Source organism: Lytechinus variegatus, chromosome 3, assembly GCF_018143015.1.
Source record: "Lytechinus variegatus isolate NC3 chromosome 3, Lvar_3.0, whole genome shotgun sequence".
Taxonomy (NCBI): Eukaryota; Metazoa; Echinodermata; class Echinoidea; order Temnopleuroida; family Toxopneustidae; genus Lytechinus; species Lytechinus variegatus.
The window spans coordinates 22,920,290-22,972,779 of NC_054742.1; the positions used below are offsets into that span (position 1 = coordinate 22,920,290).

General features: G+C 37.9%; 1 protein-coding gene and 1 long non-coding RNA gene across 4 annotated transcripts; one reads left to right on the forward strand and one right to left on the reverse strand.

Moving 5' to 3' along the window:
• The first annotated feature begins 3,784 nt into the window (after nucleotides 1-3,784).
• Nucleotides 3,785-12,877, forward strand: LOC121410533. The gene is made up of 2 exons (XR_005969354.1): nucleotides 3,785-5,030; nucleotides 11,750-12,877. It is a non-coding gene; the product is annotated as an uncharacterized LOC121410533 (long non-coding RNA).
• Nucleotides 12,878-13,424: 547 nt separating this feature from the next.
• On the reverse strand, nucleotides 13,425-20,001 carry LOC121410532. 3 transcript variants are annotated; one of them, XM_041602688.1, is made up of 3 exons: nucleotides 19,343-19,463; nucleotides 17,718-17,860; nucleotides 13,425-17,432 (listed from the first exon to the last, which is right to left on the reverse strand). In XM_041602688.1, exon 3 carries the CDS (start codon nucleotides 17,347-17,349, stop codon nucleotides 15,277-15,279), a length of 2,073 nt encoding a protein of 690 aa, XP_041458622.1. In that variant the 5' UTR covers nucleotides 17,350-17,432; nucleotides 17,718-17,860; nucleotides 19,343-19,463; the 3' UTR covers nucleotides 13,425-15,276. The 3 variants fall into 3 exon arrangements, with proteins under 3 accessions (XP_041458622.1, XP_041458623.1, XP_041458621.1); XM_041602689.1 differs by lacking the exons at nucleotides 17,718-17,860; nucleotides 19,343-19,463 and adding an exon at nucleotides 19,823-20,001; XM_041602687.1 differs by lacking the exon at nucleotides 17,718-17,860 and having other exon boundaries at nucleotides 19,343-19,461.
• Nucleotides 20,002-52,490: the final 32,489 nt, after the last annotated feature.

A 52,490-nucleotide genomic window follows, 5' to 3' on the forward strand; every position in this document is an offset into this window, starting at 1 on the left:
AAGATTAAATATCAAGAATTAAATTTTCATGTTTTGATATTTAAAACACTTGTTTAAAACTGTTATCAGTTTAATAAAGTAAACAGGACTGTATAAAACAATTTTAACACCCTTTTTTCACCATGTACGAAAGTGTGAGCACATCTCAGCAGCTGCATGCCGACATTTGGTTCAACCCTTACAAAACAAAATGGGACATTATTAAATAAAATTAAATTTGGTAAATATTGTAGTTAAATTATTAACCGCTTTTTATTGATAACGTTGGAGTAAATCCGGTCCGAACTGTGTGTGTGAGGGGGGGGGTCTACATATCGAGCTGAAAATACAAACTTTTTTAGGGGCACCCCTTATGTATACCAGGGTAAATAGTAATATCATTTACTACTGTATGTGATGACAGCTAAGATCTACCTTGCTTTTGTTCGATGGCTGTTTCAATAGTTTTTGTTGTACAACGCCTACTTAGCTAGTTGTATACGCGATCAAATGGGAGGCTGAACGTCACACATTCGTACCGTTGCACACAAGACGTACCATCCAAAATGTACCGTCCAAAATGTACCATTGCACGGCTTTAGGAGGTGACGTCACAATGCGATTTAATTGAATAAGGTGACAATGCGCGAACAGCTCGCTGGCTGGCTAAATGCGCAACGCTGTCCAAGGTCATGTGCGCTTGTGGGCCGGCTTGTGGGCTTTTGCTTTTCGCTTTCAATATTTTTGCTCCCTTTTCATAGATTACTGGAGGGAAAAACTCTTGTTTTTTCATATTTTCGCTAGATTCCGAGGCGTTGTACAACACAAATAGCGAATATTCTTATTCGTGCAATGGTGCGAGGTTTCGCATTCGGTGAAAGAAAGAAAGCTCTATTCAACTCGGCTAACGCCTCGTTGAATAGAGCATCTTTCTTTCACCTCATGCGAAATCTCGCACCATCGCACTCATGCCTATTCGCTATTTGTATATTGTGATACAAGCTACTGCATTGAAGTTGCCCAATCACATCAATATGAGTGGGAGCATTTTTTTTTAGAACTTGGACTGAATAACTTCCCCAAAACGTCTTTCAAGGGGGAACTGCCGTAGTAAGCAAATCTTAATGAGTGGCTTCAATCGTATGAAATAATGTGAATATTATCACAGATGAAAATAAGGTTAATACCATGGTCACATTTGTTCTACGGCGGCCGTACGGCGAGTCGAAAACAGCCGTTTTATTCATTTTTGATCAAACCACCTATATCTAGCTTGTACAAAAATGTTAAAACGGCTGTTTTCGACTCGCCGTACGGCCGCCGTAGAACAAATGTGACCATGGTATAACTTGTCGATTTGAGAAATCAGTGGCGTAATGAAGCTAGATATGGCAAATTGCGTAAAATAAAAAAGTTGCGAACGAACGAAGCGAGCAAGTAAAAGTTTTAAGATCTTATTCAAAAACGAAATCGAATTTTGTGACAGATTTTGACATAATCAGAGAATTATTTCACCGTTCTCTCTTCACTTTTTTTTCTATTTCCTGTATTTCATTGTGTTTATCTTTTAAGATTTATTTTTATTTATTTATATTTTTTTTTTGGGGGGGGGGGTGGGGGAGGGCGGCAAGATCCCTCCGAAGCATGACCTTGGGGGTGATGCGTGTATTATTCTTCAGAGGCAACAACCCTTGAATTCTGGTAGGTGTGACAAAGAAAAAAAGGAACCAAAGCGACCTTCTTTATCCTGTCAAATTTACATCAGCGGGGAAAAATCGTTCCCAGGGCCCTGTCCCCAAGCCATACCCTCTTTCCCATTTCTGTCCTAGTGAGAGAACTGATACTTAAGAAGAAAAATATTATAAATAAAGTAGTTATATCAAAACAAGGAAATGGGGTCAAACAGTCGAGAATTAACACTCACGGGTTAGAGGTGAGATGAGAATGGAAAAAGATGGTATCATGATTATTGGGAATAAGAATGTCTTTTGAAATTAATTATAATCCATCAAAAACCAAAATCATGAAAATATAAAGCTCCAAAAACAGAGGAGAAAGTACAATGATGGAAGTGAAAAGGAAAAGATGGCAGAAATGAAAGATTTTGATAAATCTTTGCAATCATATTCAGTGATGGTGCAACATTCAAAATTCTGAACAAAACTTTATTCACGTTTTAATTATTCATTACATAGTAAAAATAAAATATGTATTACACAATAGTGAATAATTCACAAAATTATTCACGTGGATCATATCGGTGTAAATTTAGAGGAAGCAAACACAATAAAAAGAAATTATCAAAACTTCTTGGCCTGCAGTACAGGCCACTTATTGATTAATTTCAAACAATTGAATGACGAGAATTGCAGACTAATATCTGATTGGAAAGTGTTTTACAGCTTCGACGATCTAGCTAATAACTTGCACCCTGGCGAAGAGTCGATTGTAAAAATATCATTAAAATAAAAAAGAAACCCGGTGAAGGTTTTAGAAAAATTCATAAAGAATGTAAAAATTCATTGGAAATCTAAGTTTGTGACGTAATATACGAGCAGCTGCCTCGTGTTATGCAATATAAAATGCATGAATTCCATTTTTCCCTTTCATGAGTGGGTATGAAATGAATTATCGGTTGATATACTAAGGTACAACAAGTGGAATGCCTCTGGCCGCCTCACCTGCATCACGCGATTCAACATAGCAGCAGTGCTGACTTTGAAAAGTACTATAACTCAAACAAGATGTTCAGTGATACTTGGTTTCTCTTATTTCCACGTTTTATGAATTAGACCAATACACTTACAGAGATAGGATGGTAATTCAACAAATACCCCCAATGCGACCAAAGTTCATTGATCTTACATGACCTTTGACCTTGATCATGTGACCTGAAACTTGCACAGGATATTCAGTGATACTTGATTACTCTTAGGTCCAAGTTTCAAAAGTCAGATCAATAAACTTGCAAAGTTATGATAGTAATTCAACAGATATTCCCATTATGGCCAAAGTTCATTGACCTTTGACCCTGGTCATGTGACCTAAAATGCAAACAGGATGTTCAGTGATACTTGATTACTCTTATGTCCAAGTTTTATGAACTAGACCAACACACTTTCAAAGTTATGATGGTAATTCAACAAATACCCCCAATTCGGCCAAAGTTCATTGACCCTAAATGACCTTTGACCTTGATCATGTGACCTGAAACTTGCACAGGATGTTCAGTGATACTTGATTACTATTATGTATAAGTTTCATGAATCAGATCTAAAAACTTTTAAAGTTTTGATTGTAATTCAACAGATACCCCCAAATCGGCCAAAGTTCATTGACCCTAAATGACCTTTGACCTTGGTCATGTGATGTGAAACTCAGGCAAAATGTTTGGTGATACTTGATTAACCATATGTCCAAGTTTAATGAACTAGGTCAATATATTTTCTAAGTTATGATGACATTTCAAAAACTTAACCTCAGGTTAAGATTTTGATGTTGATTCCCCCAACATGGTCTAAGTTCATTGACCGTAAATGACCTTTGACCTTGGTGATGTGACATGAAACTCTAATAGGATGTTCAGTAATACTTGATTAACCTTATGGCCAAGTTTCATGAACTAGGTTCATATAATACTTTCTAAGTTATGATGACATTTCAAAAACTTAACCTCAGGTTAAGATTTGATGCGCCTATAGTCTCACTCTGCTATGCAGGTGAGACAAAAACCGCAGACATAAGACATTCATAAAACAATGAAATACATAAGGAATTCATTTTCAAACCAGGATTTTTTTTTCATTTCTAAGTGTTAGCAATGGTATAAATAATATTTTCACCAAAATGAGATTTTTATAGTGAATTAGAGCAAAAAGTACGATTAATGCATATTAATAAGCATAATTAATTCATATAAAAAAAATCAGATGATTTTGGACAACTTAACTATGTAGCCTTGTAGACTACATCCCACACTATTATCATGCCAATTTCTATGGCGTTCGCGCCGCGTTCGACGGATGATATTACAATTCATGATAGCAAACGAGCATCGGTAAAGTCTCTGAAACGCTCTTCGTGATTTATGCTGGTGTTTTTTTTTTTTTTCACAAGAGGCTATCAGTGTCCTCTCGAAAGCGTCTCAAAGATTAATAAAGCTGATCATCAACAAGTTCTACACTTACTATATTCCAGGCTAGAGGAGACACCCCGGGAGACACTGACGTACAGAACGGGTGGGGGGGGGGGATTTCACGGTCGAGAAAAAAAAAGAGAAGGAAAAACAAGGAAAGAGAGAAAGGTGAAATATATCACTTTCTGAATATAAAGCCAAACTCTATAACAAAATCTGATTTTCAAAATAAAAATGTCGAAATATTTGCTCACTTGCAACTTTCTTATTAATTTTACACGATACGCCATATCTTACCCCCTCAATTTTTTGTGGCTCGATCATGATGCCACTAAGAGTGGGCATGGCCCTTTTCTTTATATAAAAGTTAAAAGGAGGACAAGAGCTGGATGGATCGCTTTTGGGAATTTCAATGACATTATGAAGAGCAATATGCCAATTTGCCTTAAAAGAAAAGTCTTTAATCAATGTGTTATACCGGCAATGACCTATGGTTCCGAAACCTGGTCTGTAACAAAGAAAATGGAACAGAAATTAAAAACCACTCAACACAGTATGGAACGTATAATGCTAGGGATATCAAAACGCGATAGGAAAACCATACAATGGATTAGGAGCCAGACTAAAGTAATAGACATAATCAAAGCAATTAAATCAATGAAATGGAGATGGGCTGGCCACCTTGCAAGATCACATGATAATAGGTGGACCAAACGCATCACAGAATGGAGACCATGGCTAGGATCACGAAATCGGGGTAGACAGAAATTGAGATGGAGTGACGAGCTCACAAAATTCATTGGTGTTGTAGCGCCTGAAGGTTCTAACGTAGAGGGCGCAGAAAAAAAAGAGAAGAACGAACGGAAAACAGATAGAAGATCGGGGGAGATACAAGAATTGTAATCCAGATTAATCGGTAAATTGACCTATATAATCCGTTATTATTGTTCATGATTGGATTATGGAATACTTACTGAATAAATTGTGTTAATGTGAATGAAAACTGATCACAGAAGGATTCTTGTTTTAGCGTGAATCAATGGTGTGTGATTGACGTATACGTGAGTTCAGTGAGAGCTACATTGGAGCACACGGAGAAGATTGATTTGGCGAGATTTGAGAGTGGGGAGCGTTACATTGGTGGCAGTCGCGGGATAATTCTAGACGAATTATGGAACCTACAGAACCCACATCAATCTCAGAATCAAGAATACACCCTATTCATGCTAATGAATCTGTCCGTTATGGTTTTGGAACAATTCAACCGGAGGAAGGAGCATCATTTGTAACGGTAGATGAATACCACATGTCAGACCACGTGCGAAGCTTTCCACAGCACGCAGCCTATGGGAACGCACGACGCGTCGGTAGCAGATTGTATGATGCGTTAATGGTGGAGGACGCTCGCCATGTGCGTTCGTTGGGCAATGAATATAACGCACGAGGTGATATAAGCGGACACAGGGAGGAGCAGATTTCAAATAACACGCACACACTGCGTTCGGCGTTTGGCAACAGGAGCTACGACGCACAGGGCGTTATGGACAGACCAAACGAAGAGATGTTTCCTGACACTACGCACGAAGCGTGCGTGTTAAGCAACGAAGGCCACGACGCAGGTTGCAGTGTGATTGGGCATGGTGAGGAGCTGATTCCTGACAGTACGCACGCCGTGCGTTCGGTCAGCGACGAAGGCGGCAACATACAATGCGTTTTGAGAGAACGCAATAGGGCGACGACCCCTGATGACGCACGCATGGTGCGTTCGTTGAGCGACGAAAGCCGCAACGCAGTAAGCGTTTTGAGAGGACGCAGTGAGGAGCTGATCCCGGACAAAACGCATGCGGTGCGTTCGTTGAGCGACGAAGGCCACAACGCACAACGCGTTTTAACAGAACGCAATAGGGCGACGACCTCTGATGACGCACACATGGTGCGTTCGTTGAGCGACGAAAGCCGCAACGCAGGAAGCGTTTTGAGAGGACGCAGTGAGGAGCTGATCCCAGACAAAACGCACGCGTTGCGTTCATTGAGCGACGAAAGCCACAACGCACAATGCGTTTCGAGAGAACGCAATAGGAAGACGACCCCTGATAACGCACACACTGTGCGTTCATTGAGCGACGAAGGCTGCAACGCAGAATGCGTACTGAGAGCACGCAGTAAGGCCATGACCCCTGATAACACACACACAGTGCGTTCGTTGGGCAACGAAGGCCGCAACGCGCGAAGCGTTTTGACAGGACGCAATGACGCGTCAACCCCAGGCCCCATGCACAGTGCACACACATTCAACAACGACTACCGCAACGCAAGAAGCGTTAGTAGTAGTCACAATGGTTTGATAGCAGACATTGCACACTCATTGAGATCTCAAGACAGCGAACGCCCAGGCGCACAAGGCGATTGGAACTATCGGGAAGGAGAGGCCCTAGATTCGCATCGCGCACGCATTCTGCGTTCATTTGATCACCTAAACTACGACGCACAGTGTCCAAGAAAAGAAAGGAGGCAACCTGAATACTCGGCCATGGATCATGAATACTTGCCTCAGAGGATAGGCAGGCCTATTGTATCTGTGCGCCCACCTGACAGGACAATTAGCAAGCCAGTGTATGAGCCAGGCACATTCACAGGAAAGGAGGTTTTTGAGAGCTATTTAAGTCATTTTGAAATTGCAGCAGATATTAACGCATGGAACAATCGAGAGAAGGCTGTATTTCTCGCAGCAAGTCTGCGTGGTGGTGCTCAGGAGATTCTAATGGAACTGTCACCATCGCAGAGAGTGAATTATGAGTTTCTAGTAGCCGCCTTGACTACCCGTTATGCATCAAGAGGTCAAGCAGAGTTAAACCGTTTGAAGCTCAAGAACAGGAGGCAGGGAGCGGAAGAAACCCTGACAGAATTGGCTCATAGTGTAAAGTGTCTGATCAGGAAGGTATATCCTGGTGCATCTGAGGATACAAGAAGGACACTAGCTAAGGACAGTTTCGTTGATGCTCTGAAGGATGCTGAAGTTCGCTTCGAGGTTATGAAAGCCCAGTGTGAAACGATCGACGATGCACTCGTTGTTGCAGCGAGGATCTCTGAGCTCAAGACTACAGAAGCAATGCGAGTAAACTACAGACAAGTTCGGACTCTGAATGCCGAGACCGAGGAAGGAAAAAAGCCAACTGAACATCAACTGGAGACATTGGTGAAAGAACTGCAGCTAACTGTCACCCAGTTGAGAAAAGACATGGCAGATATGTCCAAGGATAGGTCGAAAGGTTACAGATATCAATCAAGAACCAAATCCTTTGCAGAAAAAAACAAAGGAGCTACATGCTGGAATTGCGGGAGCGAAGGACACTTCAAGGCTGATTGTCCTGCAATGACAGAAGAAAACAGCAAGCAACAGGAAAACTAGAATCTACCGACTCTAAGGGTCGAGAGCCGGTAGAAGTTTCCAAAAGGCCCAATGGAACAAGAATCGAGGAAGCTCGATATATGCCTGTTAGATCAGCTAGGTCAGGAGATATTGGTCTTTTTGTTGATGTCATGATTGGTGACCACACAGTCCGGATGCTGGTAGATTGTGGTGCTTCAGTTTCTGTCATTAAGACAAGTGTTGCCTCACTCATCGGATGTGATGAGCTCCTTGAGAGAGACATAGGTGTTAAAATGACTACTGCGAGTGATGTGCACAGTATTCCCTTCAAGGGTAAAGGAGAACTAAACATGTGTCTAGGAGGGAAGTTACGCAGGAAACTAGTTTGGTTTGCAGACGTAAAAGAAGATGGAATCCTTGGTCTTGATTCCCTTGAGGACTGGAAATGCAAAGTTGATTTTGGTCGTCGAGAAATGTGGGTAGATGGTGTAAAGGTCCCTTGCCATAGCTTTGAAGGGTCGCCTGCTTGTTGCAGAGTCACCGTGAGTGATACCGTCACCCTACCACCCCTCACTGGACAAGTTATCAAGGGTCAAATGGAAGACAATTTGGTATTCACTGACGTAATCCTGGAACCTTCGTCTAAGTGGACTGGCTCAGGAAGTGTTCTAGTCGATGCGGCGGTGATGAGGCCGGGTGCCAAGACAATACCAGTGAGAGTCATCAATGTATCCAACCAACCTGTCAAGTTTTATAAAGGGACCACCGTTGGTCAATGTCAGAAAGCTGAGGTAGTTACACAGGAAACTGTCTCCGGAGACAACCCTTCTATAAGTGACAAAACTCCGTACATAACTGTTGATGGAGTGAAGATACCAGAACATTTGCAAGACACATGGAAACACAGCGCACAACTTATTAACAAGGACGAGAGGGTGAAGTTGAGTAAGCTCCTTTGCAAGCACTCGGAGGTTTTCTCCAGAGGTAAAGAGGACCTGGGGAGAACGGATGTAGTGAACCACAAGATTGAAACGGGGACATTTCCTCCTATTCGACAGAGAGCGAGGAGGTTACCTGTCCATCAAAGACATGAAGAATCGGCACAAATTGAGGATATGACAAGACGTGGTGTGATTGAACCGTCTGAAAGCCCGTGGGCTTCACCAATCGTGTTAGTCAAGAAGAAGGACGGTTCTACCCGGTTCTGCGTTGACTTCAGGAAGCTGAATGATGTGACCACCAAAGATGCGTTTCCACTCCCACGTATTGATGATTCATTGGACAGATTGTCTGGATCAAAATGGTTCTCAACTCTCGATCTGCAAAGTGGTTACTGGCAAGTAGAGATGTCAGAACAAGATCGGGAGAAGACTGCATTCATCACAGCGTATGGCCTTTATCAGTTTCGTGTGATGCCGTTTGGGCTCTGCAATGCCCCTGCAACATTCGAGCGGCTGATGACAAAAGTCCTGGATGAGTTGATTAACAACATCTGCCTGGTATATCTCGATGACGTCATTGTATACAGTTCGTCTGTACTGGAGCAGCTCGACCGACTGGACACCATATTTGACAGGCTGAAGAGCTTTGGATTAAAACTTAATCCAAATAAATGTGTCCTGTTACAGAAAGAAGTGGCATTCTTGGGTCACGTGGTATCAGCAGCAGGAGTTTCAGCTGATCCCAAAAAGATCAGTAGTGTCAAGGAATGGCCCACCCCGCAGACTGTACACCATGTCAGATGTTTCCTTGGACTATGCTCCTACTACAGGAAATTTGTGAAGGGTTTTGGAGACATTGCAAGACCGCTCCACCAGCTTACAGAGAAGGGACGAGTATTCCACTGGACAGACGAGTGTGAGGAAGCTTTCAGGAGACTAAAACACGAGCTGACTAATTCACCAGTCCTGGCATACCCTACTTCTGACGACCCATTTATCCTTGACACTGATGCAAGTGCAAACGGACTCGGAGCAGTCCTCACCCAGGTGCAACATGGTACAGAGAAGGTCATAGCATACTACAGCAAGTCTATGTCCAAGGCAGAGAGGCGTTATTGTGTCACAAGGAAGGAATTACTTGCTGTTGTGGAAGGAGTGAAACAATTTCATCACTACCTCTATGGAAGGAAATTCACAGTGCGGTCAGATCATGGAGCGTTGAAGTGGCTGTTAAACTTCCGCAATCCTGTTGGTCAGGTAGCTCGGTGGTTGGAGCTTCTTGGTACCTATGACATGGACATTCAACACAGGGCAGGTCGCATTCATGGAAATGCAGATGCGCTTTCGAGGAGACCCTGTCAGGACTGTTCACATTGTCAAAGACTGGAAGAAAACGACACCATAAAAACATCTATCTTGAAGGAAGTCTTATCTGTCGGCACTAATACCGAAGATGATTGTCCTGAAGCTGGAATGATCCACGTCGCTACCTTAGGAACCCAGGAGGCAGTACAGCTGACAAAAGGTAGCATTGACGCCCCATCAAATGAACAGGAAGATGCCTTGTGGACAAAGTCCTATTTGAGAGATGTACAGGGCCAGGATCCCGAGTTAGATCAAATCATCCAATGGAAGAAAAAGGGGACACGCCCCTCATGGCGAGAGGTAGCACCCCTTAGCCCCAAAGTAAAGTCTCTTTGGAGTCAGTGGGAAAGGCTACAGTTGGAAGAGGACGTCCTGTATCGTCGATGGGAATCCCTCAACGGAAAGGAAGTCTCTCTTCAATTGGTTCTACCTGTTGCATTGCGCAAGAAAGTCTTTGCAGAGTGCCATGAATCCAAGGTTGCAGGTCATATGGGTAGCAAACGGACAATTGAAAGAATTCGACGGCGTTGCTATTGGCCTCAACTTAGTGTGGATGTTGAACTTTGGTGCAAACTTTGCCGCACATGTGAGTCCAGGAAGAACCCATCTCGGCGCCCTCGAGCCCCACTCCAGGTATACAACGTCGGTGCTCCAATGGAACGTGTATCAATGGACATCATGGGACCCCTTCCACAGTCAGATCGAGGCAACAAATACGTGCTCGTAATCTGTGACTACTTTACCAAGTGGACTGAGTCTTTTGCAATGCCGAACCAAGAAGCAGCAACAGTTGCACGAATCTTTGTGGAAGAATTTGTCTGCAGATACGGTGTGCCATTGGAACTTCATACTGATCAAGGTCGGAATTTTGAGGCAGCTCTTTTCCAAAGTGTTTGTGAGATCTTGGGATGTTCAAAGACCAGAACTACAGCATTTCATCCTCAGAGTAACGGAATGGTTGAACGTTTCAACCGGACCTTGGAGGATTTATTGGCCAAGGCTGTTGCTGATCATCAGAAGGACTGGGACGAATGTTTACCTCTTGTCATGATGGCATACCGCTCGTCTCAACATGAAGCTACTGGTTACACTCCTAGTGAGCTGATGATGGGTAGGCAGATGATTCTTCCAGTGGATCTGCTTATTGGAAGCTCTGGGACTCCAGAATCTAGTTACCCTGAGTTCACAGAGCACCTGAAGGATTGCATGAATTACACCCACCAGTTGACAAGAGAGCGCTTGAGGGTTAACACAGACCGGAACAAGCGTACTTACGACACTCACAAGGCAGGGGAAGGTTATCAACAGGGAGATGCGGTATGGCTTCACACTAAAAGGCGAAAGAAAGGAATTTCTCCCAAGCTACAGAGGAGTTGGACCGGCCCATTCTTTGTTATTGATGCTCTCAGTGATGTGACCTATCGGATTCAGGAAACGTCTAAATCAAAGCCAAAAGTTGTTCATTTCAACCGCTTAAAGACGTATGTTGGAGCCCCCGTGCCAAACTGGGCTTTGAAGAAGATCGATGACAAGTCTTTATCTTCAGCCACAGTAGACGCATCCCCAGAGGAACACCCGCAGACACAACAAGATGCTCAATCACAGGAAGAAAGTTCTGTGGAAACCGGAGCTAGAGTAGACATTTCTAGCAAAGAGCATGACTGTCCAACAGACACAGATCGTACTGCACAGGCGGGAACTAGGAGGAAGAAGCGACTCTACTCAGAAGTGGCTGCTACATCCAATAGCAAAGCAACATCTACACTTGACCAGGAATCACCTCTTGCAAAGGAGCAGAGAACTGGCAACCAGATGCTACCCCGCCGTAGTAAACGCCTGCGAAAGACGCCATTGCGTTTTTATTGAAATCTTTTACCTGCCAGATCTGTATATATGCCACTTCAATATCTTGATTAAGTTTTTTTTAAATAAATTTTATCTCCATTCTCCCCTCTGCAGTTGACAGACCTCAATCATCATGCCTGGAACGAACAGGGAACTGTGGATGGGATGTACTCAGTGTCATCGTCAGTTCAAGACAGTTGAGGACTTGAAAGACCACGCAGAGCGTTCACACCCTCCAAGACAGCACAACTGCCAGAAATGCTCATATACCAGCAATCGCAGATATGATGTGGAAAGACACTTCCGCAATGTCCATGGAGAGAGTCGAAGGCCGGAACGTGATCGACACACATCCCCCGAAAGACCTACACCAGTTCGCGCTGTGAAAAGCATGATTGTGCCGGCACCAGAGGGAACCCAGCAAGGAAAACAGAAAGACAAAAAGAGAGCCCGCTCAGAGACCCCGCTCTCCTTGAATCCACAGTCCGACCAGGAGCTGTCAGCTGGAGAGTACACTGGTCCCTCCGCGCCCTTTGTGGTAGACGAGGCCAAGGGCGAGGTCGCGAGAAAGGCGTTGTCTGTACAACGAAGAGAGAAGAAGAGAGGACGTCATTATCGTCGAGTAACCGAGACCGTTGTTTTTCCCGATGGCCGGCTGTTCAGGGTGGAGACTGAAGAGTGCGAACTTTGTTCTTGTTGTTGTTGTTTTTTTTAATGTAAATATAACCTTGCTCTAGATGTGTTTGCAAATATTGAACCTTGGTTTTGTTTTAATTCGAAACGAGGACGTTTCATTCTAAGAAGAGGGTAGTGTAGCGCCTGAAGGTTCTAACGTAGAGGGCGCAGAAAAAAAAGAGAAGAACGAACGGAAAACAGATAGAAGATCGGGGGAGATACAAGAATTGTAATCCAGATTAATCGGTAAATTGACCTATATAATCCGTTATTATTGTTCATGATTGGATTATGGAATACTTACTGAATAAATTGTGTTAATGTGAATGAAAACTGATCACAGAAGGATTCTTGTTTTAGCGTGAATCAATGGTGTGTGATTGACGTATACGTGAGTTCAGTGAGAGCTACATTGGAGCACACGGAGAAGATTGATTTGGCGAGATTTGAGAGTGGGGAGCGTTACAGTATAAATTGGATTGCGTCAGCACAAGACAAGCACCTTTGGCACCAACTTGAGGAGGCCTTCGCCCTGCAGTGGGCTGAACATGGCTGATATGATGATGATGATGATTTTCTTATGGTTCCTTGTGAATTCAAGGGTGTTGATTCTAAATCTGAATGCACGTTTTAACAAGGCCTTTTATGGCTCTTTTGTGCATGCTCCATATCCATATATATTTTTGTTCATCTATATTTTTTTATCATGTGCCAACCATGATTTTATCATTGCCACTCTTTGTTCTGGTTATGTTCTGTTGACACTTTTGTTTTTGCTGTTATTTGATATTTTCTTTGTTTATATTAATTTTGTTATCACTGTGTTCTTACAGAGTAGTAGGTCCATGGTTTAACTAACTGGTGTTGCTTAAACCAAACAGGTGTTAGCCTAACGCGACTAAACCGGTGTTGTTTCAACCTCTCCCATCAGGTGTGCAGGTGCTACCGAGACAGATACCAGGCTGGATTTGGATTAACACAGTCTTTTGCAGTGTACAATTCAAATGTCAAATTTAAAATACATTAAATGTACTAGATAAAATGATTCCCAGCAAAGCAATAAAGTAATTGATCATGAATACACCCGGATGTGTATATATTTATTTTTTGAAGGAGTTTCTGTATTTTATTTATAAATCAGCTGGTAATGAAATGCCATGTTCACATCAGGGGTTCACAAAGATATAAATGAATACATTCAAAGTAACAATCGAAGAGATAAATAATACTGACGAAGACAAAGACTGATAATGTACATAAAGCATGTGATAAGTTAAGATGAGTAAAATACAAACTGCTTGAAGCAATAGCAGCCCGGAGATATGATATAGTGTCAACATTTTTTTTTCTTCAAAGTAACCTCCCCCAAATCAAAATATATACCAGTGGAAAATAGAAATTTAAATCTACCATCTATTTTGATCAAACGCTTATTTTACATTCTTCAGTAGTTTATCTATTGATAAATGTTCAGTCGATATATCATCCCTGACCTATAGGCTAAAGAGTTAAACTGCTGATTCATCTATTGCCAATACGTCCACTCACCGCATGGTCTACCTTCATTTATAGTCTTATGCCATTCCATCCATCAACATTTCGTTTACCAACCATTTGGTCCAATTATCACTTCGTCTAACCACCAGTTCCAGGGCCGCGGAACGGTTTTCAAAGTGGGGGGCTGACCATATGCAAAAAAAAAAAATCACAATCATATGGCCATTCTATGTTTTTGTACACGGTTTTGGAAAAAAAGTGTGGGGGAGGGCTGTAGCCCATCCAGCCCCACCCCTACCCCCGCGGCCACTGAGTTCGTCTATAACCATTTCGTCTAATAACCAGTTGGTCGAATACCCATTTTCTTTTCATTCATTTCTCCCAATGAAAACTGATCCAATTAGACCAAATGGTTTATGGACTAAACGACTATTATGGAATCCACTGATTATTAGGGGAAATGGTGGGTGGATGAAATGGTAATTAGACCATGTGGATAGTGGACGAACTGATGATAGACAAATAATAGTAGATAGGCCTAGTTGGTAATTAGACGAATTGGCATTATGATTAGAACAATAATTGGAAATAAACCCTCATCAGGAGGATATAATTCAAAATAAACACGACGCTTGGACCGCCACCTTGCATTATAGCCTAGCTACAGAATAGGGTCAGAATAACTCTCTTAATCCGTTTATTTCTAATTGGTCTATATGCCAATCCAAGCATCGTATTATTTTTGTAGTCTGTGCACCTGATGAGTATATACCCGATTTGGAAAATTCTACACGTTTCCTTCCTATTACCACACTCCTTCATAAATATCAATTAGCGATGAATAAATTAATGAGGGATGATATTGACGTTGAAGCCATAATGCATTGAAATACCTTATTATATAAAAGTTCTTTAAAATATAGTTTTGCTCTAGAAATAAAAGAATTCCCACTCGTTCGCGACGCTTTTTCGCGCATAATATTGAAACGCCCTGAAAGGATAAAACACAGACCGTCCCTAGTCAGTCTTATTCCCCTTTCCTATAACGAAATAACATGCTCTGTGTGTAGCATGCAATTTCTGAAATACGTATTCAACAGTTTGAATATGTGATTTTTAATTAGCTCAGTCGCTATGTTCGATCCCTCGAAGACAAAACTTATTTATCGCTATAGACCTGAAAGGGGATGATATTACAGACTTTTAATTTCAGCTGCCATAATAAGAACTATATATTCCCTTGGTGCTCAAGATATAATACTAATGTCACATATTTCTTAAGCCCACAGAAGAGCCCCTCCCCCATCCCCCGGTAAAAAAATAAATATTTTGGACCACGTATTTGGCATTCTAAAAGAATGTAAAATAGTTTAAAAGTATACAGTACTTTAGGTATGACAATTAGATAATACTGCTTGCGTAAGTTCTGTACTTTGGATACTAAATTGCACATTTTAGATATGGAATTATCAAGCTATATGGGACCAATTTTTCTTATGGTCGTCCTCCCGGCATTGGATTTTAGGCTCACGAAACGTTTTCCACGTTGCGATAAAGATTGTAGTTCGTTTAAATCCGTGCATGTTAAATGCTTTCCGTAACCTACATGCGTCGCGTCTACTTCCTCCAACAATAAAGCCACCAGCATGCATTAACGAGACTCCGCATCGGTAGGCAAGTATTCCTGCATAGGCATCATCTATAGGGATCAACCTTGTGGTCTCTGACATACTAGACATCTTCTGCACCGTGGTAGCAGACATGATATAGCCACCTCCAGAGAAGTACGGCAGAAAATACTTGAATGGATAGACTTCCCTGTGGATTTGGTATTTGGAGGGCGTTCTGATGGCGGGGCTCATTGTCATAAGGTTCCCCATGAAAAGATTTTGCGATCTGAATACTGGGAGTTGGTTGAGATAGCCGGTCATATGCTCAAAATTGACTAACATATCATCATCTCCTTTGTAGACGAACTTCGCTGATGAACATTCACTTGACGCCCAACGTAGGCCTAAAATGACCTTCAAAGTTAGATTATGGAACGATTCTACAAAATTTGCTTGCAGAATATCCCCAAAGTTGTCGGACTCCTTCTGAACGAGGTCAACGGTTCCTGGTGTCTCTACTGCAGCTCTACCGAGAACAAATAACACCCGTACTTTCACTGCTTTGGTATAGTCTGGACTACCCCAGGTAACTCGTATGGCACTTCTGAGATTTGCATTGTGAGGATGTGTGCTCACTAACGCTAGTAATGTGATGTCCTTATCTTTGCAAAATGATTTTGGCGTGTGGATGAACTGGAAAACGTTGCTAAAGTACTGGCGATGATCAACATTTTTAGTCCACCATTTAATTTCAGTGGCATTTGGAACAGGACTGGGACAGTTCATCCTGTCTGTGTGGTTTCTCCAAGCACCATGCATCAGCTTCGGGGTGTTAAAGTCACCTAGGGTGAGAGTGTCTCGCAAGTCACAGTAGTTTGCTTCTCCACCTGATTTGTGGAATTCTTCATGATAACGTGGCTCTGCTTTGAGTTGGTTTGTGACGATGCCTACCATAACATCACTCGCTGGAAAGACATTTACCTCTTTGTTGAATTGCACAGCCCTAGGGTGAACCTGTCTAATAAAAGGTAGAGACATGACAAAACCGGCTCCCCCTACACAATAATTTGGATATGTTTCTTTCGGGAACACAGATTCGGGTACATAATCCCACTTGACAGCATTTCGCTCCACTTTGGCTAGTTTCTTGACCCTGCCAATGGAGAACGTTCTAAATGGTTTAGGCGTAACCAGTTTTAGGCGTGCTACCACATGATGAAAGTTGATAAAGAGCTCGTCATGAGCAAAGAGCACGAATTTAACATGGGTGCAGTAGTTGAGTGTCCAGCCCATCATGGAGAGAAGGACTTTGGATGATGGTCGGAATGTACTCAGTGAATCCCCAGCAACGCTATGGATAATATCATTATGAATAGCTGCTTCTTTCTTCAATCCTTTCATTACTTCTGGTCTTGGACTGACCCCAGGGGTTACGAAAATAACAGCCACACGCGGACCATCACCGTGTGATGAATTCCTCGCCCATGTCTCTCTTATCGCCTGTCTCTGCTCGAAATGTGGCGGTAAGGAATGGACAAGGGTAAGAAGAAAGATTCCCCTTCCAGAATCCGGACATCCTCCAGCAGGCATCAGATCAAAGTTTTGTGATACTTCTGCCACAGGTACCCCCTCGATATCCACTTCTAAACCTTCATTGTAATCATGGCGTCTTTGGCGCGCCAACTCTTCTCCATCCTCTACCATCTTCTGTCGCGCATCGTCACTGTCGTCATGAAAACCTTCAAAGCTTACATTTCCAGCAATTACACGAGCTGGAGCAGCAGTGTACTCCTTCCTGATGACAGTGTAACCAAGTGGGTAGTGATCAGGTGCTTTGCTCTCTGGAATTAAGTACACCAGTACGAGGAAGGTTCGGCAACACGAGATGAAGCAGCATGCTGCAATGATGTTTCTAATGAGTCCGTCCCCCATTGTACTTTGGTCCCCTTCGGTGTTTCATCAGCTGGTAGCACAACAAGCTAGCATCGTTGCATTTATTGCTCCTTCGACAAGCCCTGAAGGAAAAACGAAGGGAAAGAAAGAAGATAAATCTTCACACCTAATACATAAAATATGATTTTCATGTTTCTAACCGAGAAGATAAAAGCTAAAATCAATATGACACATATGGTTTTGTATCACTAGGAGTAGGACCCATATAAGTACAATAAAAAAAATGCTTTTACATGTTTGATGTATACGATTTAAATCATGCATAACATACATGTATGTCATATTTTGTTAGTAGGGCTAACGGAAGTAAATGGACACAGTTAAACACGAGAACAAAATCAACCTACTCAAATTTGATCACATCGAATCAAATTCTTCCCTTGTTAGATATGTAAAATGCTTGCTGCTTCTGAAAGTCTTCATAGAATTACTCTCTAAGTCCACTTGTCGTTTTGATCCTATCTTGGTGTAGAAAGAGTGACATACTGACCTGTAATGTAGGTGGCGATTAACAATTTCGACTTAATTGCAAACGTCCAAATTAAATTCCATTACAGAAATAAAATAACGGTACTGCTTTTATACAAGATATAATTTTCTGTAACACTATATAGAACTTGAGATTATTGGAGACGTAGCACCAGATAGGGATACTCCAAAAACTCAAACACCTTTGAGAATAATATCAGTATCATGGCTATACGTGCAGTCCGACCAGACCATTCTTTCTTTATCAATATCGGTGATTGTCTGATATCACTGTGGCTTCATTCTTGGTTTTATCGTTGTTTGTCAACACCGGTTGCCAAGTACGGTAATTCATTCACAGTTTGTCTGTCTATTGTGCCAAAAAAGAGAAAGAAAGAAAAAACTCGCCATTTTGTAGCAGAGTAAATACTATATAGGCGCAGTACTTTTAAAAATGTTATCATTCAATAACTATCAATAATCAAGTGGAACTTCAAAAAAATCAAAGTTCATTACTTTAATCATGCGTACAAGATTGACTATTGTAGACTGTGATTACTCACTCTATATGACGGATGTAAGGGGTTTAAAGTTTAAGGGTTTACCCCTACCCCTCTAAGGCTCCTATAGCAACTGATACAAGGGGGGGGGGGAGGTGCACTAGCGTACCTATACGGGGGGGGCAGTCTGCCCCCCTGACGAGCCATAACCCATGCAAGGGATGTATCCCTGCCCCCTCCCTGACGAGCTTGAAGAACTTTTGTTTTGCTTGTCAAATTTTTGGGCGGACGAATTTGCCCCCCCGTGAAAAATCCTAGGTACGCCACTGTATACGCCACTGGGGAGGTGGTAAATGTCAACAACCCCTGCACTGCGTACGAGTGTCGCGCACAGTACAGATGGGGGAGGGGTTAAGGGTAGGATACTTCACATCAATAATTTTGGTAAAACCCTCTATACAGTGCGTATCAAAAAAAGTTTACACTTAGATAAAATCATACATTTGTAATTCTGAACTACTACTACTACTACTACTACTACTACTACTACTACTACTACTACTACTACTACTACTACTACTACTACTACTACTACTACTACCGGGCCTACTACCGGGCCTACTACTGGGCTATATACTATATACTGCTACTATACTACTACTATATACTATACTACTACTACTATACTACTACTACTACTACCGGGCCTACTACTGGGCTACTATATACTGCTACTATATTACAACTCTTTTTACACATACGTCTGATTATTACGATAAAACTATTTTAATACTGGTCATGCTGAATTGTTTTTCTCACTTCAGAGTATCACCTTGAATGAATTTATTCACTATGACAAGTATACTTTGGAATACTAGGCCAAAGCGAAATAAGGCGAACACTTTCATCGTGAAATTCTAAAAAAAAAATTAACTCTTACTATCGTGTATATTCAATCTAAAAATTATTTTTATTACAAATGAAATCAATGAAGGCCTACTTACGTAATGATTTTGCACTAAATTGGTTTGTTAGAACCGGCGTCGTACTTTCTAAAAACAGAATATATTTAACCGCCTGCACACCCCCTGCACGTACCTTATGTTAAAATGTACGTATATACGTGTACAGAAACACTCCTGTTATTTAGGGGAATCAATTTGAATAACAATAAGAACGGGGTTGTGTAACGCTTTTGTTAACTCGACCTTTACCAAGAGTGGTATATGAATTAACCCCTTTATTCAAGTGGCAGACTGACTGGGAATGTTCGGGGAGGGGCAAGCTAATTGTATAAGAAAATAGTTAAAGTGTACTCTGTGTAGTGTATATACTAGCAGTATTAAATCTTCTGCTAATGAATAATTTTGATGTGTATGTGACTAAAATAAAAAGCAAGCAGAATTGATTCATAGCATAATAAAATTATTTTCAAGCTCCTTCTCCTTGTCTATAAAATCATCCATGGTCTCGCCCCATCCTACCTTCAAAATCTTATCTCTCTCTGTCCCTCATCCTCTGCACCTCAACGTCTCCGATCTTCGACTATCTCTAGGACCCCGCACTTTTACCCGTTACGGCGATCATGCTTTTTCTGCTCTTGCCCCTAAACTCTGGAACAATCTCCCCATCTCCATCCGTAATGCATCAACCGTCGAATCTTTCAAAACACTCCTCAAATCTTTCCTCATTAAGCAGTCCTCTTGATTCCATATCCTGTTTTCCCTCACTGTATTTTGCTATTTCTTATTTCTCTTTCCAATGCGCTTAGAAACTGTTGTATATAATGCGCTATATAAATGTTAATTATTATTAATTGTTTGATATACGGTCTGGTCTGATCGAAAACTGATGGTAGACGAAATAATGTAAGACCATGTGCATGGTGAGTGGCAGAGGCTTCGATTCGGGGGGGGGGGGCAGGGGGCGATCGATCGCCCCATCAACGAATATATGGGGGGAGCATAGCCCCCCCCCTAATTCCGTAAGTGCAAAAAGAAAATAATACTATATAAAGTTACACATGCAGAAATTGGCAAATTAACCAAATACAGTATAATTTTCTTTTTTTTACATCTAAAGTACCATACAATGTTCTAATTTTCCGCGCGCACCGCACGGCAAATTATCCCATCTATCATTGGAACTTCTGTTAAGGTGCATTTACGCAGGTATTTCAATATGTAGGCATTCTTTTTGGCCAATGAATAAATAAGAAAATGGCGGATTAAGGCGGATTCAGATGAGTTAATATAAACAAATTTATCGCTCTCATAAGGCTTGTTAGATGTATAAATAAGATAATAACGAATTCCTAATAATTGCATTGCCCCTTTTTTCAAATGGAATATCGACGAGTTCATCTCAAGTTTAGGAAAAAAATAGGAAGGTAGTCATTATTTTTTTTATATTATGACAACACTTAGTAAGCACAACCTTTACCTTTTTTTGTGTGCCAGCTGGATCTGAGGACATAACTGAATCTGAAAAGTTTATATCAGACATCTCCAGCATTTTTTCCCACTAAGGTTGTATCATTTAAAGTTGGTTTACATTTCATTTTTCATTTAATAATTGTTTCTCCACACTTTTCCCAAGCTTGACAATGATTAACAAATTGAAAATCAAGCCTAAGCCATTTCATGTAAATCACAGCTCAGTTTAAAGCAAATATCGTCACGATGGCCTTGATGTGTGGGGGAGTGGGGTGGGGCGCAACGCACTCTTTGAAGTGTTTTTGGCAAGGAAACAACTAATAAAAGGTAAAAGATATCATCAAATCAATTTTACTAGCTAACATTCCACGTGTTCTTCATGATTAAGGTCTACTTTTATTCGCATAACTATTTTAAAGTTCTGCGCAAATCATTTTTCACTAACTTTTAAAAAGTAAATGGTGCTCACTCAAGCGGAAATATTTTTCGACAGTTATATCGTCATTTTTTTAAATGGATCTGTATAAATATTAAAATGTTGAAAAATTTTCAGGATATTACAAATATATAATTTTATAGGATTTTTTCTAAGTGTAAACTTTTTTTGATACGCACTGTATATATATATATATATATATATGGGGAAGGCGGGGTAAGTTGAGCATAGGGGCAAGTTGAGCCACCAGCTCCAGGCCAATAATGAATGAGTCAGACATTGTGTGGTGTCATGTATTGATGACCCATAGCATAACCCCTAACCCCACCATATTGTTTTCAACTTTGAAACAAAAAGTATTTTTTTAGAGGGAAAAATATGAATTTCAGCTAAAAAAGTAAAAAAGAGTGTGAAATAGATAAGTGCTTTATAAACACACACGTCTTTCAATATAATAAAGACATGATAACAACATTATTAGTCCAGGTACGGATCTTCATTCTTGTCATAGTCTTTTATATGATGGATGCATAATAAATGTGTGGATACAAAATTATCGCACTAAGTTCGGACTGGGGTAAGTTGAGCCAAACAGCATGGGGCAAGTTGAGCCATGGTAATTCCTATGGTAATGTATCTTAAAAAACAAACAAACCATAAAAATCGATTGAAATGCTGGCTGAAAGGAGCAAATTTACATAACTGCTCTTTTCCTTTTATAGGATGTTAGTATTTATAGAGAATTAGCAAGTGAAAAGACTTTAAACAAAAAATTGACATGCTGGTTCTCCCCTCATACATTTTGTACATAGTTTTTGTGGCTCAACTTACCCCAGAAGGTGGCTCAAACTTACCCCATATATGGGGCAAGTTGAGCCATTTGACATCGTTTTTTTCAAAGGTCACAATGACTTTCAGTGTGGGGATAGAAAGTTATATATAGGTGGAAAATATTTCAGAAGAATTAAATTTCAAGGCAAGGTACTTATTTCGACAAGATTATTAATCATATCAATTCTAACATGCAAAAAGCAAAAACTGTCACAACTTACCCCGCCTTCCCCTATATATGAAGAGCTCACTTGTATAAGGGGTTAGGTCCATTTTTTATCAAAATTTTATTTTTATGTCTCAATGTATAGATTTTTAGTAGCCAAAAATAAAAAAAAATCTTTCCCAGGGGCCTGTCGTACTTGGCCCCAGCAATGTTTGATCTTTTGTATAAATATAAAAAAAGGTTTGAAATATTGCATTTTCGTTCAATACGAAGCTAGTTGATTATGATCTTTAAAAATGAATTGTCATACGCCATTGGATATAGTAAGGACGAGCTTTATAGATAATGTCCAGTCGGGTGTTCATACCATGCACACTTCAAAATGGGTTATTATACTGAGTCTTGAAATGAATCCATGACCCGATATTGGGATATCCCACAGTTGTAAACCCTTTTTCTTGCATGATGTCGTGATATTATTCAGGAGCCGGGGAACGGTTTTCAAAGTGGGGGGGGGGGGGGCTGACCATGCAAAAATATCACAATCTTATGGTCATTTTTACGTTATGTACACGCTTTTTGAAAAAAGTGGGGGGGAGGGGCTGAATTTTTATCAAAATTTCAACTTCTTTCACAGGTAGAAAACTTGTTCATTTTTGTCTGTCATCATTCTATCTTCTAAGCTCTAGATCTATTCATTAAATCCATAAATATTGTTTAAAAAAGAAGGTTTTCAATTCTAGGATTAGGAATCACCATTCCACTACCGAAAATATAAAGGAGAAGCAGTGGCACTGGTGTAACAGCTTCATGGCTATAGATAGCGCTCTCGGAGCTGTCCAGAGTCGACAGCAAATTTTGGCGTGTGCCGTTGCTATGCGGCACGTACATATACTACAGCTCGAGTGTTATCGTATAGCATACGATAGCTATCTGAGTGAGAGTACGGTACTTCGAGGCCAAGATCTTGATAGAAGAATTGTTTCTCAATAATTTTATGGTGAACGTCCGTATGCAGTGAGTTCTCATCATGGTTAGAATGAAAAATGCATCCAAGTAAACGGTAATTACGGAATATTGAACTAAGGAAAACGTTAATGGTAATTTAGCTTGGCACTACTAACCGGGGAATAGGGAAAAAATAGCCCACCGTACCGTTTAAACCGTACCGTAACGTTACTCAGCTGTTCAGTCCCACGTGTAAGAAAATTGGTTAGGGGCCTAGATTGAATATGAATGTATTCTAATTTTAGTCCACAAAAGTTTTTCGTTGTCGATGCCAAGTTCAAAGACCAGCTATGCGTGAGATTTTCTGTGAATCTGAGTGAGATCACAGACATTGTGTACAAATTTGGGAATAGGCTGTGATAGTTGCGTGAGACCGAGATTTAAACTTAAAGGGATGAACAAGAGTCCAAAATGCTTGAGACTGAGAAGTGAGAGTGAGACTCGCGCATAAAAATGTGTGAGACTTGGTAGCTCTGATTATATTGATATTCCTATTAATTCTTATGAGTAAGTGTTCCGAAAATCTTGTGACAATGTGAAAGAAATAGATCTAACATTATATGATATTCTTGGAAAAACCATCGGACAGTCATTTTCGAGTCAAATTTCACTTTCATATTGAACAAAACAATGGTGCCTCATGAGTTGGATATTCTTTTCAATGATAATTGTACCCAGTTGTTGGGTGCTGGACAGGTTGTGTATCCGGACAGTCGATTTTAGACAGCAAATTGAAAAAGTTCACAATTCAAATCTCTTGAACATTTTAGCGCAAAATGTTAGACAATATAATATAGAGAACAAATATTGATGATTAGCACCAATCAATGCACAGTTTTTGTTTAATCCAAAGACAAAAAAGAAGACTTCATTTTTGTTAGGTGTCCGGACACCCCATCCCCCATCCTTACTAAAGTTCACCTGTCAAGTGCCGACACCAATCAAGTGTGCTAGTCAATTTAAACATATCAGGTTTCATAACAAGATTATTGGAAGACGGTAAGTCATGCAAAATAGACGGTGAACTGGGGGGATTGAGGTCACTGAATCTATTTTTAGCACTCTCAATTCCCGTAATTAATTTTTTTGTACCGTAGGGGCAAGTGAAAAAAAAAGTCCCCATAAACAAGGACAGTCTCAATTTATCAAGACATGATTTGTCTTGGGTTTATGAGAATATCCTTGTTTTCTGGGACAATCCCAATTTTTAGACCAGCGCCTCTATTGCGGATAACTGTGCGCAGACTTGGGGCACCATGTCTGCATACCTAAAAATGTAAATTGGGAATTAGTATGAATTTTTCTTTTTTGCACAAAAAAGTTAAAGTTGAATTAAGAAGACGATTCCAAATATTGAGATATTTACATTAATAGCAACCTTACAACCCCCCAAACACTAAGAGGTGATTCGACACCCATTTTCTTTTTTTCAAAATAGTGAATTTGAACGATTTATCCCTACTCATTTTCCCTGATTTCGCTCCTGCGATGCCTACCGAGACGGATGTTCTTTGACTGTTACGTTACCGGGGGGTATAGTAAACAAGGCAGCTCGTTTTGTGTACTATGCACATACATCTTCATATTTACCTTTGTGTCACGCTATTGATTTTGTATGTGAATGATATTGAAAGGAAGTAATAATTATTCAAAGACATATCGTCAATAATATGTCCCTACATTGTTAACACTGTTCTTCTTTGTGGCGATTTCTAGACGGTTTTAATGCCTTGTTTTCGTCCAGGACTGTGTCCATGGTCAAACAAGTTATAATGGAATAAACTGCAGTTGAAGTTGTATCTGCGAGCCGGAGAACTTGCAAAGAGGACATGATTAAAAGTATATTTATGGCCGTACTTTTATTCCAAATATGTAAATTTCCTCAGAATGGTACCATAGACCCTAAAGGAATAATTTCAAGGCGAATAATATGAAATTTGAATAACGTAACAGACGTGTTGTCATGACATATTTATCTGCATGTGACGCGGCTCTTGCAAAAAACACAGTTGGTTGCGGAATTGCTTTGTGCTGCCCGGCCGCCCGCTCCGGTGAGCTAGCTGTCGAGCTACCGGTACCGTATACCTTTCTTGCTGTCTTCAACTCACTTGCTAATTGCGTTTGTATGTGTGATGGTGACCTCTAGCGTAATCAAATATAGAAAACAACTCGGAAGGCCAGAAGAATAGTACGTACGTTTGATTTAAGATTGTTCTGTGGAATGAGCTATGAGTGGAAATGATCCAGAGTATATAAAAATGGAGTCAAAGACAAAAGGAAAGAAAAAAAGACATCAGGGGATCACTGCATGATCATGAATTGCGGGTCGACAGTACATACCAGACCACTACAGACCCCACTACTGTGCTCTCAATGCCTGGGTGTTGTGTGTATTGTATAGGCGTGCAGCACGCACAGAGCTGAGCTAGCCGCCGGAATTACTTTCCAGCTACTCACTTGATCGAACATCGTGATAAAATCAATGAAAAAATAGTGAAAATATGATCATTCAATAAGTGAATGACTCACTGTTTGCAATCTTACATCATGATTTAAGAGTTCATGATAATTATTCATACTGTTTTTTATAGAGGGAAAGTAAAGATTTGTACATATGATTCCTCTTTGTTTGATTTGAGTTGCTTTGAAAAAAAAATTAAAATCATCTTTCTCTCTCTGCATAGCATTTCTGTATTACACCCTGGCACCTCTTATCCTAAATTCTCCCCGGTGACGTCACACTCTGATGATTTTTCTGTACACTCGTCTCTCGGGCTCTGACAGGTGGCTAATTTCATAGACTTTCAAAGCAAAATATCGAGAAGGTAGAGGATTTTGTGACATACTATCTGTTAGAACAACTGACATATACTATATATTGTGTGTAGAACCCCCACTATTTCTTTTGTTTTTTATTGTTTAAAATATGAAATATTTTGATTTTCTCGTCATTGTCATGTGAAATAAAGTTTCATTCCTCCCTGAACGCGTGGAATTCCATTATTTTAACATTTTGTGCTTCAGGCAAGGAGGTCCTAATCGTCAAATTCATAAAAATTGAAATATTGTATAATTCAAACAATAAAAAACAAAAGAAATAGTGAGTGAGTGACATCATCAACTCTCTCATTTGGATGTAACTGGCTCGTTCATATAACTATTTTGTTAAAAATAAGCGAAACTTTGAAATGTCATAACTTTCTTATTTTACATCCGATTTTGATGAAATCTTCAGCATTGTGCTTGTCTGATTTTTCTCTATTTATTCAAATCAACATTTTTCTGAGGTGGACTTGACCTTTAAGTTGTTCCTTATTTGTTATAGACCAAAAAATCTCATAAAATTTTTAGAGAAATATACAGTACGATTTTCTTGGAAAAAACCCTCGGTCAAACATTTTCAGATTGAACAAAAAAGATGGTGCCTCATGTCTGCTCACCCATTCACTTTACACACGATTCAGGGATTTGAAGAGAGACTGCATTTTGAGGTCATCACATGAAATGCCCGAAATCAATTATTTTCCCACCATTTTGAGACAGATTAATCTAATTCAGCTCTTGGACTTGGCTAAAGATAATAAAGAAAATAAATGCAAACCTGGGCCCAGTAGCTCAAAAGATAAGTGATTTATTGGTAGATAAAATCTGCTGATTAACTCATTGACTGCTTCGTGCACACTACGTATCTTACTATAACATGCCACACTCGTGCTCGCACACCTACTATTGATTGCTTTGTGCTTGTATTGTTTCCTACCCTCGCCTGCTTCGTCCATGACTGCGCACATTCGGAATTACAATCATTGTTTCGCCATTTTGCATTGTATTGCGCATTGCATGCACGCCGTAATTAGCACTATTGTGTGTAGTGCGAACTGCTTTCTGACAGATCAACTTACGTGGTTTTCATTAGACTTTTTCGAGTATTTCTACATTTTTTACAAGAGGGAAGAGACCTAGGTTTTTTGTTCCATACAAAACACTCCACAAAATGGAACTACTTGATACAACTCGTATTTTAGCGGTAAAGATAATAACCAATCCATATAATGAGGACACCATTATAAGGGGTATGAAATTTTCTACAACTTTACTACACAATATTTTTTTGATAAACTAATCGTTAGAGAGTTACAAGCAATTGTAATCGTGACTATTGAAAGGATAGAATACGACTTGCGATCCCAAAATCAATGTGGCACAGGGGGGTTTTGTGGCTGGCACAGGGGATTAGCATCGGATTAGCACTGTGGCGTTGGGTTAGTAGTGTAAGTGGCATGTTAAGAGTTAATCAAGATCATTCTTCCATCTGCATTTACTCAGTAGACTGGCTGAAACCAATTAGAATTGCTCTTTCAAATTAGCGATTAATAGCTAACCTTTGTGTTACAGGGCCCAGATGGCTCTCTAAACTAACACTAGGGGAAGATTGCAATCATAAGAATAATTGCAATGCCAGTTTCAAAAGACTAAATCCAATTCAGTCCTTGGACTTGGCATAGTTAATAAGTTAATAAGATAATTTGATGATGTGTTTTTGTCCAATGTTGCATGTTTGAAGAAACATGCTAGGCCCAGTATTTTATTACATGACGTTAAAATGTTATACTTGTTACATGCTCTGGTCCCTTCTTTCGACAGTGTTGGTACTTAAAAAGGATATCTTCAAAAGACTCTATAAAGGTGTTTTACATGTAACTGGAGATGTGTCATGTGTCGTTGCCAACTTGAGGCTCTGGTTAGGGCTTTTGGAGTCTACATAAATACTTTGCCATTATAATATTCCGCATTTATATAGTGCTTGACACATCGGAATGATGTCTCTAAGTGCTTTACAGATATATTATTACCCCGGTCATCGGATCCTTGCATGCCCACATACGATGTATGCACCTTCTGAACTCCCTATGGTCTATGGAGCATTCAAACAAGAGTTCCAAGACTCAATTACTAGGCATAGATGTACTACATAGGCTTTCGCATCCTACCGCGTACCCATTTAACCCCTGGGTGGAGAGTGGCAATTTGTGGATTGATGCCTTGCCAAAGGATGCTAGGCCACGGTGGTATGCGAACACACGACCTGCTGATTACAAGGGCGAGAGTCAGAACCGCTACACCACGGCGTTGCCAATTTTTACCATTGGCAGTCTTCAACCTTGAATTTTGTAAAAATGAATTTTACTCCTGCCCAAATCTTTGTATGAGATGAAATATATACAAATCCTCTCAAGTACATGAAAAACTTGCTCCATTTTTGTCTCACCTGCATAGAAGAGTGAGACTATAGGCACCGCTTTTTTGATGGCGACAGTGGCATCAACATCAAATCTTAACCAAAGGTTAAGTTTTTGAAATGACAGCATAACTTAAAAAGTATATGGACCTACACTGTAGTTCATGAACTTCGTCCTTTTTGGGGGTATTTGTTGAATTACCATCATAACTTTGAATGTTTGTGGATCTGATTCATAAAACTTGGATAGAAGCGTAATCAAATATCACTGAACATCTGGTGCGAGTTTCAGGTCACATGACCAAGGTCAAAGATCATTTAAAGTCAGTGAAATTGGCCATATTGGATGTAATATTTAAATTGCTGTCATTACTTTTCGAAGTTTATGGATGTAGTTTATGAATTGTGGACATAGGGGTAATCTAGTCTGCTATGCAGACTCTGAATGGCTTGTGAGGTGGGATCTGCTACTGGTTTGTGAAGCAAACCAGCCTGAAAGGGCGAGCAAAGCGAGCCATGCAGCCTCAGTAGACGTAGTCTGCTATGCAGACTCATTGAATCAGCTGAGGTACACACACTGCAGATGTGGGTCTACATTTGTAGACTAGGGGTAATCAAGTATCACTGACAAGTCTTAGGTCACATGATCAAGGTCAAATGTCATTTAGGGTCAATGAAAGTCGTATTGTATATGTATGGTATTTTTGTGAATAGTTATTTTACAGTTGTTTTCAAGGTTAGTACTGCTGGTATATTGAATCGCGGAATGCAGTCGAGACTACCAGAGCCGCTCCTCTTGTTAAGTATGAATGTCGTTTAATTAAGCACTTCTGGTGAATGTTTCGTAAAGCTGTTTGTAAGTTAAGAGCAACTTTAAAAACGACTGGTGAATCTTTCTTACATGCTAAATTAATCACCTACATACATTTAAAGGTGAATATCATATAACCAAGAATCACCAGTCGTTCTGATATTAAGGTCACTCTTAAAGGGGAAGTTCACCCTGAAGAAAACTTTGTTGTAAAAATAGCAGAAAAAATAGTAAAAAATATTGGTGAAGGTTTGAGGAAAATCTGTTAAAGAGTAAGAAAGTTATTAGAGTTCAAAATTTTTGATTTGTGATGTCATAAACGAGCAGCTGCCTCATGTGTTATATAATATAAAATGAATGAATTTCAAATTTTGTATGGTTCCTGATGACTTAATTTTGTTTTCTTTTCATGATCGGGTGTGAAATGATTTGTCTATTGATATACAAAAGTTACACGGAAAACCATTTTCAATTTTCTGAGAAAAAGACATTTCATTGATTTTTTACCATTCGCTATGTAGGAATGCTGCTCGCATATGACGTCACAAATCAAATAATTGAAATTCTAATAACTTTTTAATTGTTTGATGAATTTTTCTCAAACCTTTGGCAATATTTTTTTTTATTATTTTTTCTGCTATTTTTACAATAAACTTTTTGTCAGGGTGAACTTCCCCTTTAACTTACGAACAGCTTTATGAAATGGCCCCTTGGAATGGTGAACTAATGATGGGTAAATAGTTGCCAATTCAAAAAATTTCTTTGTTCTAGTACTATAATGCTGTGAATTTTGCTCAGTTTCAATGGATAATAATACCCTGTCTTTCAGAATTGCTGATGTTAATGAGGCCCCAGATGGGCATGCTTTTGTAAATATCTTATCGAAGTTGAAAAAAAGGGATAATTGTGACTTATAAAAAGGATGATATGAAAGCAAAATGAAAGAGGGGGGGGGGGGAACTGAATAGAAAAGCACAGTTTGGCAAGGCATAATATAGTAGAAGTTTTCATCAGCTTTTTCTTGTCATAGGCTATGAAGTTAAGAAATTTATGGTGTTGATGGTGATTTTTTCCCCCCGATTGCTAAGAAAGCTGTTAAGCAAGCAATCCGAGGAGCGATGGTTTAACGTTCTCACCGAGGGACCCAGTAATGAGGATTAATGCTTAATAACCAAAGGGCACTGGAGCACCCAGTGGGTATCGAACCCGGGTCATCGGAATCCAAGACCCCCTCCTCCTTATGGAACGTCCCAATCCAAATTTGGGACATTTTATTGGAGAGCAAAACTCTTTATTATTGATGTCAAAAACTTTCCATAAATGCTAAACAGGTAAAGTTTATACCCTCCTGTGATTTTTCTTTTGGTCAAGATTTATCAGATTCACTGTGCAATATTGCAATAAGTTGTGCCAAATACATGTAGATGTGTTTTCCCTAGAAAATGCTTGGAGAAATAGCAATATCAACATCATTTGAGTTACATTCCCCAGTTCCAATGATCAAAATGATCATGAATTTTGAAATATTTACTCTATACATAAAAAATGTACATTTTTTATAGGAAAATTCCAGATTTCAAATATTGCTTCAAAAAAGAGGTATGGTGAAGTGGAAACATCTTATGAATGAAAAGTTAAACTTTTAGGACCCCCAAAATAAATCATTTTGAACATCTATTTATTTTTTTCTCTTTGCCCATACCATAACATTCCCACTATACAGTGCGTATCAAAAAAAAGTTTACACTTTGAAAAAGCCCTGGGAATTCAAAAATATACAACATGTGGGTAATTTTTGCACGTATAATCTTGGTTTTGGGTCTCATCTATCCAATGAAAGTAAAAGTTTTGTCAGAATGTTACACTTGAGTGAGCACTGTCCATTTCTGTAAAGCTCGCAGAAATCTGTTTGCGCAGAAATGCTCGTTTTCATGCTGTGTAAAGGGGAAAGGGCGAAATCAAACTTACCCTACGAAACATTAATCATACATTTCCCTTGCACTTTCAATTGAAATGGAACGGATACATTCCAGCATTTTGTAACAATTTTGCCACCTATAATGAAATTTCTACTCTTATTAAGCACAACCTTTACCCTATTTGTGCCAGCTGGATCTGAGGACATAACTGAATCTGAAGAAAAGTTTATATCAGACATCTCCAGCATTTTTTCAGTAAGTTTTTATCATTGAAAGTAGGTTTACATTTCATTTTTCATTTAATACTTGTTTCTCCAAACTTTTCTCAATTTTAGCAATGATAAACATAATGAAAATCAAGCTTAAGCCATTCCATGTAAATCACATCTCAGTGTAAAGCAAATATCGTCACGATGGGCTCGGTGTGTGGGGGAGTGGGGTAGGGCGAATGCACTCTTCGAAGTGTTTTGGGCAAGGAAACAAGTCTAACAAAGTAGAAGATATCTTCAAATCAATTTTACTAGCTAAATTCCATGTGTTCTTCATGATTACAGTCTACTTTTATTCGCATGACTATTTCAATGTTCTGCGCAAATCATTTTTCACTAACTTTTCAAAAGTAAGTGGTGCTCACTCAAGCGGAAATATTTTTTGACAGTTATATCGTTATTTGCTTTAATGGACCTGTACCAATGTTAAAATGTGGAAAAATCTTCAGGATATTACAAATGCATAATTTTACAGGATTTTTTCAAAGTGTAAACTTTTTTTTTTGATACGCACTGTATTTGCTTTGCTTATCGAATTCCCTTTCAGTTGATATATTATAATTTAAGGGGGCTTGTTCATTTCAAAAAGGAAATTTTGATATGCAAATTTATGTACATTTTTTTATCATTGAAAACTGACATTTTTTATTCCCTTTTGTTTTTAGCTCATCCGGCCCGAAGGGCCAAATGAGCTTATGCCGTGGCGTGGCGTCCGTCATCTGTCGTCAGTCGTCCGTCCACAATTTCAAAATGCTACTTCTTCGCTATTTCAAGTCCGATTTCAATTCTGTTTGCTTTATGTGATAGCACTAGGTGGGGGTTTCAAAAATTTTACACAGAATTTTGAAATTCATTAAATATGCTAATTCATGCACATTTTTCAAAATTCACAAAAAATGCTTCTTCTTCTTTATTTGTTGACCGATTTTGAATTTTTTGCTTCCATCTAGTAGAGCTTCATGAGATTTACCAAACTTCTGCACAGAATTTTGAAATTTTGACCAGAACAGTTTTTATGCGAAATTAATTTATTCATATTTAAAAAAATTCACATAAAATGCTTTTTCTTTGTTGACAGATTTTGATTTTTTTTCTTCCATCTGATAGAACCTCATGAGATTCACCAAATTTCTACACAGATTTTTGAAATTTTCAGTGGAAAGTTATGCTAATTTATGCAAAATTTATTCATAAATCACAAACATGTTTTTTCTTCTTCATTTGTTGATCAATTTTACTTTTGTTTGCTTTATATGATAGCTCGAGGTGGTGATACAAAATTTCAACACAGAATTTTGAAATTCATTAAATATGCTAATTTATGTTTTCAAAACTTACAAAAATTACTTATTTTTTTCTTGATTGATTTTGATTATTTTTGTTCCATCTAAGAGCTACATGTACATGAGGTTCAATAAGGTTCTACACAGAGTTAAGAAATTTTAACTAGAAAGTTATTCATGCTTAATTTACATGAAATTTATTCATAGATCGCAAAAATGCTTCCATGTCATTTCTTCATCAATTTCAATTCTATATCCTCAATTTATGTTCACCAATATAATTCACTACAATATCAACTGCGCTGAAATTAAAACTGTGTTAAAAGTTTGTTGCGAGATGCCGGATCACCTCCACATCATTGATGTACTAGTTTAATGTCTTTAGAGGAATATTATCAAACCTGCTTTATTTAGCTTTAAAATGAGACCAGAATCAATATCAAGCTCTTTTATGACAAAGTTATTTGTAGGCCTATCTAATACAACAAATACACCAATTCCATAGAGACACATGTACAAGTAATGCGCATTGCTTTCACCACCCCCACCCACCCTCAAGCAGCTTACAAGTGACGCTAGCAGACAAAACCTTGAGCATGTTACATAATTATCGCCAGCATGCCTGTGAAAAGAAAGTGAGGGAAATCGATGGAGACTATGGAACCAGAAGTTACTTTGAAACTTTGAAATGAAATTTACTGAGTGAAAGTTCATTTATAAGTTCCTGAAAATGTGGACTTTCCTGCAAACATTTTCATTAAACATATATATTAGATAATGCTATTTAATCAAGCATGTCTACTCCACATAGATTCATTGAAATTCAATAAGCTGAAATATAGTATAGGTCTCATGTAGAATTTTCAAGCATATGTGGGCATTCCAAAGTTTGCTTGCCTTTTAATAGTCCCCTTTATCACAGGATTGAGAGGCACTATGTTTCACTGCAGCTACCTGCATGTTGTGTCTAATGTGAGAATAAGCAATGAAAAGTTGCTTTGGGATTCCTGCATGAAAGACATGACTTTGATAATGGAACACAACTTTTGAGAAAGTATAGAAGTCATAACATAAACATCATTGAGATACCTGAACTGAATATCTTGTTGTTAATCCCAAGATAGTATATTGTCAAGGTGTCTTGGTAACATATTCTATTAAAAATATCATGATTTGAACGACATGTAGATGGTCAATGGTATGTTTGCAGGGAAAATGTCTTCTGCCCTCTTTTGTCAGAAGTTGAATATTCAGGAAATAAATGCATTGATCTTTTCAATGAAATTTTAAGCTTTACAATTTTTTTCAAGTAGTCTTCATTGTATTTTCATTGATAAGGAGTATTGTTAAATGAAATATTTTATAATCAAGCTCCATTTTAGAAAGCTAGTGGGTATTGTCTGATGTAAGAAAATCTCAATGTTCTTCCTAATTAATTGTACATGCATACTACACCATGTTTGATGCTTTACATTACAACATCAAACATAAAAAATCACATGTTCAGTGACTCCAAGCAACCCACGGAAACCCCTAGCAAGTACAATGTAGGAGACAATCCACTTTAACAACACTAAGCATGCATGGCATGTAGGGGTGGGGGTACATGTAGGTAGGGCACCAACTTAGCTCGCCCAGTACAACACACATGCACCTTCCCAGGCTGAGTCAATATATTTTTATTAACCGGTGCCAACTAGTGACATTACAGATTGCATAAGAAAGTCTTGTAACCATTGACTTTGAAAATTAACAAGAACTTTTTAAAACTAAGTTTCGCATGATATTAAAGATAGAATCATTACACGTTCCTAGGTCTCACATAGTGATTAAAAAGACCTAAAATAACAAATAAGTATCTTTATGTCATATGAATGTATGATCAAATTAATATTTTTTGGAAACATTTCAAAAGTCTGTTGTTGTATTTTCTTTTTGTGTCATATATATGTATATGTCTAACATTAAGAGATTAAAATATTCATTTTAATTTTGTTGTCATTTATTCATGGAATAATTGACGAGTTTACTTGTATAGGCATAGCAGAGAAACACATACATGATGTCTGGGTTTGAAAACCAAGACATCAGTGACCACCTTCAGGGGCAATCTAAAGACATACACTGTAGCCTACAATTAGGAATGCCTTTTGACAGGCATCCATTAATATTAATTCATTTATGAACTTTTTTTGTCTGAGATATATTTTGAGGTTGTTAATTTTCTTTGAAGCATCTTCTTAATTAATCATGGTGGAAAGTGTGCTTTATTAATCTATAATCAGTAAGATGATTATTATCATTGTAATTGTCATCATTACCATTTTTGTTTATATTAAAGATAAATGAAAGTAGTTGCAGTAAACACTGATTTCACAAGAAAGTCTGTAAAACCAGGCTTAATTGCCATTGTATCATTGAGGATCTAGATCTGGTACAGTTTAAAGGAAACCAAAACCCAAGAAGAGAAGTAATCTTATTGGAAAGAGTAAAATGAGAGGAACAATTAAAAAAAAGTTTCATCAAAATCGGTTATGAAATAAGCAAGTTATGGGAGTTTGAAAACTCTTGTTGTATACCCAGTTGTTGTGTGTCCGGACGATCAATTTTTGAAAGACATTTGGGAAAATATAAAGGCAAAGTTTCATAAATTTTTAGTCTAAAATGTTCGGAAATATTATAGAGAACAAAATAGAAGATGATTACAACTATTGAGTTCATATTTTTAGTGTAATTCAATGACAAAAGAAAAGGCTTCAAAATATAAAGTGTCCGGACACCCGACCCCCCATCCTACTGTCTATGGGCAGCCTCAAATTGGCAAACGTGCTTCAAAATTGCTGATTTTGTGGACAACTCTCCACTTGTTTTGTACACAAATTTTCAGATTTTCCTCATTATCTTTCAAATTGCATCTTGCCTCCTTCTGAGCACAACATATGTCATGTGAAAATATAATCCACACCATATATGTCAAGGTCAGGAGGAGATAATATGAAATATGTAAAATAAAGGGGAAAATATGTGTACAAAACAAATGGAGAGTTGTCCACAAAATCAGCCATTTTGAAGCACGTTTGCCAATTTGAGGATCCACATAGTAAGTATAAGACTTTTTAATCGTCCATAATTTGCTTATTTCATAAATGATTTTGATGAAAATTTTTTTTAATTTGTTCCTCTCATTTTACTCTTTCCAATGAGATTGTTTCTCTTCTTAGGTTTTGGTTTCCTTTAATACATAAACTGAACTTTGTGAAATCTTGAAAAATGTTCACACTGAAGATCAACAACACAGAAAAGCACATGTGGGACAGTGTATTAGTATTGCTTTGAATGTCGGCCTGACGCTTGACCCGAATCCAGTGCTCATTAGTGATTTTCTCAGCAATTACATAATTTCTTCCAGAATCCTTTGGCACATATTATTTATTTCTACAGACACTTTGGTGGTCATTTCATTGGATTCTGTACGTACTCATTTTGAAATCGTTACCACAGCTGGCATTTATGTTTAATAGTACTAGTATTATTGGATGACCAATCCTTTATATATCACATTGGGTTAAATCTTCAGGATATTGAAAAAAAAAATGTATGATATATTCAATTGGATAGCCTTCTCAGGAGTATATTCATCTTTCAGTGGAGTGGTGACATTCTTGTCTTTGAAATAAGAGGTGAATTTCCCAAAATTTGAGATACTGTACCTGTTCAATATTTTGTTACATGTTCCTCAGCCCCAGCAACAATATGTTCATTTTAGTAATCCATAAATGTGTACATGAAATGAAGTCTATTGCTATCAGATGTGTTCAATTACTTGTGTTATGACAGGACTACTTTATATCTAATTGCTACATACATGTACAAGTGTATGGATCATTTTATGTTAGAATTACGATGAACTTTGAACACATTGGAAATAGACTTGACAGAGATTTGTATTTGCCGAATGTGCTAATGTTTTACATTATGTCAACAGAAAATCTAGGAGAGGTCTATTCTGTAAGAAGTAAGTGTGGATTCTCATGTGCAATCAAAAATGTTCTTGCATGGAATATTTTGAATAATATGATTTAGTTTGGTGAGAACATCCTGATATCTAAGACTCTTTATGTTCAATTATTTATTTGAAGCAGTTTGAGTTACATGTTGAATTTGAATAACAAACGTGTAAAAATCATCACCTAACTTTCATAAGATGTGTCTTAATGATGGGAAAGATTACTGATTTGAGATAATTTTAGTTTATCATTTGAAGAAACAACAAAATTCATCTTATATAGAGTCTCAAGTAGGCATTCCAAAGTCAAGTAATGGAGAAAAACCTGTGTTGATAATTATTAAAAGTGGCAAAAAGAAGCTGCTGAAATAGTCATTGTTTCTTATCATGGTTGAAACCTTCAACATCAAGACTCACTGTTATGTTTTACATGTATTCTTATTGAGCATGTTGAGTGACATGTATTGTGTCAAATTATAATATCTCTTATTAGAGTTGCAAAACTGAGTGAAATTCAAGAGAATTTTCTATATTTAGATAAGTTTTGTTGAATTTGTCATCTTGGCATGGGGTAAAGGATCTTCTTATTAAATTGAATTCGAAATGTAATCAACATATTTATTTTTCTATTACAGAAACCAAATATAATTTGATCAAATAGAAGATATGGTTTAGTTTGTGAGCAACAGTTACACATCTACATTTTTGTATACTTGTATGAGCTACACCATAGAATATAATAAACTGTGTAAACTATTCTGAAGTCAGTTATAAATCAAACTTTGGTGTAAGACTTGTTTAACAATGAGTAACCAAATGTGTTCCTCAGTACATGTATATGTACATTTTGGACTGAAATATATATATATGCATACATCCTATGTAAGGGCGAAGTCTATGAACGTGATGAATGGGTTTATTCCGTCATAATACACATTTAGACGTCAAGTCGAAGGTACATTTAGAGAGCGTTAAGGCACATTTCGAACATTGAAAGAAGACAAAAGAAAATTGCCTTAAGTGCAGATGTAGAAAGATATTTCTCTTCATCTGTGTTTAAGGCAAATTTTTTTGTCTTCTTTCAATGTACGTAATGCGACTTAACGCCCTCTACCTTCGTCTTTACGTCTATATGTGTATTATGACGGAATAAACCCATTCATAGACTTCGCCCTTATGTAGGATGTAGGCATATAAGGTCAAAGGAAAAAGAAAGAAGAGGAGAAGGTCGAAGGAAAAAGAAAGAAGAGAAGGTCGAAGGAAAAAGAAAATGAAGAGGAGGAAGGAGGGGTGGAGAAAGGAGATGACATATTTATTTTTCTTCATTGAGTGGGGGAGGGAAGGAGTGATCAGTATGCTTTAAGATCTGAACAGCCCAAATATATATTAGCCAGCATATATGTGAAAATTGTTAATTTGAATTCTTTCCATTTTTAATGTAAAATGTTATCCAATCTAATAATTCTGGGATTCAGGATTCAAGATCTTACAAACTGATTCCTAATTTTAGCTGTCAGAGAAAATCCTACAACCGTGAACATTACAGGTTAATGTTGGTCATATTTAGTGTGCATAACAATAGCAAAAAATGTAAAATACGGTGTTACTTATAAGTTGGCTCATGTCTTTGACAAAAACACAATACTGTGAATAGAAAGGAAACCTGCAAGGCAGAGACAAAACACTAGGTCTACATTTTTACTTTTCATGTCTTTTGAGGATAACATCAGTAAATTGCACATTTTCTGTTGAAGATCTTTCAAGCTACTTATTTTATGATAATAACCTCACCAATTTTATTGAGCTTCTTTAAATTTTATGTCACTGTGTTACAAGCGATAAGTATTTTCTTAAACGAAGTAGTTGACACACTGTCGTGAAATGTCAGCTACATGTATCTTGGATTTTTATACATGCACACAATAATTTATCTACATGTATATGTACTCATATATTACTTATCATTTACCTGGCTTATCTAACATTTGTTTGGCAATATATATAGTTCATTTGTAAATAATTCCGAGTCTATGGGTCTCTGCTCATACTGTATGAGCTCATACATGTAGAGGTGGTAAATGTTTTTCTGCTCTCTCAACATTGCTGATACATGTACATGTACAATATATCTGAACATAAAGACTACTGAATGCAACCTTTTAGAAACTGCAGGGGTTCATGTATATGTACCTCAACGCAGTTCATACAAAGCAATACATGTCATTCATACACATCCTATTGGAAAGTGAACAGAAAGAGATGCATGGAATTGAAGCAGCATTAAAAGCTTTCAATGATGTTTTTACAATGATGGGACAAGGTCATATCAAATTATCTTGCTCTGTTGCCAAACAGTTCAGTTATTGTCAGGTGTAGTGATTATGCATTTTATCAAGCATAAATCAAAGATTACCATCCTTCAGAAATAAATTTGTAATACTTTTGAAATCATTGATCATTTAATGTAAATGCAACTTTTATTGCAACTTACAATGTCTGGTTATGATTTGCTGTGATTCTAAAAAAGTATCTTGACATAAATCTTGAAGTGTAGAGTGACTTACAATCAAATTTGTATCGAATCATGTACCATGTTTAAAAAAAAAATGTCCAGGAATTTTTCAGGATTTTTTAAGAGAATGTATTTTCTTGGATTGATGCATCCCTTAGAACTACTTGTCCTCATGCATGCGCCCTAGCCAATTTACTCGTTTACCTGGATATAGTACTGTATGCCCCCAAGCACAGCATCATGTGCATGTAATACCACATACATGTATTCATTGCTGTGGTGTACAGGTATAAGATGCAGGTCTTTGCATGATGCCTTAGAGACAAAATTTCAAAGCAAAAAGAAAGAGATTGATAGAGAGAAAGGGGGAGACAGGAGAGAAAGACAAGAGAGAGAGAGGGAGGGTGAGAGAGAGGGAGAGTGGGAGTGTGTGTGTGAGTGATAGAGATGGAGAGAGATGGAGGGAGGGTACTCTGACTCAAAGTGGTGTAATAGGAGGCATCATCACATGAACGTGTTGAAGCAAGGAGAAATAAAATTAGGCATGATATGGTATTCATGTACTTAAAGAATGGAGGAGAGAGAGTGGATGGAATGCTTGTGTTCAAGACATTTATTCATTTTTGGGAACCGTCACCATGTGATCTAGCGTAGCATCCCAGGGTCGGATGCAGATAGGTTTAGCGTATGGTTCCCTAGTCTTGTCCTACTGTCTTGCATCATGACTTGGGCTGTGTCTTATACATAAACAAGCAATTCTAGGGATCAGGAAACTCGTGCAATTTTTCACTCTCAGATTGTCTTGCAATTATAGTGAGTACGATATTCTTTCAAAGCTTTACTTTTCTTGTACTATTCTTTGTGGGTATTAAAAATATTCAGTATTTTGTTGCATTCATTATGGATGATAAAACATTACCCTATGTTATCATCTACAGTAGATAGCCACTGAGAATGTTGGTAACCTGTGTTAAATGCTATCATCATAATCCTGTGATTTAATTGGATGAAGAATGGTTTCCTTGACCTTCCCAAATATACCACATATTAACCAGGAGGAACAGGTTGCGTGCAAGTTAGATCTCTAGAAACAAACAAAAAATGTCTTGTAATAATAATAATAATAGCCAATTTTTATAAAGCGCTTTTCCCAGAGTGGCCCAAAGCACGTTACAGCATATTATTACCCCGGTCATTGGATTCATTTCAATCAAGCATGAAACGTGCACAATTTCCACTCCCTGGGGAGCATTCCTTGCATTCATCGCAGCCACATTATGGCGCTGGCAAAATCAAACATACAATATCTTTCGCATCCTACCGGGTACCCATTTAGCACCTGGGTCGAGAGTGGCAAAGTGTGGATTAACGCCTTGCCAAAGGACGCTAGACCGCGGTGGGATTCGAACACATGACCCTCTGTTTACAAGGCGAGAGTCAGAACCACTACACCACAGCTCTTCCACTAAGCATTATATACTTCCACTTGTAAGCATTATATACTTGTATCTATATAAAATAATCTCTTTTATCAATGTTCCAACAGGGAAAGTATGTATGTGCATGAAGAAAAAATGAAGAAAATAGTTAACCCCCCCCCCCCACTGTCATTGTCTGTCTCATTTCTGAAGTACATGTTGGTTTGGATCAGATAAAGGTTTGTGATATAAAGTGATGGTGATGGTGATGACTGATATCACACTTGATTCCAGCTTCCCCCACAGCCACTCTGCTGGTACAAACAATATCAATTGTATCCTTAGAAAAGTAAGAAGTATTTACAATGACAGATATTGATGCAAATACATGTATATGATCAAAGTTTGAATCACGGAATGATATTTTTAGGTAAATGTAGCTGGTATGAAATGCTGCATAATGGAAACTGTATCAGATCTGATTCATGAAAAACAGAAGGAGCTTTGAAATTAATGAATCTGAGTATCTTAGGTGGGATGTATTCAGGAACTGCATCATTCTATATCCCATGTGAATCTGTATGTTACTATACCCCCATACACATTTGATATTGATCCACAACTACCTATAGTAAGGGAGTGACATACCAACAATTTTTCTCTTGCTGCTGTATTTAATTTTGTTCTTTTAGAATGTACATGTGAGAGCCCAAGTGTACTCACTCGCACATGAGCACATTTTGTTGCGTGACTATGGGTGTGTATTTGTTGACCAACCTGTCTAAAATATTACTACATTTGTTGGAACTGGATGTGCTTCTACCCCCGCCCCGTTTTTCTTTCTCTCTCTGTATTTCTCTCCTCTTTACTCTTTCTCGATTTCTATCTCTCTATTTCTCTTGCTAACCCATTCTCACTTTCTGATACAAGTTTTCACTGAACATGGGTTGGTCAATGGAGAACCTACTGAATGAGGATATAAAATAAAGTCTGAATGTGCCATGACTAATTATGTACATACATTACACATATTGCTCTTTGTAGTACAAATATCTTGGTGAGTTTTGTCAATGACATGCCATGTCAATGCCCAAAGTCTGCTCCTTGGGCAAATAGAAACCTATTTTCAACATGCTTGGTCACATGTAGGCAGTGTTAGTCTTATAAAACAAACAGTATTTTATATCCTCTAAACCTTTGTATGTCAGTTTGCGATATTGGTAACTGATATTCATTGAAATTGAATTAGATTGTGTTTTTTTTACACAAATTGAGAAGACTATGGTAGTCTGATGTTACATTATACATTTTAAACTTAAAGTTGAAGCAATTGTAATTTTTCACAAGTGCTTGAGATTTTGAAACCACTGCTTATTTTGTACAAAAAAAATTTGATAAGGTTTATCATGAGTACACATGTATGTACATATGATTTTTCTCGCATCTAATAAAGTTCCTGTTGGAATTCGAACAATAAAATAGGATAACAAGTACATTAAAGGGAGAGAGAGAGACAGACAGAGTCAGAGACAGGGGGGGGGGGGAGGATGAGAGAAGGAGAATAAATGTTAGGTTTATTTTAGTACATGATCGATATCCGTTGCACCAGCTTTCTTATCACAACTCAATCTTAATGCCCTTTGCTCTTGAGCATGTCAGATATATATTGACTAATATTAACTCAAATGCCGATTGGATTGTGGTAAAGATTGATCCATGAGTGCTTGTTGAGCCTAGATTTACCTGTAATTAAATGATGATTATAGCTGATAATATTAACTTCAAAACTAGTTGTCACACAATTGTATGCTTGGAGTAGAAACACACCTGAGGATCTTTAAACTCATTTACGTGTGTGTAGGCGTTGTCATTTTGTGACCTTAGTAGTTCAGGTGTCTCAATCATGGATGGGGACATGTTTTTTGGTAAGTTTATTGAATGCCCTCTTGCCCACTATTAATAACTGAAAACTATAGTGTTTTTTTTATTTGTTCCAGTATCCATAACTAAGTCTTGATAATTTGTTTTTATTAATAACTACAATTTAGTGATAATAATATTTAAGAAATGCTGTTCACATGTGTATCATAGTGCGTTGCATTGAAAAGGTTAAATTAAACGCAATAATTTGTATGAATAAAATAGTGATTTTGTTGTTACACCAAAAAGCAATTCCAGACTTCTAAGTGCTTGAATTAAAAAAAATCAAATGACTAAAACACTTTGGTAATATATATTGGAATGTAAGATGACACTAAAGTATAATTCAAGTTACTGACTCTTAATTTGCAAAGGTTTTAGATGGGTTTTAACATAATAATTGATGTACAGAAAAATAATCATGCATTAACGAAATGATTATCTGTGGAAAACATAGATCTCAGATTTGTTATTCGTTGAACCCATTGTTTTAAACAACAAACTTTATCGTAATGTTGGTTGTAATCGTTTCCACAAGGTGAAAAAGATATCTCCTGGCTCAGATTGAAATGCAATGCCTTCGTGTTTGGGTCTTTACTTTTGCTTTGCATTTTTTTTATTCATGGGTGACTGGAAGGGAAGAATAAGTTTCTTAAAAAAAGAATGGGGGATGAAAATTGTTAGAACTTTTGTTCAAAAATTGGGGGTAAGAAATGGTATGAATGGTAATGATTTTGTTGTCACGCCAACAAAGCAATGTCAGACTTAACAAAGCTATTATATTAATCAAATGATATACTATCAGCTGTATTATCGTCTCTGCAAATGTATGCCGACTACTTCCTTTGAGCTATATTTTCTAATAAAACCTAAAATGAGTTTTTACACGTTCAGGTTGTCATGGAGACAACAACTGATTGGAAGTAATACCTGCCTCCTCAAAATTTGTGTGGGTTTCCCAGTCATTCTGACTATTGTATTTCAGGATATGTAGGATCGGAATGAATGTCAAAATGTGAATTTGTCAAACATTTGATCATCATATCTTTCTAATTTTTGAAAAGCTGTAGATGATTGACTTATGTATTTCATTATTTTTGGTTAGCAAATAGAGTCTGCATTTTGTAAGGAAACTCCAGGTGTCACAGGTGTAAAATATTCCCCATAGACTTATAGGTAAAAATGGAGCTTTATAAGAAATAAACATGAAATTAGAGAGTCAAATGTTTGGTACCATTGGATAGGATATATATGTGACATTCCATATCTGACCAGAAAAGGGTATCGTAGCCAGCTCATTTTGAAAACTGCCATTTATGAAGATAACTATGACAGGATCAAATTCATCAACTGAAACAGTAAAATAGCCCTAACTCTTCTGCCAGTAAAAAAATAGTTCCAAATTCATTGATATATCTTCCCAATTTGGGCAAAGGAAGTTCAGTAGTTACCATTTCTAGAATCAGTGTTAAATTTTCAATCATATCCATGTGCTTTTGTCAATCAGCAACATCAAATTGAAAAAAAAATCAAGTGGGTTGGGTCAAACGAATATCTGTTGCCTTCCTGATGTAATTACATGTAGGCTCATGGCCCCTCCATGAAAATGCTGTTACAAACTCTGCTGCCCTCTTCAGCCAAAATTGAAGAAATTTGAAAGAGGAACTGATATACTAAGAATTATATTGATTTTAAGGGAAAGGAGAACTTTATGTTCATAAACATTGATGGACTGTGCATTTTGAATAATCATTGAAAGACATAATTAGGTTGAAAGGTGAACAGTATTATACCCCTTTCATAAACCCAATTATGCAGCTAATAGCAGCATAATTTGGTCGTAAAATCGGAGGAGGACCAGAGTTATCCGCATTATTTTGATGCTACAATTATCCGCATAATAGCAGCATCGGGACCAGATTTTGACTTTCTGAATGCATTTCGAAAGTAATGCGGATAATTGCCATGGAGCGGTCACAAGGTCACCCTTTTCCAACGCAACCGCATCGGAGGGGGTGTGTGCGGTTGCCATGACGATTATCCTTTTTCAGGACGGGTGCTCGTAAAAATAGTGCAGATTATTTTCGGAGTTTATGAACGCAATTTTTATTGAATTATCCGTGTTACTCTTAGGCGGCTAATTGGAGGATAGGTTTATGAAAGGGGTATTAGTGTATCACAATTTATAGTCCATAAAATGTCTATTTGATGGTTTATTAATAGTTCTAGTTTCATATTCTTACTTGCATTAGATACTGAAATCTAATCAATACATTTTTTTAAAAATTGAATTTGATCAAGTAAGCAAGAAAGCTTTTAATAATAGACAAAAGTTTAAATAGATTTGAAGGTACTGAAATACATGTACCGGTAGTTATTTCATCTATTGAGAAACCTTCAAATTAGAAAAACACACACTGATGCATAGTAGTGTAGTAGGCTATTGTTTGAACAGAATACTGCTATCATCAAGCTCATATTGAAGTCTCTTTTGTCAATGGCTATCAACTTGATTGAGTAGCCATAATAATCGACTGGGATGACCATTATGAATTCTACAAATATTTAGCGTCCTTATCAGTAGACCATGATGAGTAAATGATTGGTAATACAAGTAAGCATGCAGAGAAAAGTTAATGAAAGATGGGGAGATAAAGGATGGTAAGTGAAGAGGTTAGAAGCAGAGAGAGCAGGAGGGGTCACTATGAAGATGAATAGAAAGGTGAAGAAATGGGGAGTGAGATATACATGAAGAAAAAGCAGAAGAGAGAGAAACTAAGAGTCAGTCAGATATTTTGAAACAAAGAAAAAGAAATGGACGAATTGAGACAGAGAAAGAAAAACAGTCTTCTTGTAGACCGTAAAGAAGGTGTGTGAACAGTCAAATTGGCTTCAATGACCACCTGCCTTAAAAGTGTCTGTTGGGTTGCTTTTCTTTAAAGACTTCATTATCTTTTCCCTACAATTTTGGTTTCTTTTAAATGGAAGATTTACTACAATGAAACTGTTTATAAAGATCACCTTCCTAATTCACTGGTCTTTATAAACCTTTTTTTTGCATGGATAATGAGGGGGATATGTGGTAGAAGTCTGCACTCCTCTGGTGATATTTTTTAAATCATGGAATTACATTGTGCTTAATGCCGAAAAACATTGACACATTTTTCAACCAATAGGAATCGGTCTATTCCTGTTTAAGGATCTTTTAATGTTTTACATATATTTGTAGAAAGTATATCTGTAGAAATGATATATGAAATATCACATGAAGAGTAGATCATTGATTTGTAGGCCTACTTTTATACTGTGTGTGTATATTAGGGAAGCCATATTTTCCCGAGAAAACAAGGCTTTATAGTGCTAAAATACATGTAACTGCCAATGGATAATACTAATGACTCAATTATATGGTAGTTGAGTTTGCTGGATGCTGGTATGAATGAGAAATTTGCAATAAAATTTATTGCACTTACAATTTTTCAAGGATGAGGAACTCTAATTAGTTAGATTGGCATTGACCATTATTATCAGCTGTGAAATATCATATGCCTTACAGGTTAATGCCAGTTTTGGTAACGATATCAAAATGAGTTCGTACAGAATCCAATGAAATGACTACCAAAGTGTCTGTTTGTGTAAATAAAAAATATGTGCCAAAGAATTCTGAAAGAAATTGTGTAATTGCTGAGAAATTAGCAAATAAGCACAGGATTCGGGTTAAGCGTCGGGCACGACATTCAAAGCAATAATAATACACTGTCCCAGGTGCGCTTATCTGTGTTGGTGATCTTCAGTGTGAATATTTTGCAGCGTAGATTTCAAGATTTCACAAAGTTCAGTTTATGTGACTGTACCAGATCTAGATCCTCGATGATATACTGACAATTAAGCCTGGTTTTACAGACTTTCTCATGGAATCAGTGTTTACTGCAACTACTGGCTTTTCTCTTTAATATTTCACATAAAAAAATAGAAACAGTTTTGCATAGATTAATTGTTTGAAAATTTGTTATACCCTTATATATCTTGTCCTGCTATGTATACCTGAGCCATGCAAGGTTTTAAGGATGAATCGTTTTAAAGCTGCCATCAATTTATAAAAATGACATGTGATGATAGGGAGATGGCAACAAAGCATTTCATTGCCTGTGATACCCTTTTTACACAGGCTAAATTTTAGCTTGTGTAAAAAGTGTACGAGTGAAGTACTTGTACTATGAATGATCGACAAAAACCACTAGTCCAGGGTTAGCGAGTTTCGTGTGTGAAAAGCAAGCATTCCTTATCTGGGGTTAGCAATAACAATTTGGCATGTGTGAAAAGGAAAAAAAATAGTACAGGGTTAAGGATAGTACGGGGTTAGCGATAGTCCGGGGCTAAGAAAATCCTGTGTAAAACAGGGTATCAGTGTACCATTATTTTGCTGTTTGAGAAGTGGCTACCTGTTGATAAGTTGAAAGTATCAAGGTTTTCTGGGAGGGGGAAGGGGGGTAGTGGTAATTTTTTTCTAGTGGATAATGTAGATATTTGTATTTTGGATGATGCTGTTTGGGGGATAGGCAGAAAGGTTATGATTAAATTGCAGATTTGATTTCTGTGACGGAAATAGGAGGGGCCTGATTAGTTTTATTTAGCATGTGCCACAAGATGAAATATCCTCTTCCCTGTCAGTGTTTTGTACCATGAAATAGGCATGGGTAGAAGTAGAATCCTTTTATCTTAAGCTTTGTACACAGCTCAATAGGATTCATCAAATGTAAATGAGATGAAGCTTTTATACAGGCGATGAATACCTCCCAGGCATGTATGGATATTGCCTCCCAGAGTGTATACAATAGAGATTGCTCTATGAAATTTTAATCAATATTTTTAATGAAATACATACAATGTATTCTAATCTTCGTTGATGCTCCAGCTCTATTGAAAGTGTAATATTGTACCAATATTATACTGCAACAGTGATGCATTCAAAGCAGTATTAATGGCTACATGTATTTCTGTGATAGGCAAGGGTACAGATTACACAAAATGTATGCTGCATGTAAAAAGTAGGGGTCCGACCACTTGACCGAAGATCCGCGAGGCCGAGGGTCCGCGAGACCGAGGGACCGCGAGTCCGAAGGCCCGCGAGACCGACTTTTTTTTCATCTGTTGCCGGGGTCGAGTGGTTTAAGACGCCTTGTTGCAGTGGCGTAATTTCATGACTCATGAGAAAGAGACACATATCTCACCAACAAATTATAATGCGAGCACGCCTGCTCACCACCGCCCTAGCGGTGGTGCGAAACACGTACTGCGCGCAAGAAACGTCTCTCTAGGGGGTTTGGTGCAGGGAGGGGGTGTTTCTGCTAACTTACAGTATAAACTTACGATCAGAGGCGTCGATCCTGGGGGGGATAGGGGGGGCAAACATATCGTTTTAGCCCCCAATAATTCCGGATGTGTAAAAATAAAATAAGATTGTAATGTTAGACAGAAATCGGCAAGCGAAATTGAAATGCACAACTCGTTCTTTATTCAAAATCGTGCTCAAAATATCCGTTTTTCAGAGTGGAATATAAAAATTTTCAGCTCGCGTTTCGCGCTCGCATCACTTCTTTAGCAATAAACCCATACTTTTCATGATTAAATAGGTGAATAGAATGTCCCGTTTTCAGGTAAACCTCAAAAAAAAAAACTCCCGCTTCGATTTGCAATAATATTTGGTTGGATATACATCTTATTCTTTATTAAAAACGTCCATTAAACTGTCAATTTTTTCAGATCGAAATATCAAAATTTTCAGCTCGCGCTCTTGCGTCAATTGTTTATTTAGTTACCCATCTTAATCATTGTTACTAAAATGCTTGGAATATCAAGCTTTCAACCGGCAACCGATGACGGAAAAAAAAGTCGGTCTCGCGGACCTTCGGCCTCGCGGGCCTTCGGTCTCGCGGACCCTCGGTCTCGCGGGCCTTCGGTCTCGCGGACCTTCGGTCTCGCGGACCCTCGGTCTCGCGGACCCTTGGTCTAGCGGACCCTCGGTCTCGCGGACCCTCGGTCTAGCGGACCCTCGGTCTCGCAGACCCTAGGTCTAGCGGACCTTTGATCTAGCGGGCTGTCACCATAAAGGAGGCAACACTAGCATTATAATGATAATGACAAAAACAAAACAAAACAATAAGAATGGGAGGAAATGATGGAAAACTGTGACAAACACTTCTTATTTAGTTTGAAGTACATGGAATATTATACTAATATTTAAGTCACTGCAAATAATAGTATGCCTAATTACTACTGATTTTTATGATATTTATTGTGCATATTTTATGTCTCACCCTTAAAGAGGCATATTTGTCATATATAGAGTTAACATTACTTCAACAGGGTGAATGCACCCTTTGTAAAAACTTTAAAACTGAATAGTAAGCTAATATTTGATACCATAAATGCAGTCGGGCAGATTTTTATACAAAACAAGCTATTATTGAGCAATTATTTTGCCTGTATTGACGTCATGCCCTACTAATCATGATCATTTGCATTCCTTTGCAATTCAACTAGAAAATTCAATTTAATTTGCAAAACAAATAGAAAATGGGACTGTTTTCTTAAACACCATTTCACTGTTTTTAACACTTCTATACATTTATGTAAAAATGTAAAATTTCTTTCTCTTTAAAGGAAACCAAAACCCAAGAAGAGAAGCAATCTTATTGGTAAGAGTAAAATGAGAGGAACAATTTAAAAAAAAGTTTCATCAAAATGGGTTATGAAATAAGCAAGTTATGGACGATTAAAATGTCTTGTACTTACAATGTGGATCCTCAAATTGGCAAACGTGCTTCAAAATGGCTGATTTTGTGGACAACTCTCCATTTGTTTTTTACACATATTTTCAGATTTTCCACTTTATTTTACATATTTCACATTATCTCCTCCTGACCTTGACATATATGGTGTAGATTATATTTTCACATGACATATGTTGTGCTCAGGAGGCAAGATGCAATTTGAAAGATAATGAGGAAAATCTGAAAATTTGTGTACAAAACAAATGGAGAGTTGCCCACAAAATCAGCCATTTTGAAGCACGATTGCCAATTTGAGGATGCCGATAGAAAGTAAAACAAGAGTTTTCAAATTCCCATAACTTGCTTATTTCTTAACCGATTTTGATGATTTTTTTCAATTGTTCCTCTCATTTTACTCTTTCCAATAAGATTAATTCTCTTCTTGGGTTTTGGTTTCCTTTAATATATGTACCTTCATGTAAAGCTGCACTAGCCTCATATTGTTATTAAGAATCAAACAGAACAAGCCAGAATGAAGATTCTTAGTAAGGGGGGCATTAAGTTGAGTGTCCCAACTCTAAAATCATTTTCAAAGGAATGATAGTACATACTAAAACAAAATTGAGCAAGGAAAATCAAGTAAGTGACTGCATTAAAATAAATGCCAGAGCCCCTCACTGCATTCAAGAGCTTGGGGATAAGCACACGCAGAGGAATTGGTGAAAAGGCTACAAACAAATGAGTGCAAGTATTTTTAGATCAACAGATTTTATATACTTTTCACACTGCGTTTCCTTAACCCGATATCCTTAACCCCATACTATTTAGTCTCAAAAGTTAGCAAGTGGCGCAGTTGAAAAATTTTGTGGGCATGTTTTTTGCAAAAAATATATCAAGGGGTGGATTCCAATTCCACCCCCCATCCCCGGACCATTTAGGGTTAAAGTCTGCCTAAAGCTTTGGTAGGGTTCGTGAAATAGTGAAATGCCTTTTTTTTTGGGGGGGGAGGAGGGAATTTACAAAAACTAAAGATGGGACTTTGTAAACAAAACTTTCAGGCTAGGATAATGAATTGGCCAAAGCAACAATCTGAGAATGCATAGTATTCAAGATATATTTGTGAACGACATTAATAGTCAGGTAATCTACATTTTGACGACATTTCTACTTATTCTGCCTCTAATTGTGACTGTAAGGTTGTGGGATGCTATATATATTTTCAAACGAGTGCATCCTATTATTATGCTTTTGCCCACCATACATGTATGACTCTGAAATGCTACATGCTTTGTTGGAAATTTGTGAATCAGCATTAAAAAAATAATAAAATTATAAAATTAATAATATTTCTATCATAATTATTGAATTTTCATTTGCTGCTCCCTGTAAGGAGTAATTTTGAAGTGAAAGGCACACTATAAATGAGGATTCTTTATTTGTCTTTAGATGCTCAGATGCCTGAATTTCTTATCAAGATGCACATACATGTATTCATCAGAAAGTGACCATCATTGTATCAAAGGAAATGTTGCATGTTTTACCAGTCCATTTCTATCAGTGTTATCACCAGATGAAGAAATACATATTTCACTTTACCTTCTTCACACTGGTTTTCAAAGTTATCCCGGAACAGTCTCAGGATAAATTTTATATATCCATTTACACTGCAGCAGGTGATTTTTATGACTTCCATAACAAAACATGTATAGGCTTGTGACCCTGTGAGTGACCCAACTCTGATGCACCGGAAATATTTGAGGATGGGGAATCGAACCCACGTCCTTCAGATTCAAAGATGAGAGTCACAACCACTAGACCACAATGTCCCCACATTATAGTAAACATGTCTCAAGTGGTTAATCCCTGTGTTGTAACATTGTGTCTTCACACTGAAGGAACACCAAGACGGTCCTGATCGAGAATGTCCCGCTGCTATTACTATGACTTGCCTAGCGATAGTTTGTCACGGAGTAATATTCTGAGAATTCACACTGAAGGCAACACCGCTACAGTCTCGGTTCTGAAGTGGTGTTTGTGGCCAGTGTGAAGACGGTATAAATCATATAAAATATGAAGTTCATTTAGGGAAAACTGGTCTCCATATTAGTCTAGGATATGGGATGTGGCAACTGGACGACCATCAGAGACTTAGTTTATCCAATTGATTAACAAGCTATTATGAACTGTCAATTTCAATGTGGTTTCATTTTCCCATTGAGTTCAATAGATTTAGTCAAGTAGAACTGCCACCAGGTAGTTTGTGCCAAGCACTGAATGAAAACATTGAAAAAAAAACCCTCCGCAGAGAAAAGCTTTATATTTGGATAAGGGCCTCTCTAACACACAAACACACATTCACACTTATATCATTATACACTAGTCTGTATTGTGCATGTGATGTCTGTAATGCTGGTCGAGAGATCGGCATCTTTTCTTTTACACCCTTTTCTTTCTTAGAAGGGAGAAAATGATTGGTAAAATGAAGGAAGTTGAAGACAGTGGAACACTGCTTGTATTTGACTCTGTTTGATCAGTTCTTGAGGCAACGTGATCCTGGCTCTACTAGGGGCTTTACGTGTGTGGCAGGTGCGTAGTCCCATGCAACCGCACTGATTTTTATGCGTTGTGCCAAGGTCAAATAATGGCGGGTCTTTTCTTCTCTTTGCTCTACGTCGTTTTTTATCGGCCCTCCACCGTGCTGTTATTCACCCCTCTGATCAGTAACCACTGACAAATTGCTGCTTTGCTCATGTGCTTGCTGTATAATAACATGTGGTCAGTGGGTAAGTGTTACTTTACTTTGTTGGTTTTTGCAGAGATTACTACCTGAAAATGATCTTGTTTGAGAAATCAGAAGAAGATGTGGATTATTCACATTGACTGGTTTAGTGGTGGAAGTTATTTCATACCATTTTCCTTTCTTTGATTATCCCATACACGTGGCTTTTTTGATTGATATTCATAACCATGATAACAGTGGCTAAAATAAGTGATCCTTAATTCTTTTATAGTTTGGAATTTCATGGTGTATTTTTATTTTTTGGGCAAAGGTTTATTGGAAATTTCTATGTATTCAAAACAATTAAAGTGAAATGAGGGAAACTGATTGAGCATAATGAATCCATT

What these genes read in the sequence shown, in the direction of transcription:
- LOC121410532 (XM_041602689.1), bottom strand. Translation starts at nt 17,349, where the DNA reads ATGGGGGACGGACTCATTAGAAACATCATTGCAGCATGCTGCTTCATC.